Here is a 54,209-nt window from a genome sequence, read left to right on the forward strand (position 1 = left end):
GCATGAACTGTTTGTCTCAGGTGAGTCAGGTGAGGGGCGGAGCTTTGTGACTCCTCCTCTGCTCAACGCTTCACCTTTAACACAGAGGTGTGTTTCATTCAGATCTGGCGCACCTGGAGCAGCGCCAGCTGAGAGGCATCAGCTGATCAGTGGGCTGGAGATACAGACGCCCAGATCCAGAGCTCTCGAGCGCTCGGACCTGTGGGTTAAATGGAGCCTGAGTGCAGGTTGGTATCATTTTGGGGGAAGCTGTGTAGGGGCTCTCTGACATTTGTGTGGTCACTTCTGTTTTGTGTAGGGATGGGCGGATGAAGCCTCGTGAAGCATTGAGGCTTTCTTCCTATTTGTACCGAAAATGATTCGAAGCTTTGGGGCTTCACTTTGGAGAAAAACAGCGACATCTGGTGGCCGACTGGAGTCAAAGCAGCCCTTTAACAGTGTGACCAAAGCACTAGAACACCTCAATGTTTCAATCTCACATCTCTGCAGTAAAAGTCAATGAAAGCTGCGTGTTCATTCACGGATTTGAAGTTATATACAACCATTATCGATGTTGCTTTTGTTGTTTTTTACATTGTAATAAAACTAAATGCAGGTCAATAATATGAAACGACGTGTTCATGATGGGATTCGAACCTCTCCACACAGAACGGAAAAGATTATTCTGCATGTATGTAACCCACTATACTATGGACACATTTACAACTGAGTAGATTACTTCATATTTGTATCGCTCTAACCTTTTATGCCAACAGAGTTATAAATAGTATTTGTTCTTTATAGTTTATTTTAATGAGGTAAGATTTCATAGAAGTGGCATTGGAACGTGCTTATGAACTCACAATTATCGGTATCTCCTCTCTCAAACCCACATTGTTGATTGACACTGAGGCATCTTATGAAGCAGAGTTTGGTGCCAAAACATTCAAGCTGTCAAACGCGTCAAACCGATGAAACGCTTCGTGAAGCACTGGTGACGTCCGAAGCTTCGGACGTCATCAGTGCTTCAGTTGTCATTTGATACAAGCTCCGACACTTTGCGCCGACACACAGCGGTTCAGTAGACTGACACAAGCGTCGGAGCTCTGGTATTGTTTGCCCATCTCTAGTTTTGTGGCTAGACGGGGAGGTCGGTATTGTTTTTCCTTTTTGCTACAATAGGCAAGAAATACTTTGTGTTCTAGCTAGTGTGTGATTTGTTTTGGCCTTTGCGACCCTGAGGCCTTCCATTTTAGTTGATTTACCTTTTACCACCAGATGCTGTTCACTTAAAGACAAAGTCCATCCTCCTCTTTGTTAAACAGTTCAGCTTCAGTCCCAGTACCATGTCCTTCTCGATGGCCATGCACGCCAGTGAAGACAGTCGAGCCTCCCGTTTTAGGGCTGAAAATGTCCACTCGATATTAGGATCGTTGCTGCCCAACATGCCCATAACCCTGCGTGAGAAAGGCGTCCTCAGTAAATCCACCAGCAAGTCTGTTTCTCCTCCTTCAGCCATTGAGTGTTAAACTAGACCACGCAAAACCCTAAAAATGTCATAACTTGTTTCAACCTGAACTGTTCTTACTCTTACTGAGTTCTGCTAGCAGCTCGCTAGCTTTCTGTTGATTCCCGCTGGCCCACTGACCAATCACAGCGCATGTTAGTGCTGACGTACTTCCAGGCCCCCTCACAGGCGCTGGCACCTCAAAGAATACGCCCAGCATGTCAAACTAAAGATGTGATTGGCTGAAGACTATGACAATCACAACAACGTCCCCATGTACTTTAATCTGCAAAGGCCAGCGAGAAGGCCTCGGGCGAGAGTTCCTCCATTGAGGTGAAATCTGATTGATAAAAAGCTTTCCTTTAAAAGAAGCAGCGCTGCAGGCTGGAAGCAGAGCAACAGAGGAAGACCGGAGCTGTGCAATGAGGAAATGAGCTAATGGGGAACAAATTATTATAATACGTGTATTTGTGAAAAACAGTTAATTTAGGCTTCGCTGGCCCTGACGACCCACCACTGATGTATACTGTTAGTATATTTTGATATCGATATTGTGTACTTTTTGTTTCAACAGTATTTTTACTCTTCGGTATTGCTACTTTTACTGAAATAAATGTATTTCTTCCACCACTTGTTGTATGACTATACTTAATAATCAATAAATGAACGTTTCACAACCACAGTTTGGTTTTGTGGCGTTGAAACTTTCCATCGTGTTCCTGCACTTCACTGTTCTCTCTGTTGTAATCCAGTTCTGGTGATAATGTATATTCATAACGGTAATAATCCTGTTTTCCTTCACACAGTTTGCTCATGTTCACGCTCGTCTCGACCTCGCTTCCTGCCCGGAGCGTCGGTTTAAATGTTTGTAATGTGTTATAATTCCTGCTGTAATCCCCGCGGATGAACCCGACTGACGGAAAGTGATGATTCAGAGATACGGGTCAGTGGCTTCGTGGAGCGAGCAGCTTCAGGAGTCGGGTTTGAGGCATTTATTTGTCTGTATTCACCATACAAACCCTTTGATGCTTAGCTTTGTTCTTCTTTTTTGTTCTATTACCTGTATTCATAGTTTGATTACTGAACGGGCCTTTCGGGCTCAGACACATTTGGTAACAACCAGACTTGAAGAAATCCCAAAAGATCAAAACAACCAAAAGGAGACACAAAACGACTACAAAAGCACAAAACGACACAACTACAAATCTGAAAATGACTACAAAGACCCCCAAGTCAACTAGCAAGAGACACACAAACTGCAAAGAGATCAAACTACAAAGAGTCACAAAACAACTAAAAGATACGAAACAACTACAAAGAAACACACAAAACGTGCTGTCAATCAATCGGCTGTTTGGTTTTAAATGAATGAAACCGGCAAAAGAGACATTATTTACAAGCTGAGGCGCACCTCCACGCTTCGGCCAGCAGGGGGCTCTAAACCTCCATTCTTTACTTTCTAACCTAATCAAATCAACAGTGATGGACAGTAACTGTGTACATGTACTGTGATGTACTTGTACTTTACTTGAGTATTGTATTTATTTTCCACTACATCTCAGAAGTAAATATCTACTCTTTGCTGCACTGCGTTTGTTCAAAACACATGGTTACTTTTCTAAAGATTTTATTTAGAATTTTACAGAAATATTAAACAATGTTTTACCAAGTTAGTATTTATTAATACCAATCATAATATTTCAAAATAATAGTGTGAATAATGAAACTAATGATCATGATCACAATAATAATATATAATATGATCATTATTAAACTATTAAATATATGCAGTATATGATCTTGACCAACAACAATGTTAAAGTACCACATACTTATTGATATATCACCCATAAAGGTTCATTAATAGAATAACTCTTATTTCTTGATCATACTTTATGTATTTAGTTGTAATCTCATCTTTACTGCGATGTAAATCATTTCAATATTTATTTCACTATACTGTCAATCTATTTATCATGTTTTTTATTTGCGAAACCATTTCCTCACTTTTGAATGCATCAAATCTGCAGATAAAATGACTTTATCAGGGTTTGATCTTTGACTTTTCCTTTTCAGCAGGTGCAGATGAGGACTTTGAGCCGCCGCGTGTTTGGAGGCACGGTTTACTGCCGTGGGACAAAGAACTCTGTTTTACCCCCACGATACTTCCTCTTTCTGCTGGAACACAAACCTTTTAAGCACAATGCGGCATCACCTTGCCTTTGATTTAGAGACCAGCCAACTGGAATATTAAGATATATTATGACCATCTTTTCAAGAACCTTTAAATCACAAATGTCTTGAAATAACTTCAGAGGGACAAAGCAGGAACACAAACATTTTTTATTTAAATATACTGTGTTGAATTCAGTGGTTTGTATTCAGTGTACAAAATACATTTACTGTACTTTGTACACTGAATGCACTGTACTATTTTGAGGTCTTTTACAGTACTAGAGTATTTTATGCTACTTTATACTTATACTGTTGTTCCAATTCATTAATTTAACGTAAGCTCCATAATATTAAACTGTTGATCTACTGTGTACATTTATTGCTTTTGTGTTATACATTTTCATCTTTCTGTGATTCATGTCATTCTGGCTTTGACCCATTTGGTAAAAAAAAGACAATAAAGAAATCCCAAAAGATCAAAACAACCAAAAGGAGACACAAAACAACTACAAAGAGACATAAAACAACTACAAAGAGACACAAAACAACTACAAAGAGATACAAAACAACTACAAAGAGACACAAAACAACTACAAAGAGACATAAAACAACTACAAAGAGACACAAAACAACTACAACGAGACACAAAACACAAAACAAATACAAAGAGACATAAAACAACTACAAAGAGATACAAAACAACTACAAAGAGACACAAAACAACTACAAAGAGATACAAAACAACTACAAAGAGATACAAAACACAAAACAACTACAAAGAGACATAAAACAACTACAAAGAGATGCAAAACAACTACAAAGAGACACAAAACAACTACAAAGAGACATAAAACAACTTCAAAGAGATACAAAACACAAAACAACTACAAAGAGACATAAAACAACTACAAAGAGACATAAAACAAAACAACTACAAAGAGATACTAAACAACTACAAAGAGACATAAAACAACTACAAAGAGACATAAAACAACTACAAAGAGACACAAAACAACTACAAAGAGACATAAAACAACTACAAAGAGACATAAAACAACTACAAAGAGACATAAAACAAAACAACTACAAAGAGATACTAAACAACTACAAAGAGATACAAAACAACTACTAAGAGACATAAAACAAAACAACTACAAAGATATACAAAACAACTACAAAGAGATACAAAACAACTATGAAGGGATACAAAACAACTACAAAGAGACATAAAACAAAACAACTACAAAGAGATACAAAACAACTACAAAGAGACATAAAACAAAACAACTGCAAAGAGATACAAAACAACTACAAAGAGATACAAAACAACTATAAAGGGATACAAAACAACTACAAAGAGACATAAAACAAAACAACTACAAAGAGATACAAAACAACTACAAAGAGACATAAAACAAAACAACTACAAAGAGATACAAAACAACTACAAAGGGATGCAAAGCGATTGTAAAAATGGCCACAAAAAAACAAACCACATACATAAAATAACAAAACAATTGGAAAGTGACTACAAAGAGACACAAAAGCACAGAGTGACAAACAGAGACACACAAAGGTCTTTGTCCTGCTGGACACACTTCTGTGTTTCTGTGAAATTGAAGTTCATGAATCTATATTTCGACACCTTGAGATCAGGTGATGAAGCCTCGAGGAGAACACTTTTGCTTTTATCGCGACGTTGCCACACACACCGGTTGCACAACGCGGGGCGGACCGCCTGAACTTGACTCGTCGACCTTTGACCTGCTGATAATCCAGCTGTGGCTCCGCCCGTCACAACAGCGAGCAGACAGATGTGTGTGCAGCTGTGCGTTACGCAACCGCTCACCTTCAGCGGCTGCAGATATGATGCAAGGGACTCGCTCCCCTTTGGCACAATTCAGCTGCAGCCTTCACAGACAGCCCATTGTGCCGTTAGCTGCAGAGATAAGGAGCGTTTCTGAATGCGTGTTCAGGCAGAATGTGCATTTTGTAGAGTAATACATGATTTATCTGCAAGTTATTCACATTTTTATTAGTAATCTGCAGGTTATTTATATCTGGATTAATTCATCAATCCTTTGGTGTATAAAATGTCCATCACAGGTTCCCAAAGTCCAAGGTGACGTCTTCAAATGTTACGTTTTGGTCTGATCAAAAGTCCAAAACTCAAAGAGATTCAGTTAATTATTATAGAAGAAAAACCTGCAGTTATTCACATTTGGAACCTGAAAAAATATTTATGCATCTTTTGGTTAAAAAAAATACTTTTTGATTTGCTAATAGTAGTGGAAGAAGTACTTAGATTGTAGAAATATTCTGTTATTAAGTAATATATGAAGTACTTAAAGTAAAATGACTCATAATGCCGAATTTTAGAATAATATTTATGATATTATTGGATTCTAATTATTGATGGATTCATGTGTTCATCACTTTAATGCTGCATCTGGTAAAGATGGAGCTTGTTTCATTACTTTATATATGAAAAGCTTAATTTATAATACATATATATATATATATCATAATCTATCAGTTGATTATATTTATAATCTTAATCTGCAAAGTAACTAAATCTGTAAAATAAATGGAGTGGAGTAAAAACAGTAGAAAAAACCTGGATATTTAATCATAAACAATAAAATAATGAAAAAAAATGTAATTCCTATAAAATAACCACGTGTTAAAAGTCAGAGTCCAGAGTGTCTGGGGTGATACTGGCGACCAGACTGGAATCACTGGTGATATGACGTCAGGGCCAAGCCCCGCCCCCCTCCACCTCCATCACTGCACGCTCGAGGAAAAGCGAGGGCAGTGAGAGCGCGAGGAACCGGAAACCACCTGCGTGAACCTTCACAATTAAAGTTTGGACCGCTAACTATTTATCATTTCCATTTATGTATTAATTTGTTGTAATTTATTTGTCTTTAAATCCATAAAATGACAGAAAAAAAGCCAAAATATCGATGTGAATTTAATATATCTCAAAAGTAGGTCTTCAAATAGCTTGTTGAGAAGCTGTGACTATATTTAGCATTTGTATTATATACATGTTTTGTTTACAAAACAGTTTCCCATCATGTTTTTATTTATTCTTCTGCATCATTGGTTGCACATTGTTAGCTTTTAGTTTGGTTAATCTGTGTAGTTCATGATCACATGTGACCACAAAGTAACATTTACAGACAATCCCAAACTCAGGTTATCCTATGAACATAATATATTTTCAAAACACAAATGTCTGTAGTTATTCAATCACTCTCAACACATGCATACACATATATTTGTATGGAACCTATACGCAAACAAATATGCAAAATATAGAATAATTAACACTATGATTTTGTAGCTTTTAATCAGGGATAAAAATAAATTAAACTTGACAAAAAAGTGATAAGTAAGTAAGCTGCTGATATAATATTGTTGGCTGATGAAGGTGATGCATGAGGTTTCTGTTAAAGTTGAATGTTAAAACCATTATTACAACGTATTGACTTAAGCAGAGTTACATTTTTTACAGGATACTATTAGATTAAATATAATGTTATGTTTATGTTTTATTGTTTGGTTACATCTTTGTACTATCATTCTGTTTTCTTTGTTAATTAATATTATTCTATTCAATTTGTGTATATATTGTGCATTTTATATATTTTATTGCTCACCTGTATGTGTTAAAGTCTAATTAATAAAGTATCTATCTATCTATCTATCTATCTATCTATCTATCTATCTATCTATCTATCTATCTATCTATCTATCTATCTATCTATCTATATATACATGTGTGTGTGTGTGTGTGTGTGTGTGTGTGTGTGTGTGTGTGTGTGTGTGTGTGTGTACAAGGAATATGTTGGCGCAACAGTAGAAAAGTGCAATTATAAAAATGAAATTGTCCCATATCTGAGTCCTAGAATATTGTTAACCTGAAGCGTTTGCTGCGTCACGGCTTTTACTTTGAAAGTCCAAACCCGGAAGCGCATCTCTTCTTCTTCCGCCAGCTTGACGGCGGGGGAGGAGCGCGAGAGGCGGTGAGGAAGTGCCGCGTCCTCCCCGGACTCCAACCGGCGACCATCCCGCTCCTATCAGCGGGAGAAGATAAAGGAGCTCGCGCAGCGGCGACCGGCTGTCAGGCTTCAAAACCCCGTCAGAAGGCCGTTGCGGCGCGGTCACGTTCACCGGGAAAACGTGGAAGAAAAAGAGGATAAAAAAAAAGAAAATTTAAAAAAGAAAGAGAAAATGAACGCGAACGGGACGGAGCTCGCGGCCCCGCCGGCGGAGTACGACTTCGAGCGGCGCTTCGACGAAACGCGAGCCCTGGAGTGGATGCAGGAGAACTGGTATGTAGGCGAGAGAGCGTCCATTAAACACACATCATGAATAAAAGATGTCCGTCCTCCTCCACGGTGGGCCTAGAGGAGGAGGACGGTTACCCGCTTTAATTCAAACGTCCTTGAGGATGAAGACATGACATCATCTTCCTCCCATCGCTCACGTTACTGGGAGTTACACACATGTAACGTATAACACACACGTATAACGTGTAGATCACACACATGTAACGTATACAACACACGTATAACGTGTATAACACACACATGTCGCCATCTTGCAGCACAGTGCGTCCGTTGTTCTTTGTTCATTGTTATAAAACGCGTCCAGAGCAGAGGTCCGTCTCCCGGCAACAGAGACGGAGGACTGCCTTCTGTTCGTGTGCGAGGATACTGATGAAGAGTCAGGGGATGAAGATGTGAAGGGGCAGCTCACCTCCTCATCATCCTCCTCTTCCTCATTCTCTTCCTCATTCTCCTCCTCATTCTCCTCCTCCTGCTCCTCCTTCTCCTCTTCCTCATCCTCCTCATTCTCCTCTTCCTCCTCTTCAATCTCCTCATTCTCATTCTCTTCCTCATTCTCCTCCTAATTCTCCTCTTCCTCATTATCCTCTTCCTCCTCCTTCTCCTCATCCTCCTCCTTCTCCTCTTCCTCATCATCCTCCTTCTCCTCTTCCTCCTCTTCAATCTCCTCATTCTCATCCTCTTCCTCATTCCCCTCCTCCTCTTCATTCTCCTCCTCATTCTCCTCCTCTTCATTCTCCTCTTCATTCTCCTCCTCTTCATTCTCCTCCTCTTCATCCTCCTCCTCTTCATCCTCATCTTCCTCATTCTCCTCCTCCTCCTCATTCTCCTCCTCATTCTTCTCCTCATTCTCCTCCTCCTCATTCTCCTCCTCTTCATCCTCCTCCTCTTCATCCTCCTCCTCATTCTCCTCCTCCTCTTCATCCTCCTCCTCTTCATTCTCCTCCTCTTCATTCTCCTCCTCTTCATTCTCCTCCTCCTCTTCATTCTCCTCTTCCTCTTCATTCTCCTCCTCTTCATCCTCCTCCTTCTCATTCTCCTCCTCCTCTTCATTCTCCTCCTTCTCTTTATTCTCCTTCTCCTCTTCTTTCTCCTCCTCCTCTTCATCCTCCTCCTCATTCTCCTCCTCCTCATTCTCCTTCTCCTCTTCTTTCTCCTCCTCCTCTTCATTCTCCTCCTCTTCATCCTCCTCCTCCTCATTCTCCTCCTCCTCTTCATTCTCCTCCTCTTCATTCTCCTCTTCTTCATTCTCCTCCTCTTCTTCATTCTCCTCCTCCTCTTCCTCCTCCTCATTCTCCTCTTCCTTCTCCTCATTCTCCTCCTCATTCTCCTCTTCCTCCTCTTCTTCATCCTCCTCCTCCTCATTCTCCTCTTCCTCCTCCTCCTTTTTTAGTAAATCTGTAATTCATGAATAAATTATCACGTGATCACAAAGTAACATTTACAGACAAACTGTTTATTTTTATATGAACATAATATATTTACAAAACACAAATGTCTGAAGCTCCTCAATCACCACAAGCAGAAAAATATCTTTGTATGGAAGGTTGTATATGTTTATCCCGCGTTGCGTCGTCGGCTCTGGCTACTTCCTGAAACGGCTGCAATGCAAAGAGTAAGTCAGATAAAAACACACGCTTACGTTTATTTATTCTTATCGTCAATACAAACCGACGCAACGAACACGACCGCCGTGACTTCGCCCGCCGTGACTTCGCCCGCCGTGACTTCGCCCGCCGTGACTTCGCCCAATAGGAGCGCAGGAATGTAAATGCACGACGTCGTTGGGGAAATGGAGGAAAGGTCACAGTAAAAAAAATGGCGTCGCCTGAACCCGACATCAGACTGAGTGATTTAATCGAAAGAAAGACAATCCAGAATGTAATGAAAGTTCTAATATACCTTTTTAAATATCAGTTTGTAGCTTTAAGGGTCCCCCCCCACCCCCATAGTATTAACTGGGTCAAGCAGCATCCTCTAATATCTGGATTAGTCATCTGGTTTATTCCACACGGCCTCACAGATGTGATAATAAAATAAAGTAAATAAGATCAGGTACGGCTGTTCCTCCTCCGTTATCTCTGTCAGGAGTTGACCTTCGCCGCTCCGGCGTCGTCCTCCCTGCCGCCGCCGGGTAATCACAAACACACGGTTTGTTTGGTTGTGTTGATACGAGCAGAGATCACATGACTCATCGCTCACCGCTCGGCGAAATGGTCATCGCCGCCACGTCTAATCCTGCGCTGTGCTTATGAAGGATAAGCAGCAGGCTGGAGGCTGGAGGACGTTCCAGACGTACTGTGTGTGTGTGTGTGTGTGTGTGTGTGTGTGTGTGTGTGTGTGTGTGTGTGTGTGTGTGTGATGTTTTGCTCTTATATGACGTCGTCTGGTCCGCTCGCCTCACCGTGTCGTCTCTTATGTAACCGCTCCACATCGCTTCTTCCTCCTTTGTAACCGGATTAGAGGTCTAGACGGTCTAATACTGGTTTAACTTAGTCTAATACTGGTTTAACTTAGTCTATTACTGGTTTAACTTAGTCTAATACTGGTTTAACTTAGTCTATTACTGGTTTAACTTAGTCTAATACTGGTTTAACTTAGTCTAATACTGGTTTATCTTAGTCTAATACTGGTTTAACTTAGTGTAATACTGGTTTATCTTAGTCTAATACTGGTTTAATTTAGTCTAATACTGGTTTATCTTAGTCTAATACTGGTTTAACTTAGTCTAATACTGGTTTAACTTAGTGTAATACTGGTTTATCTTAGTCTAATACTGGTTTATCTTAGTCTAATACTGGTTTAACTTAGTGTAATACTGGTTTATCTTAGTCTAATACTGGTTTAATTTAGTCTAATACTGGTTTAACTTAGTCTAATACTGGTTTAACTTAGTCTAATACTGGTTTAACTTAGTGTAATACTGGTTTATCTTAGTCTAATACTGGTTTATCTTAGTCTAATACTGGTTTAACTTAGTGTAATACTGGTTTATCTTAGTCTAATACTGGTTTAATTTAGTCTAATACTGGTTTAACTTAGTCTAATACTGGTTTAACTTAGTGTAATACTGGTTTATCTTAGTCTAATACTGGTTTAATTTAGTCTAATACTGGTTCAACTTAGTCTAATACTGGTTTAACTTAGTCTAATACTGGTTTATCTTAGTCTAATACTGGTTTATCTTAGTCTAATACTGGTTTAACTTAGTCTAATACTGGTTTATCTTAGTCTAATACTGGTTTAACTTAGTCTAATACTGGTTTAACTCAGTCTATTACTGGTTTAACTTAGTCTATTACTGGTTTAACTTAGTCTATTACTGGTTTATCTTAGTCCATTACTGGTGTAACTTAGTCCAATACTGGTTTAACTCTGTCTATTTCTGGTTTAACTCAGTCTATTACTGGTTTAACTCAGTCTATTACTGGTTTAAGACTGAGTTAAACATGTATTAGACAGTCTACTATTGGCTTAACTCAGTCTAATACTGGTTTTAGACAGTCTAATACTGGTTTAAGGTGGTCTAATACTGGTTTGAGGTGGTCTGATACTGGTTTAAGGTGGTCTAATATTGGTTTAAGGTGGTGTAATACTGGTTTAAGGCCGTCTAATACTATAGCCATAATTATTTTGGGGATCATTGAAAATAAAACACTTAACCCTATCGTATTCTATTTAGCAACAGCGTCAGTATTACTTATTTTCCACGTAATAATTGTTTATTATTTATTTACATCATTTTGTTCTGTTTAATAACCCCACAGGAGCAAGGCCTTCATGTTCTGTTTAATAACCCCACAGGAGCAAGGCCTTCATGTTCTGTTTAATAACCCCACAGGAGCAAGGCCTTCATGTTCTGCGGCCTGTACGCTGCCTTCGTGTTCGGCGGTCAGCACTTCATGAGGCAGCGGCCGAAGCTCAACCTGCGGCGCCCGCTGGTGCTGTGGTCGCTCAGCCTCGCCATCTTCAGGTGAGTTGCGGCTAAAGTTTGAGGCTTCTGGACGTTTGAAATCTGGTGTTTTGTGTTTACGCTTTGAAACGCGGCTCCAGACGGAGACCTTCCCGTTCGTTCAAGGCCGATAAAAGGAAAGTATTGAAGAGTTGAACTGCTCTTTATGTTGTGCGCTTCAGAGGAGCCGGAATAGAGTGTGTAGTGTCCAACAAGGTCATCTGACAACGTCTGTTTAAGAGGAGGAGGGCAGAATATAATGTTTTTTTTTTTTTTTTTTAGAGGATCTGGTTTCGTAGAATAAAGTGCTTTTGATGAAATAATCATAATTTGAACCTTCGGTTTGGTCGCTTTTCCTTACGGAAGCGTTTGTCACACGTGATGTGTTCAAGGACAGTCAGAGAGATGACAATCGGATGATTACGTCTGCTTTTACAGCGTCTGGCTGTGATGCATTGTGAGATATTTTTGCAATAAGAAACTTTTCAGAGGGTTCGGATCTCGGTCCCTCGAGCTCGCTAAGCCCTGAATGTACAAACATTACAAGGTCACAAATACGAAGAGTTTCAAGGTCATTCAACTGAAAGTCACACATTCAACAACCAGTTTTCAGGATGCTAGAGTTGGAGTTGTTAACCGTGCTCTGATGTGTCTCCTGCAGCATCATAGGAGCTCTGAGGACCGGCTCCTACATGCTGCACATCCTCACCACCAACGGCTTCCGGCAGTCGGTGTGTGACAACAGCTTCTACAGCGCCCCCGTCAGCAAGTTCTGGGCCTACGCCTTCGTCCTCAGCAAGGCGCCCGAGCTGGGTAAGGCTTCTGTGGGAGGTCTGGGTTCAAACTGGGATGAATTGGTGGAAAAATATATATATTTTGGTCGTTTTAACAGATTTTAAATGACTATATTTCAGTGTCAAACGGGTTTTAATTGTATGTTGACATGGAGGAATTTAAATGGTTGTATGTAACGGTCTAAATATTCTCAAACTACAAATCTGACCAGAAATTGAAAGCAAGCTTTCAGCCTGTTGCTGTTGTTGTTTGTCTTAAAAAGTAACTGAAAGCTGCTGTAAAACCCGTTGCGCCCGATCTTAAAGTGATGGTTTCCTCTGTCTCTCCTCCCCTTAAAATGATGGTTTCCTCTGTCTCTCCTCCCCTTAAAGCGATGGTTTCCTCTGTCTCTCCTCCCCTTAAAGCGATGGTTTCCTCTGTCTCTCCTCTTAAAGTGATGGTTTCCTCTGTCTCTCCTCCCCTTAAAGCGATGGTTTCCTCTGTCTCTCCTCTTAAAGTGATGGTTTCCTCTGTCTCTCCTCTTAAAGTGATGGTTTCCTCTGTCTCTCCTCTTAAAGTGATGGTTTCCTCTGTCTCTCCTCCCCTTAAAGCGATGGTTTCCTCTGTCTCTCCTCCCCTTAAAGTGATGGTTTCCTCTGTCTCTCCTCCCCTTAAAGTGATGGTTTCCTCTGTCTCTCCTCCCCTTAAAGCGATGGTTTCCTCTGTCTCTCCTCCCCTTAAAGTGATGGTTTCCTCTGTCTCTCCTCCCCTTAAAGTGATGGTTTCCTCTGTCTCTCCTTCTCTTAAAGTGATGGTTTCCTCTGTCTCTCCTCCTCTTAAAGTGATGGTTTCCTCTGTCTCTCCTCCCCTTAAAGCGATGGTTTCCTCTGTCTCTCCTCCTCTTAAAGTGATGGTTTCCTCTGTCTCTCCTCCTTTTAAAGCGATGGTTTCCTCTGTCTCTCCTCCTTTTAAAGCGATGGTTTCCTCTGTCTCTCCTCCCCTTAAAGTGATGGTTTCCTCTGTCTCTCCTCCCCTTAAAGTGATGGTTTCCTCTGTCTCTCCTCCTCTTTAAGTGATGGTTTCCTCTGTCTCTCCTCCTTTTAAAGCGATGGTTTCCTCTGTCTCTCCTCCCCTTAAAGCGATGGTTTCCTCTGTCTCTCCTCCCCTTAAAGCGATGGTTTCCTCTGTCTCTCCTCCTCTTAAAGTGATGGTTTCCTCTGTCTCTCCTCTTAAAGCGATGGTTTCCTCTGTCTCTCCTCCTCTTAAAGCGATGGTTTCCTCTGTCTCTCCTCCCCTTAAAGTGATGGTTTCCTCTGTCTCTCCTCCTCTTAAAGCGATGGTTTCCTCTGTCTCTCCTCCTCTTAAAGCGATGGTTTCCTCTGTCTCTCCTCCTTTTAAAGCGATGGTTTCCTCTGTCTCTCCTCCCCTTAAAGCGATGGTTTCCTCTGTCTCTCCTCCTCTTAAAGCGATGGTTTCCTCTGTCTCTCCTCCCCTTAAAGTGATGGTTTCCTCTGTCTCTCCTCCCCCAGGCGACACGGTGTTCATCGTCCTCCGGAAGCAGCGCCTCATCTTCCTGCACTGGTACCACCACATCACCGTGCTGCTGTACTCCTGGTACTCCTACAAGGACCAGGTGGCGGGCGGCGGCTGGTTCATGACCATGAACTACGTGGTGCACTCGCTCATGTACACGTACTACGCGGCGCGGGCGGCCGGCCTGCGGGTGCCCCGGCCCTGCGCCATGATCATCACGGCCACCCAGATCCTGCAGATGGTGATGGGCCTGGCGGTGCTGGGCCTGGTGTACCGCTGGATGCACGAGGTGCGCTGCCCGTCCTACGTGGACAACATCGCGTGGGGCTCCCTCATGTACCTCAGCTACCTGGTCCTCTTCGCCTGGTTCTTCTACAAATCCTACCTGGGAGGCTCGTCGACCGAGCACAAAGGGGCCAAGGCCGAGTAGTCGTTGAAGTGTGCCGTACGTAGAACGCGTGAGCCGAAGCTCCGCCTCTTTTTTTTTTTTTACTGTAGCTCGACCGCGGTGATACGTTTACGGATTTAGAGCAACGAGGAGACCGGTTAGTAGTTTGGATGCTCATTTAAAGGCGCAGTGTGGAGCGGTTCAGTGGGTCTATTGGCAGAAGCGGAAGATAACATTCATAAATATGTTTTCATTCGCGTTTAATCACCGGAAACGAAGAACCGTTGTTTTTTTCGTTAGCTTTGGATGAACACGTCGGGATCAGGAGGCGGAGTCCGCCGCGTTGCACCGCCATGTTTTTTGCTACGGTAGCCCAGAACGGACAAACCAAACTCTGACTCACCCGCTTGGCTTCCGTTGCTCCATATGTTATGAAGTTGATTATTCAGTTGGTTGCAATCTGCAAACGAACCACTAGGTGTCAGCAAACCCTCGACGCTGTGCCTTTAAGAAGGTGAAAAGAGGATGAACGCGTTTGTTTAGTCCTCACTGCATTTATATTATCGCCTCGTGACTTAGACTCTCGACCAGTAAACACAAAACACGCGAGGGCCACATGTTTGTTTGTCGTAACGAAAAAGTGATCATCCTAAAAAAAGCTCTGAAGTAGAAAAAAAACCGGAAAAAAACGAATAGTTCAACATGTTGGGGAAAAAGGAAGATCGATGCAAAGCATTGCTTTTGAGTCGGGACGTGTGTAGCTTAGCATAAAGACGTGAAGCGGGAGGAAACCAGTTTTATTCTAAAGTGGAAAAAAAGTTTCTCTAAACGAGACTAATCCCAATTAACGTCAGCGCTAGTTAGCTATTAGCTGTTAGCTGATGGTAGCACATTCACTCTAAACAACAAAGCTAGCGGCCAAACAACAGAGTAAGCGGCTAACGGCGGTTGCATTGAGTGACATTATGATGTGTTTAAGCTCTACTTAGTAAATATGAGTATTGAGCGATGTGTTCAAATGTAATCTTGTAAAATTAAGTTTATAATTTAGAAAAAGTAAGTAGTAGAGATTAATTGTTTAGTTTGAGTTTTTTTATCGAGAATCATGGAATTTAATTCCTAAAGTTCTGGTATCGTTGCAGCCAGAGCACAGAGACGACGCTACCAAAGCTGTTGCAGGTCTTGGTGGTGCAACAACAACAACAACAACAACAACAACAACAACAACAACAACAACAACAAGACTTCAGGAAGATAAAACTCCCCTAAAATCAAAAACTGTGTTTTTAATATTTATTATGTGCGAATAAAACCAATTCGATAAAACCCGTTAATTAACGAGCGGCGCTAGCTGTTTCCCCCCGCTTCCAGTCTTTATGCTAAGCTAAGCTAACAACGCTCAGACACAAAACAAAACAAATTAGAATTTAGTTTAACAAAAGGGAACAAAGACTTCACAATGCACTGAATGAAAGAAGGGTGTTTTTATAATAATACACACACACACACACACACACACACACACACACACACACTTTACGTGGCATTTTAATCATGTCGGTCAAACCTGCTCATGAACTGCAAACTCTTCGTCTTTCTGTCTTCCGCGTGGTGACAGGAAGCCGACGCCCACTTTTTCAAAACGAGGAACACTTGGCGATCGGTTCTCCACGTTCTCCACGTGCGCTCTCGCCACACGTGCACTTTGACAGACGATCTGAACACATTCCTCAGCCCAAAAGCCGTCCAGGCTGCGTAACGCGTCGCTTAGAGAGAGAGTCCTGCCGCTCGTCCTTTTTGTTTCTTTTGTTTAAAACAAACAACAACAAGATGTTTACACTCTGTGCACACTTTGCCTGTATTTTAGTTTGAAGCACTTTAAGGAACTCTTCACCCACAAAATGACCTTTTGCTCAACCGTCACGACCTTGAACTCTTGAGGAGCGCTTGTTTCGTTTTAATGTGTTCAAGCATTCGAGCTCAGCGTTCGATAAATAAAACTTAAAATACGTTTATGTTGTGACACAGACTTTAAGATAAAAGATAATGTATAAAAATAAGAACACTCTAATTCAAATTGTGTTTCTACTCTTAAAGAGTTGATAAAATAACGTGACACAAAGTTGAGTTTATATTGATTACAAATGTGCGATAACTTAATTTTACCATTAAAAGTATTGATTCTGGCTCGAACTACGAGTTGAAGTGGGTTTACATCCGTCTGGCTGTGGGGAAGCAAAATAAAACCAGTTCAACCATTGAGGGGTTGTGTGTTTGAAGGATTTAAAAGGATTTTAAGTGTCCAGTGTTTCACCGGGGGGGAAAGTACATGACTTTATGTAGCGGTTAATATTTCTTTAATCCTCCTGTAAACCCAAAACATCGACCTCTACTTGGAAACCACTGATTTTAAGATTTATGCATTCTTCTTTTTGCAAATGCAAGTTAATGTGTGTAAAGTTGTGTTTTTATACACACTCTGGAAGCTTTAGCGTCATCCTCCTGTACTTTAAACTTTTGTTTGTGCCATTTGTTTTTATCCTTGTGTGCCATAATCCAGATTATTCCACCCGACCAAACATGCTATTATTCATCATTACGGATCTATAATACGATTTAAATTGGACTTTATAGATGAAAAGCTTTGTAGAGGTTAAACGAGGACGCCGATGTGTTTGTAAATAATGAGAATCTATTTATTTTCTATACATGTTCCTCCAGCAGTTCACTCAGTAGAAGTTGCATAACTTTCATTAGGATTCTTTCTCTCGTCTTTCCAGCCAAATGTTTTGTACGTTGGTCTGAAGAAGCTTGTCGTGAACGTTTCCGCCTCTTCAGCCAAACCAGAGGGTTTCAGTTCTGTTTCTATTCCCTGTTCGGGGAAACCGGAGTATGGAAGACCGTCACCGCGGTGAAAGAAACTAATGAGATGGAAATGTTGCTGTGATAATAAAGAAATTCATAATTATGAGATAAAAAGAACAACACAAAAAACAGCGGTACTGAAGCACATGCACACTTTCTATCTCATAATTATGACTTTCTAACTCATAATATTGACTTTCTAACTCATAATTATGACTTTCTAACTCATAATTATGACTTTCTAACTCATAATTATGACTTTCTATCTCATAATATTGACTTTCTATCTCATAATTATGACTTTCTAACTCATAATTATGACTTACCATGGGGATATTTTTTATTATCACCACAACATTTTCATCTTATTTTTTTATTCTATTGGCGGTAATGAGCTTCCATAGTAGCTCATTAAATAAAGAATCTAGGTTGTTTTTTGGGGCTTGAACACATGAAGTTCTGCCGTTTTTTGGGGAGGAGCTGACGTTCACAAGCACATAAAAAAGAAGAAGAAGGGACTTTGTTTTATTTTTATTGTCCTGCTTTAGCCTCCGTTTGTGACGTCTTAATCTAAAGGGTCATTCCACCACTTTTTAATCCATAAGTATTCAATTGTTCCGGCCACAAGCGCACCTTTTTGGAGATCCTGCGATCACGCGTGTGACGTGCTGAAACATCTGGACCTGCAACATGAAGTGCTTCAGTACACCAGTACTTCTGAACCTGTAGTTTTACTGTGAAGCAGCTGCGGGATCAAGCGGGTCCGAACCCGTTGGAAAACCTTTTTAATACAAACTTGAAGTCATTACGAGGTTCATGTTCGTGCCAAACGATGCTCCAGTTAATTTAGTTTAGTGACGTGTTGTTCTGTGAATTCAGAGGTTCGCTCTCGAAGGAGAAGAATAAACATTCAAAGGGCTTTTGAATGTTGTTTCAATAAATACGTCACAATAATGGTTTTAAAATGTCTCCGTTCTTTGTTCTTTCTCTGCGGCTGAGAGAAGAGAAGAGTTCAAGTCTCAGACAGCGTCAAGAACCAGAAGAAAGAAAGAACCAGCGTCTGTTAAGATGATTTAAAACAATCGTTTCAGAGTAAAATGTCGGAGACAAACTATGTTTGAACATGAATGTTTTTTTTTTTTTAGGTTTCAAGTCAAATTGCAAATCAAAACTTAGTTTTTTTGAGAAATAATAATCAATAATGTGGACATAAAGACTAAGTAGGAAATAATGTACAACACTTTACTGTAAAGCATCCATTAAAACTACTTCACCAACACTGCTGCTGTATTACGATATTCAAAATACCATGAAAATACCACAATATTGGAATTATATACATATATAATATATATACACATATATTTGTTTATATATATATATATATATACATTATTTATATATATAATATACGTATCCATATTTTATATATAAAATATGGATACGTATATTATGTATATAACATAAATATATAAAATATGTATATATATATATATATGATTACTTTTATTGCTGATACCTTTAAGTACATTTTGTTGCTAATACTTCTGTACTTTTCATTTAGAATCCAGGATTTTTACTTGTATCAGTTTTATATTTTGTTATATTGCTACTTTAACTTTATCTAAATTATTTGAATACTTCCACTGCATTTTATTCATATTTTATTTGTAGCTGAGGGCCTTTTTTGTCACATAAATCTTTTTTTTTTTGTCGTTTTTTGCATAAATGTGGGAAGCGTTGCATCATTGTTCCAGTAAATCACAGCGAAACCCTGATGACATCATGACTCCTGATGACATCATCACCCCTGATGACATCATGACTCCTGATGACATCATGACTCCTGATGACATCATAACCCCTGATGACATCATGACTCCTGATGACATCATAACCCCTGATGACATCAGGACTCCTGAGCGTCGGTGACAAGATGTTCCTCAGAGAGCTCAAAAGATATTAAAACGTGCTCCCATTCTTCCTTCTATATAGATTGTGTGTTTTTTATCACTCAGCTAAAATGTGACGACGACTCTACGTGGAGCCTTGAGAGCAGACGGCCCGTCTCTGATAAGTCCAGACCTTGAGTCCAGTCACAGCACTTTGTTATGACCCCTGCTGGGTTCCTGTCGCTGTGGGAGGAGGACACGAGGATTTGGGTCAGTACCACTTTAGTCCACAGAGGGCGCCAGAAACAACACTACATGAAAAGTTCTTCTTCTGATCCTGAAGAAACTTTTGTTAGACGACTTCAATAAAGTGACGAAAACAGATTATATAATAATAAAAATAACCAAGATTAGAAGTCCAATTTGTGGCCATTTGGGATTCTTAATCCTGGGAAAAAAAAAATAAGATGTATGAATGTGAAGAAAAAAAAGTGAAATCAAATTATTAAAAGATTTAAATTAGTTAACGTCTCTTTTTGTGTGCATTACATTAAAGACATTGCTGACGTTTACTCAAGTAAAAGATCTTAAAACGTCTTCCAGCAGTAAACCTCACGCGCAGGTCAGCCTCTCCAGGTGACGTCAAGCCGGTGGCGCCCTCTGGTGGCGGAGGCCGGTCACGTCTCGTGTTTCCTGTGGCGTCAGAGTGTAAATGTCCCTGCAGTAAAAACACTAACACGTTAATTGAAGGCAGCTGTGGGACCGTCACAGTGACGCTGCGTTCAAGTGCTGTCGGGCAAAACAGAACGCAGGCCTCCATCAAGTGATGAGAAATAATAGCGGATGTAATGAATGCGTTTGTTTGTTGTTGTAACTTTTAAGTGTTTAAATTTGCTCTTTTCTAAATTAAATAAACACACACACACACACACACACACACACACACACACACACACACACACACACACACACACACACACACACACACCTGTAAAAGACTTTTCAGAAATAGAAACAGCCTTTATTTGTTTATGTTTCTCCGTCTTTCTGCTTTATTTTAATACAATTTGGAGGTACTTCTACTTTACTTGAGTATTTCTTATTGACGCTACTTTCTACTTCCGTTTCACTACATTGATTTCAGAGGGAAATATTGTACTTTTTACTTGTAGAAGATTAAACCAGTGACCCCTGACCTTTTACTTCCAAAGCCATTCAAAAGATGAAATATATATATATTAAATAAATAAGCAGAGTTGGTTAAATAGATAAGCAGAGCTTTGTTTTTCATCTTTTATTATCATCATATCCACTTTCCAGGAAAAGAAAAAAACACCACTAGTGACTCATCTAAAACCCGGAAGTCGGTTTCCAGGAATTAGCCGAAACAAAATGATCCGTGACACAAAACAGTTTGTAAAGTAGTACATAAAAAGATGCGCGCGCACACAAACACATATATGAACTCATATAAAGTAGAAAAAAAGAGATAAAATATGTTCATTTCATAACAGCAGGGACATGAACCCAGCTGCCTGTTGAAGCATCTGTCACTGGGAGGAGTTTGAAGTTACTGGTTCCAGCTGCTCGCTGCACGTCGGAGCACAACAACCGGGCTGCAGGCGGAGGACCGTCTCAGTGTGTGTGTGTGTGTGTGTGTGTGTGTGTGTGCGTGTGTGTGATGCATGGAACACAAGGTCCCGGATGAAGGCATGTGTCGCTTCCTGGACGGTGAGGCCGGCGCAGCAGCGACGAGCTGCGGCTCCTCCTGGAGGATGAGGCGCGGAGCCTGAAGCTGCACGCGCGAGGTGCGCGAGCTCGGTCCTCCTGTGCACGCGAGCCGCGATTATAACCGGGAGGTGCGTGCACGCGAAGCATGCACAGGTAACCGCTTCTGCAGGTAAAATAACAGGAACAATGAAAAGTCGTCGTTTGTTGTAAATGTAGTTTCAAGCTGAGTTTCTGAACTTTAAAAAAATGTTTTATTAAGATTATTTATTGTTATTATTATTAAGAAGTATAATGAACATGTCGACATGATCAACTAACTGGTTAATGGCAACAGAAATGTTCTTTCATTTAATGTTAAGAAACTTGATCTGGGAAAGAGCAGTAGATAAAAAATAACAAAGGTTGTCCTTTAGCTTTCATGTTGGCTTCACAGCTGAGTTTAAATAATGAAGTAACCAGAAGTCGATTGATCGATTGACAGAAAATAAACCTGCAACTCTTTTGAAAATCAATTAATTGTTTAAATCCTCAAAGACAAAATATTAAACAATCCTCAGTTTCAGTTCATTACTTTTTGAGGTGTTTTTTCACATGACTTTCACCCAGGAGACGTCTGTTCATGTCCCGTGTGAAACCAAGTCTTTTTTGTATTATTTCTTTGCAATTTGTAGTAATTTCAAGCCAAATTAAAGGGTTTGTGTGTTTTTAAACTAAACTTTACAAAGTATTTTTTGGGGGTTTTGTTTAAATTTAAGACGTTACTCAGGTGTTTCAAACTGTTAAAAACTGAGAGAACAGAGAGCATGAGAGTTTGTTTTATAGAAACCTCTTCAGGATCAGACCGGCAGCTTTTCAGACCTTCAGTTTAATTTCTGTCTGTAAATCAAACGCATTCCTAAATGAATGTGTTTGACCGTGTAGAAGAGAGGGCCAGCAGCTCAGAGGCCCCCGGGGGCCCAGGCAGGTTAACCTAGAAGTGCTCCGTCAGCAAGTTTAATTTATTGATTGATCAGTAATTGATGAACAGACAGATCAGTGTGAGTGTATTGATCTGGAGTCACTCAACGGTCGACTGGTTTAAACCTGTTGGTCTGAAACTATTATTTTAATTCCCAAATGGCAGGAAACAAGCATAAAGGGACTTTTTTAAATATCTTGTTTTGTCCCTAAAAAAACTGAAAGATGTTACATTATATATTATATATGTTATTTATATATATATATAATGCGGGATGACTATCGTTCTTTTGGTGGTTTTGGTCTCGTGGTTCTGGTGGTTCTGGTCTCGTGGTTCTTGGTGGTTCTGGTGTTTCTGGTCTCGTGGTTCTTGGTGATTCTGGCCTCGTGGTTCTGGTGGTTCTGGTGGTTCTGGTCTCGTGGTTCTGGTGGTTCTGGTCTCGTGGTTCTTGGTGGTTCTGGTCTTGTGGTTCTGGTGGTACTGGTCTCGTGGTTCTTGGTGATTCTGGCCTCGTGGTTCTGGTGGTTCTGGTCTCGTGGTTCTGGTGGTTCTGGTCTCGTGGTTCTTGGTGGTTCTGGTCTTGTGGTTCTGGTGGTTCTGGTCTTGTGGTTCTTGGTGGTTCTGGTCTCGTGGTTCTTGGTGGTTCTGGTTTGGTGGTTCTGGTGGTACTGGTCTTGTGGTTCTTGGTGGTTCTGGCCTCGTGGTTCTGGTGGTTCTGGTGGTTCTGGTCTCGTGGTTCTTGGTGGTACTGGTCTTGTGGTTCTTGGTGGTTCTGGTCTCGTGGTTCTTGGTGGTTCTGGTTTGGTGGTTCTGGTGGTACTGGTCTTGTGGTTCTTGGTGGTTCTGGTCTCGTGGTTCTGGTGGTTCTGGTCTTGTGGTTCTTGGTGTCTGATGGCGTTGTTGTCCCCTCCAGGTGGCCGTCATGTCGCTGTGGATGATCCTTCCCGTCAGCCTGCCCGTCTTCACCATCACGGGGATCTGGGTCGTGTGAGTACCTCAGTTTCCCTCCAGCATCACAGAGACGACCTCCATCACTGCTGCACAGAGTTCATGAATGATGATTCAGTGTGAATCAAATCCTAGACATAAGAACAACTAAAACACCATCCTTAAAGGACAAGTTTGACATTTTAGATCATGCATTTATCTGAGATATTAGATGAGAAGCTAGAGCTAGAGCCAGCGGACGTTAGCTTAGCTTACATACTGGAAACAGCTCGACTGCTCTGAAAAAGGGAGCAACATCTGCCTAATCTGTATTGTGTGAAGTTGATGAATCCGAACTAACCCTTGAAACCACCACAAACACACAATCACACAAACAAGCTAACTGATAGCCGCCGCGGTCGACCAACGACTCCTCAATTCATAGAGTAAAATCCCTGTTTTTATCAATGGAGTCTGGTGTCTTTGTAGAGAGCAGAGACTACCGCCTCAGTTCCCCGTCAGAAAGGTAAAGGAGGTGAAAATATTCTGAATATATCAGTGTTCTCATGAGGACGCTTAGTCATGTAGAAGCTTCTAGAGTCACCAGAGGGGCGTTCTCTTCAGCTTGTGCTAAACACGTTAATTCAGACGTCTAACCAGAAACACATTGAACGCACCTGAATGTCAGAGAAACGTTGATCGTGTTCACCGTCGTTAGCCTGTTAGCATGCTAACCACAAAGTACAGCTGAGGCTCTGACACTCTGTTATTGTGTGAAAGATGAAATCCAAACTACTTTTTTATTTCATGTCTTCTTTTCAGTTTCTTTTACTAAGTATCCTTTTCTAACTTTACAGATACGCGATGTCCCTTTACAACCAGCATGTCTGCCCTGTGCATAACTGGTAACACACACACACACACACACACACACACACACACACACGCACACACACACACACAGACTCTTTGATTTTGTCGTTAACAAATGTTTACTGTACGTTTTTTAAATACTTTCAAACAGTGAACCAGACAATACCAGGGTAATGTACCGTAAAAGTTGGGTTACAAGCCGCTCCTACCTCTGGTCAGTGTCCCGCTATAGCAAGCTAGGAGCAGCGCTAGCTTGTGCTGCTGCTAGCTCCCCACTGCTGCTGCTACTGCCCGCGTCCCCTCTGCCCAAGTCGGGTGTCAAGCCGGGGCTGGTCCCGCTACCTTCGGTAATTGTCGGGGAGCTAGCGGGGAGCTAGCGGAGCGCTAGAAGAAGTTAGCGGAGAGCTAACGGAAGTTAGCGGGGAACTAGCATGAGCGCCAGCTGGCTACAGCGGGGAGCAAAAGGGAACACTGACCGAAGGTAGTAGCGGCGTGTAACCCGACTTTTACGGTAAAGATAATCAACCAACTGGAATGTTTGCAAATGCAAAATATTTTTTTCATTAATTATTCCATAAAAAAACATCAATGTAATTGTTTTTCTGGAGCATTTCGCAGCTACATGTTCATCAGGAGCTAAAAGTGAAAGAATATGTGAAGCGCTGCAGGACGTATTTTTGCACAGGAAGTTAGTGTCACACTGCTTCTCCATTGGATTTTAGATTATTGCAGAAAATAATCTCTGTGTGCAAACAAATGACATCATCAACATAACAGCGTTCTTCACGTCTCCTCCACTGAGCTGAAGGACGCTTATTGTCTCCTTTAGACTCTTCTTCTTCTTTTAAACACGTAAAAGCTTCTAAGTTCACCTTCACGTCGAGACGAGAGAACAGGAGGCTTTACAAAATGTATAGTATTGGGCTTTATAAATAAAACTGAAACAACTTTAGCACCTCTTTGACCGGGTCTTTGCACACACCCCGAATGGGGGAAGTTAGTTTTTCATCCTCAGACAAAAATGTGTGTTTATGCAGCATTTATTCAGAAGATACAAGTAATTCATGGTGGGCTTTTTGAGGAATTTCAACTGTCAAGCCTGTCTTCATTCAAACATAGTGAGGAAGAGGAGAGATGAAGATAAAGTGCTGAAAATGTTGACATGAGGGGAGAACGTGTAAAGAAGAGAGGGGGGAGGGAGGAAGGAAGGGAGTTACAGTAAACTGAAGTCTCAGAATGCAAACAGATTAAAAAGAGGAGGAAACTCGAGTCAGACCTGCAGCTGCGTTCATCTCTTCTGTGGAATGTGAGCCGCCGTGTCTTTAATAAAAACATACACACATATGTAGCAGCACACTCAGCAGAAACTTGTCGCTCAATATCTGCAAAACATGTGCGGTGCCCTGGAATCTGTGTAAAATAATACCTGCAGATTCTTGAGAGTACTGCTGTGTTTTCCCATTAGGATTTACACATAATAATAATAATAATAATAATAATAATACATATATTATAATAATAATACAAACCACGTATTGTTTTGTTGTATGTATAGGCTGTTGGTTATTAAGATATTTGTGAGTACTTTTATTGTCTCTAGTTTTGAGCACAATTTTTAGGTAAAATCTGATTTTCTCCCACAAAGACAAACATTCAGACAAACACCTCATGAACTTTACATGAACAAAAGCTCTCTTGCATGTGTTTGTTTTCACAGTTTTTATAATAAAACTGACAGTTTGTTAGATTGTGATGTCTTTTTAAATGGCGCTTTCTTAATTTTGTGCCTTTTTTATTCATAATCAACACCAGCAGTGAAGCATTCTTCAGACCTTTGACCTAAAGACATTTGGGTTAATGTTCTACAGTTGTTTCTTCTACAGAAGTCATCTGTGCTCAAACATTTGCAGAGTTTTAACACATTGACTTACTTTGGGTTCTTGACACAGCACTGAAGCTGCAATATTAAACCAGCCTGCAGGGGGCACGCCCACAAAATTAATTACCAAGAAATGCAAAACAACTGTAAAGAGACACAAAATGACAACAAAGAGACACAAAACAAGTGCGACGAGATGCAAAATTACCCAAAGGAGACACAAAAGGACTACAAATGGAGCAAAACTAGTACAGAAAGATGCAAAACAACTGCAAAAGGACACACAAAGACCACAAAGCAACCACAAAGTGGTGTAAAACCACTGCAAAAAGACACAAAATGACTACAAATAGATCAAAACAAGTACAGAAAGATGCAACATGATTACAAAGAGACACAAAGAGGCATAACCCAACTGCAAAGAGACACAAAATGAAAGACAAGAGACAACAAATGACTACAAATAGAGCAAAACAAGAACAGAAAGAAGCAGCAAAGCTCCAAAGAGACTTAAAACAACAACTCAAAGGGGCTAAACAACTCCACTTCAGAGTCTTGTTGGAGAGGTTCTGGGTTTGTCTCATAATCCTGATACAAATAAAAAAAAAAAACCTAATATAGGGATTACATTTTGAATTTTAAAAAGACTTTCAAAGATTCCAGATGGGCCTGAATTGAATGTATTGAACTAACAACCTTTTGAACCTTAAATATTTAACTTTCCGTCGGTATCTGCAGACTGAGAGCATGAATGAATGAGCAATGCGTTGTTGCGTTGCTGCGTTGCTATGTAGTTGTGTTGTTGTGCTCTGAAGGATTGCTTCCCACTGTTGCGTAATCTAAATGACACAAGCAGTGAAGCATTCTGAAGTGTGTTATTTAAGAAACCCTTAACCATAAATACATTTTGGGTTCATGTTCTACATGTTTTTGTGCATCAGAAGTCATGATGACCGAGGTGTGTGTGTGTGTGTGTGTGGTGTGTGTGTGTGTGTGTGTTTACAGGCTTTACAACGAGTCCTGTGAGGAGCCGCTTCCTCTCCAGAGGGGCCCGGTGCTGTGCTGCACTCTGGACAACATCCCACTCATCAGGTCAGGGATCGAACCCCCGCTGCTCCTGCAGGAGTCTTTCCGTCATTCTGTCCTCTTATTGTGAAACTCAGCGCTGTCCACTTCCTGCTTGAAAGAGCAGAACAATGGGTGCACATTGTTGGTGTGGTTTTCTAGAAGCCGCAGTTTGGTGAATCGATGACGAAGGTCACTTTTCTTTCCACTCTCACAAGAACAACATATATATATATATATATATATTTTTTTTTTTATATATATATATTTTTTTTATATATATATATATATATATATATATGCTCTTTAATTTAAGTCCTTTTCCGTTGAACCCAAACGCAACAACAAGAATATGTTGGTGCACATTGTGTTTTAATTGGCTCGAGCAGAGCCTGACATCAATGAGTTTAAGAAAGGAAAAAAAAAGCACCTTTGAACTGTGTGACTCATGATGGACAAAATGTGAAATGTTAGACGTTCAAGTGGCTGCAACAGAACATGTTGCACTAAAATAAAAACCCTTTCAGACGGGATTCAGGCTGTTCTCACGCAGAACAATGTTCTGTAATTCATCGATCTCCTACGAAGCCGGCAGTGTGGAGGAAGTGTTCAGGTCCTTTACTTAAAGGAAGTGTTCAGGTCCTTTACTTAAAGGAGCAGTGTGGAGGAAGTGTTCAGGTCCTTTACTTAAAGGAGCAGTGTGGAGGAAGTGTTCAGGTCCTTTACTTCAAGGAAGTGTTCAGGTCCTTTCCTTAAAGGAGCAGTGTGGAGGAAGTGTTCAGGTCCTTTACTTCAAGGAAGTGTTCAGGTCATTTACTTAAAGGAGCAGTGTGCAGGAAGTGTTCAGGTCCTTTACTTAAAGGGACAGTGTGGAGGAAGTGTTCAGGTCCTTTACTTAAAGGAAGTGTTCAGGTCCTTTACTTAAAGGGGCAGTGTGCAGGAAGTGTTCAGGTCCTTTACTTAAAGGGCAGTGTGGAGGAAGTGTTCAGGTCCTTTACTTAAAGGGACAGTGTGGAGGAAGTGTTCAGGTCCTTTTACTTAAAGGAGCAGTGTGCAGGAAGTGTTCAGGTCCTTTACTTAAAGGGGCAGTGTGCAGGAAGTGTTCAGGTCCTTTACTTAAAGGGCAGTGTGGAGGAAGTGTTCAGGTCCTTTACTTAAAGGGACAGTGTGGAGGAAGTGTTCAGGTCCTTTACTTAAAGGAAGTGTTCAGGTCCTTTTACTTAAAGGAGCAGTGTGCAGGAAGTGTTCAGGTCCTTTACTTAAAGGGACAGTGTGGAGAAAGTGTTCAGGTCCTTTACTTAAAGGGACAGTGTGGAGGAAGTGTTCAGGTCCTTTACTTAAAGGGACAGTGTGGAGGAAGTGTTCAGGTCCTTTACTTAAAGGGGCAGTGTGCAGGAAGTGTTCAGGTCCTTTACTTAAAGGGGCAGTGTGGAGGAAGTGTTCAGGTCCTTTACTTAAAGGGGCAGTGTGGAGGAAGTGTTCAGGTCCTTTACTTAAAGGGGCAGTGTGCAGGATTTAGTGGCCTTCAGACACCAAATCCAAGCTCCCACTTGAACGTATAAACCCTGAAAGTCTCTCTTTGGAGTCAGTGTTTGGTTTGTCCGTTCTGAGCTCCTGTAGAAACATGGCAGTGCAACATGGAGCCTATGTAGATATGAAGGGCTCCTTTATAAGCTAACGAAAACACAACGATGCTTAGTCCCCCATAAATCCGACACACTTTTCCTTTTTAAATAAAAGTACTAATAGTACACTGTTAAAATACTCCACTACTCGTAAAAGTCCTGCATTGAAATGTAACTTGCAGAGGGGTTCTGTGTGAGTGAGTGATTAAGTGTGTGTGCACCTCTCTGTCTGTCCACGGCTTCAGCAGGAAGAAGAGCTTCTGTTGTGTCGTGGATCCATTGCCGCTCTTTGAAATGTTGCAGCACTGAGTTGAAAAAATGTAAACAAGAAACCCATTTTTCTTCTTCGTTCCCCTCCCTGCAGCCGGAGTGATAAACAAGCGTGAGCTTAAGATTCAACCCGGTGAAACTCACTCCAAGACTTTCTCTATATGTGTAGATGAAGATCTCGGTGTTATTCTTTCTCTCAACCTCCCAGCACGACTGTCGTTTCGTTTCCATTTGTAGACATTTATATTATTTTTTGTTCAACTGCTTTCCAAGAAGAGAAAACATGTTGGTGTGCCTTTTATTTCCACAAAGTAATTAGGAACAACAAATGAGGCAACGCTTTTTTTAATGACTATTTCTAAGGAATTCCTGCAGCACCGTTATTTAAAAAAATAATAATTTAAAACTCCCCTCCTCTGCTCTCTGTTTTCATTGCAGTAAATGTGGAACCCTGCCGCCCGAAAGCTGCTTTTTCAGCCTCATATGCAGCACTGGATCCTTTATGGGTGAGTGTCAACACGAGGTCGTGTACAGTGAACGCCGCATTTACCCATCATGCAGCTCTGCAGGCTGAACGGCCCTCTGTGCTCTCAGAACTTCAGACTTGTTTTCTCAGCTGTGACGCCTCAAGCCAAGTACACACACACACACACACACACACACACACACACACACACACACACACACACACACACACACACACACACACACACACCATGAATGGTGCATTCATATTTGACCCAAGAGGGCGACTTCTCTGCTCTGTAGAAAATACTTTAAAGCATTTATTTTGGCGGGTTTCAGGCTGGTGCATGAAGTCCCCGCCTCCTCTGTTTGCTTTATTAAACTCCAGGAGTTACCACAGTGAACTTCGGTCTACTGAGATTCTTTAATTGGAGGCTGACTACATGCAGGCTTGACGTTGCACCGCCTGAACAGAACCATAAGACGTGTTAAAGGAGATTGGAGTTGCCGGCCTCATTTAAAATGTGCAGATAACGGTCTCTCAATTCACGGTGTTGCTCTCTTGTTTGTATGGAAGGTGACGGTTGAGTTAAAATGGCGACATACTGGCAGCTCAATGTGGCCACAGCCCAGTGTGTTGTTGTCTGAAAGGTGCTTTATGAATAGAACCTGATTGATTGATTGATTGATTGATTGCCGGCGACACAGTGTGTGTTTAATGGGAGTTTTTTCACTCGCACACAGTTCAGTTCGTCTCCACTCTCAGATTGTGTGGGTCCAAAAGGCTGATGATGACGTATCTATTACATAATCCAGTTGTTACATAATACAGATGTGTTTGTTTGAACACTGTCTCCACTTTGAAGCGGTTTCTCCAGAGGAAGTGTGTTTGTTGGATGATCACGTCGTCTCTACGAGCACAAAGGGAGCTGAACGCCGAACAGACTCATGGCCAACGTGTTATATTACAGAAGAGACAATAGCAGGAGCAGGAATTAGGTTGTTGCTGAGATTATATTTTTAAGAATGATGAATTCTCCGTGTGTGCAAATAAATAAAACATATACATATAATATTTGTAATATTCTTTAAAATAAAATAAATAATATATAAATAAAATGTATACATATAATATTGAAATATATATATATATATGTATACATACAAAAAAATATATACATATAATATTTGTAATATTCTTAATATATATATATAAAAAATGTATACATATATTTTTTATATTGAGAAAAATATATAAATAAAATATATACATATAATATTTGTAATATTCTTTAAAAAAAATATATATATATATAAATAAAATGTATAAAAACATAATTAAAAAACATATATATAAATATTATGTATATTTTTTTATATAATAACATATATATATATAATTATCTGTAACAACTCCGTATAAGTGTGTGGTCTGATTGTTATCTGTTTCTCTCTGTGTGTTCATGTTCCTCCGGACTGAAGTTGCATAATTGAACACTTGGTTCCTAGTTTTTCTAAGAAAATGCTGGAATTTATGGACAAACCCGTCTCAGCTTGGGTTTCTGCGTCTGTTATTCATCTCACTACGTGGACATTGCTCTTCATGACATCATCACCCAGATTTAGTGTCAAAGTCGAGAGGAATATTACTTCATCTCATGTGTGTTGTCAGTTTTCACCTCATTACTCATGTTGGAGGGTCGTTATGCTGAAATATGTCAAAATGTTCGCATTTAAAAAAAATCCAAGTAAACTAGAGCTGTGTGGTTCCTTTAACTCCTGTGAGACCAGCTGGAAACCCACAAAGGTCAAAGGTCAGACAGTAAAGGATCAGGTCACATGTATGTACATGAGCATTTAAAGTCAGAAAATAGTCAAAATAGTTCTGTTTTAATGTTTATTTTATTCAACAGGCCAAAGCCCAAATATACTCTGTTTATTAAGTTTCTAATTTCTATTTTTTTGTTTAGTTTTATTTAGTTTGCTAGTTTTAGCGAGTTTAGTTATAGTTCAAATATTTAGTTTCAGTTTCTTTTTGTTTGTTGTTGTTTATATTTTGAGACATTAATCCTCAAACAACTATTCTATAGATTATCCAATAATAAAACACAAATTAAATACATTTCAAAATAAAATGAATAAAATGTTAATACTAAAACCGTGAGCGAAAAATATGGCGACTTATTCAGAGCATCAGGGGGGAAAAAACAAGAAATATATTTGTTTGGTTTGTGGACTCTGAAGCCTCAAATTTGGCATTTTGGCCGTCGCCATCTTGTTTTTTTGACAACAGAGGTGACAGGAGAGGGCGGAGCCAAGTGAACGATGAAGCAGACACTTAACCTTCATGAAGTGAAAACACACTGCGGTCTAAAACGAAAACACAAACAACGGGTAAATTGGCATAAAGTCTGGCACAATTCATGGTTCCCTCGAGATGAATTGCAATAATGTTCCTGTCGTTTCATTTCGTGTGGCGCTCTCACTCTGGAAATGTCCCCAACACATCAGTTTATGTGGCGGCTCATTTAACCGCTGGACTCACAACATGAACATCACAACTGCGCTCTGCAGCGCGCCGAGCAGCAGGTGTGGGCGAGCGGCGTGGAGCCGCTGTGAAGCTTTGATGGAGCGCTTTAATAAACAGAACATCGGGGATCTGCTCACACTGAGATCCACAGCGTCGTTCATTTCAGATGAAACGCCGTGAACTCGATGTTCCTTTCATGCTGCATCCTGATTCTGAAAGAAGAGTCGAGCTCTTTTATCTTTCTCTCTGTCTGTTCCTTCAGTTTGTCTTAGTCAGAGGGTATAAAGGAGTATAGAAGTCTATGCTTCATGTGTTAAAGCTGCATTCTCTCTCCTGACCACCAGGGGGCGACTCCTCTGGTTGTATAGAAGTCTATGCTTCATGTGTTAAAGCTGCATTCTCTCTAATGACCACCAGGGTGTGACTCCTCTGGTTGTATAGAAGTCTATGCTTCATGTGTTGAAGCTGCATTATCTCTCCGGACCACCAGGGGGCGACTCCTCTGGTTGTATAGAAGTCTATGCTTCATGTGTTAAAGCTGCATTCTCTCTAATGACCATCTTGGGGTGACTCCTCTGGTTGTATAGAAGTATATGCTTCATGTGTTAAAGCTGCATTCTCTCTCCTGACCACCAGGGGGTGACTCCTCTGGTTGTATAGAAGCATATGCTTCATGTGTTAAAGCTGCATTCTCTCTCCTGACCACCAGGGGGTGACTCCTCTGGTTGTATAGAAGCATATGCTTCATGTGTTAAAGCTGCATTCTCTCTACTGGCCACTAGGGGGTGACTCCTCTGGTTGTATAGAAGCATATGCTTCATGTGTTAAAGCTGCATTCTCTCTACTGGCCACTAGGGGGGCGACTCCTCTGGTTGTATAGAAGTCTATGCTTCATGTGTTAAAGCTGCATTCTCTCTCCTGACCACCAGGGTGTGACTCCTCTGGTTGTATAGAAGTCTATGCTTCAGTGTTAAAGCTGCATTCTCTCTCCTGACCACCAGGGTGTGACTCCTCTGGTTGTATAGAAGTCTATGCTTCATGTGTTGAAGCTGCATTATCTCTCCGGACCACCAGGGGGCGACTCCTCTGGTTGTATAGAAGTATATGCTTCATGTGTTAAAGCTGCATTCTCTCTCCTGACCACCAGGGGGTGACTCCTCTGGTTGTATAGAAGCATATGCTTCATGTGTTAAAGCTGCATTCTCTCTACTGGCCACTAGGGGATGACTCCTCTGGTTGTATAGAAGCATATGCTTCATGTGTTAAAGCTGCATTCTCTCTACTGGCCACTAGGGGGCGACTCCTCTGGTTGTATAGAAGTATATGCTTTATGTGTTAAAGCTGCATTCTCTCTACTGGCCACTAGGGGGCGACTCCTCTGGTTGTATAGAAGTACATGCTTCATGTGTTAAAGCTGCATTCTCTCTACTGACCACCAGGGTATTATTAGGTGTTTGAAACGTAAAGGAGAGTAAAAATCTAAACCAACAATCAGCTCTGTATTCATCAATGCTCGTTAAAGATGATGAAGGTGATGAAGATGATGAAGATGATGCATCCTCTCCTCCTCCAGTGATGCTGATCGGTCTGCTGCGCTACGCTCACGTTATTGAGAAACACCAGAACTGCGTCCTCAACACCGCCGGCCTCTCGGCGGCCTGGATCTGTGCCGCCGGTCTCATCATGGTGGGAAACTTCCAGGTAATCACTATGCTATGCTATATGCTAAATGTTATGCCTGCTGGTTTAAAACAATATGACTTTCTGATATCAACACTTCATACTTTAGTCTTCAGTGGAGAGACATGAGCCTTTCCTCGTATTCTTCTTGAACCGTGTTGCGTTTCCTCTTCACATAATCAAAGCTCTTGCCTCTTCCCTGTAATTACACAACTTTAACAGCTGTGATGTTTCTCCCCCACAATGCACCTCTGTCACATCGCCGCACCAGCTGCTGCATTTTAGAATACGAGCGTGCGGGAAGCATTTAAAAAGAGTTTTAGAAATGCAGTAAAGAGGAACTTCCTGTGTCGTTGATTTTGTAAATTTATATAATTTCAGTTTTTTTCTTCTTTTTTTCTGTTCTGCCCGGTGACTCATTACCCAGAGCGCCGGTGTTGGGTCACGATGAGGATTTGAGTTTGTCATTTAAAAAAAAAGAAAGAAGCTTTTTATCAGCTTTATTGTGTCCAGATATTCCCACAAGAAATTATCACGTGAGCGTTAACTTTTTACATATTGGTTTGAATATAAAGTGTATTTTATCAGTCCATTAGTAACGGAAATGTATTGCGAAAGAGATCAATCAGCTGATCTGTGGCAGGTAAAAGGTCCGATGCAGCACATCATCTTCAGTAAAGAAGAATAAATATAAAAAATTGTGAGTCATAGGATTCATCCCCTGGAACACATGAATGAACATCATATTATGGAAATCCATTGGTTATTGAGCTATACAGCACAAAAGAGAACCTCATGGTGGCGCTAGAGGAAAATTTTGTGGATCACAAGAGTCAGTAAGATTCATCCTCTGGGGAGCATGAATATCTGCACAAAATTCCATTGAAATCCATCTAACGGCTGTTGTGATATCGCACAAAAAACACAAAAGAGAACCTCATTCTGGCACTTTAATATGCAGTAGGATTCATCCTCTGGGGAACACGAATGTCTACACAAAACCTAATATAAATCTACCCAATGGCTGTTGAGATATCTCACAAAATAACCCGTAAAAGTCACTTTAACCTGTGCAGGATTGTAGATTTTTTACTGTTTATTTATATTACTTGTTTAGATTGTTTACTGTCTCTTGTGTGCACTTCACCCTGTTAGCTGCTGTACTGTTTCCCCACTGCGGGACTAATAAAGGAATATCTAATCTAAAAAATAAAAAGGGATAGAATCCGTGTGACTCATCCTCTGGGGACCAGGACAGTCTGCACACAATTGAATGGATATCCATCCAATATAGTCATATAATCATAATTAATAATCAGCTGAGGAGGAAACGAGAGTAACATTAAAGGTTACATTAAAGTGATTTTGTTCATTCCTCAGGTGGATTTCGCCAAAGTCCTCCACTACGTGGGCGCCGGCGTGGCGTTCCCCTCCAGCATGCTGTTCGTGTGCCTCCAGTCGGCGCTGACCTACCGGCTGGCCAAGACCCAGCAGGAGTACCGAGCGGGTCACCTCCGCCTGGGCATGGCGCTGCTGGCGCTGCTCGCCCTGGTGCTCAGTATCCTGCCCACGAGTTCCACTTATTAGCAAAGAAGTTCGAGACATCAAAGATATTTTCCTTGAGTTGAGGGAAAAACATTTTTTAAATTACCGTAAAAGTCGGGTTACAAGCCCTTACTACCTTCGGTCAGAGTCCCCGTTAGCTCCCCGCTGTAGCCAGCTGGGGCTCCTGCTAGCGCTCCGTTACTTCCCCGCTAACTTCCGCTAGCTCCCTGAAAGCCACCGAAGGTGGCGGGACCAGGCTCGACACCCAGGGGGGGCGTGGGCAGCAGCAGCACTAGCTAGCAGCAGCGCTAGCTAGCAGCAGCACTAGCTAGCGCTGCTGCTAGCTAGCGCTGCTGCTAGCTTGCTACAGCGGGGACACTGACCGGAGGTAGGAGCGGCTTGTAACCCGACGTTTACGGTACTACATTTCTTAAAGATATCTGTTGATACAAGTATTGCAACACCACAGTGTAAACATACTCTGGTACAAGTAAAAGTTCCTGTATTTGAACTCTTAGTACAAGATTAGTATCACATTATTAAATATATAAATATATACTTTAAAACTTAAGTCGAGGGGAAATGATCCTCCTACTGAGAGAGAATCCTACTGAGCATGTGCAGAGTGTCGTCGCTCTAGCTTGTTTCTGATTGAAGGAATTGTGTGTTACATTTGTCTCCCCTACTTTATGTAGTTCAGGGTATCTTAACCTATAATAATACAACATCATTTATCATTTTTATTTTCTATTCATTATCAGAATCTTAAATGTAATTAGTAACAAAAAAAGTCCAAAATAAATGTAGTGGAGCGAAAAGAAAGTAGCATGTAGCATAAATATTCAAATAAAGTACCTTAATTGTATTTAAGTACAGCACTTGACTAGATGTGAGTATATTTTTGTTAATTGTGTTACGTCGCCCCCTGCTGGAGACAAAACACTTTACATCCCTTTCCTGAATCCAAACATTCATCCTCTGGACCTTTTTAAGGAGTAAACTTACACATCAAAAACAAGAAAATGTGTGTTTTCAATAACACGGCCATAAAGACGTGTGTGTGTGTGTGTGTGTGTGTGTGTGTGTGTGTGTGTGTGTGTGTGTCCGTCCGTCCGTCCGTGTGTGTGTGTGTGTGTGTGTGTGTGTGTCCTCCCTCATTGTCCTCCTTAACCGTAAACTCACCAGGCGGCGTTTTCTTCTGCCAGGAGAGCTTCGCCCTGCAGCACGCCTCCGCCATCTTCGAGTGGATCTACTGCATGCTCATCATGCTCTTCTACGGGACGTTCGCCTTCGAGTTCGGGGGAATGTCGGGCGACACGCTGATGGTCCTGTCCAGAGGAGGAGGAAGAGGAAGAGGAGGAGGAGGAGGAGGAGGGGTGCAGAACTTCTCCACCTCCGGACACAAGGTGGAGGCCGGCGGCGGCTCCAACCACCACCAGCCGGACAACTTATCGATGCTGTAATCGAGCTGCAGACGTTCCCTGGAGGTCAGAGGGCGACACGCGGGCCGACCTGGAGCGGAGAGCCAGGAGATGAACTCCTCTGCTGCACACAAAGCGGTGGCAAAGCGGCGGCAAAGCGGCGGCAAAGCGGCGCTGCAGTGACCAAAGACTACAGACTTTCATCCAGTACAATGCACAATAAGTGCCTTTCTGAACACTGAAAGAGACACACACACATTCTCCTCATGTAACAATGACTCTCTGGTTTCTTGGCCTTTCCTCAGAAGCAGCGCCGTTGGTTTGTTTGAATGTTTAGACGTTCAGATATCGAGCTCTGTGTTGGTTTTTATTACTCAGGAAGGTTTGTTACATGAGCAGGTGTTTGCTCTTTACCCTTTAGTAAAGTAAGGGGAAGATTTCCCAACGACGTCTGACAGTAGATGGGTTAAAGGTTACTGAGTGCCAAGAAGAATTCATTTAATAATGTTGTTTTAGTTGTTTCATGACAGGAATATCTGTCCTCATGTTGAACAGTTTGAATGATACACACAGAAACACAGGGCAACTCTTTATGACAACGTTGGATTACTGAGTGGGTCTAACTGGCTAAATTATGCATAAACGACTACAAAGAGAAACCAAACGGCTGCAAAGAGACGCAACACAACTACAAAGAGATGTAAAAATGCTGCAAGAAGAGAGAGAGATTCAAAACAACTATGAAAAGAGGCAAAACAACCACAAAGAGACTCACAGTGAATATAAAGAGACAAAAAGAGAAATTACAAAGAGAAACAAAATGACCACGAGATGCAAGAGATGTGAAACGGCTGCAAGGAGACAAAGAGACAAACAACGACTTTTGAAAAGAGACAAAACAACCACAAAGAAACTACGAAGACACGTAAAACACCTTTTGCATGTCCGAGGGTCCTTTAGCATGTCTGAAGGACCTTTTGCATGTCTGAAGGACCTTTAGCATCTCTGAAGAACCTTTAGCATGTCTGAAGGACCTTTTACATGTCCGAGGGTCCTTTAGCATGTCTGAAGAACCTTTAGCATGTCTGAAGGACCTTTAGCATGTCTGAGGGGCCCTTTACATGTCTGAAGGACCTTTAGCATGTCTGAAGAACCTTTTGCATGTCTGAAGGACCTTTAGCATGACTGAAGAACCTTTAGCATGTCTGAAGGACCTTTAGCATGTCTGAAGGACCTTTAGCATGTCTGAGGGGCCCTTTAGCATGTCTGATGAACCTTTAGCATGTCTGAAGGACCTATAGCATGTCTGAGGGGCCCTTTACATGTCTGAAGGACCTTTAGCATGTCTGAGGGGCCTTTAGCATGTCTGACGGACCTTTAGCATGTCTGAGGAACCTATAGCATGTCTGAGGGGCCTTTTACATGTCTGAGGGTCCTTTTACATGTCTGAAGGACCTTTATCATGTCTGAGGAACCTTTAGCATGTCTGAAGGACCTTTAGCATGTCTGAGGAACCTTCTACATGTCTGAGGGTCCTTTTACATGTCTGAAGGACCTTTATCATGTCTGAGGAACCTTTAGCATGTCTGAGGGTCCTTTTACATGTCTGAAGGACCTTTAGCATGTCTGAGGGGCCCTTTACATGTCTGAAGAACCATTAGCATGTCTGAAGGACCTTTTACATGTCTGAAGGACCTTTTACATGTCTGAAGGACCTTTAGCATGTCTGAGGGGCCCTTTACATGTCTGAAGAACCATTAGCATGTCTGAAGGACCTTTTACATGTCTGAAGGACCTTTAGCATGTCTGAAGGACCTTTAGCATGTCTGAGGGGCCTTTTACATGTCTGACGGACCTTTAGCATGTCTGAGGAACCTTTAGCATGTCTGAGGGTCCTTTAGCATGTCTGAAGGACCTTTAGCATGTCTGAGGAACCTTTAGCATGTCTGAGGGTCCTTTTACATGTCTGAAGGACCTTTAGCATGTCTGAGTAACCTTTCGCATGTCTAAGGGGCCTTTTACATGAACGTTGCCCATGAAGTTGTCCCACATTGTCTCACGTTGTCTGAAATAAGCTGTTGTATTTTTTTATATTTTGTATTTTGTTGTATCAGCTCTTTGCCAAAAAGAAGTTGCTCTCAGTAACAATAATGTTGTAGAGTTCGAATGGGACCAAACTATTTGTATTGTCTGTATTTGATCATATGCAGAAACACTTAAACCAGAACACACTTTTATGATGTATGAAGAGAAATAAAAGCAAATCGGCTTATTTTCATTCATGCAGCATTGAAGAGAAATCAAATGCCTTTTGTTCAAATGTTTTATTGTTCAAAGATCATATTGGCATTATTTATAAAACAGGATATGCAAAGTTTTTCTTCTGTTTCTGTAAACACTCTGAGATCACATCTTATCTTCATGAGCAGACGTCAGCAGGTCTGCATGACATTCACAGTTTTTAGTGTCAAATCATATACAACTGGAGAAACGACCTCAGAAGAAAATATGATGTTCAGAAAGCAAGTTTTGTGCATTGATTTCATCAAGAAACTCTAAAAACAAGTAAGAAATCCAGTCTATTTGTATGTAATGTGATCATTTTGCATCTGCAGCTTTCTGTTATTTCAAAACAAATTTAGGATTTCTTCATTTGAGTCGCTGACATTTGAAATTTTAACAATTTCAAGATGCGTCTCATATTTTGCTTTGCTCTGCAGGTCTAGAATCACAATGTTTTAAGAACCAAATAATACAAAAGTTAAACAGCTGTTTTACCTCAAACAACCTCAGAAGATAATATGACGTTCAGAATGTAGGTTTGTGCTTTGATTTAATAAAGAAAATCTAAGAATCAATGCAATAAGATAATGATAATACATAATTAGGAACTTGAGATTAGACAGTAAAACCTGCAGCTATTCATAAAGAAACATCTTAGATAGCATTCAGGATTATTTCCCAAGTTAGTCGCTAACATTTTAAACTTCTGCAGTCTTTGGGATCAGATCTCTTATTTGCAAGTTTCTGCAAGTTTTCAATTTATGTTTTATATACCAAATAATATAAAACTTAAGAATCAGCTGTTTCAACTCCAACGATCTTAAGAAAATATGATGTTGAATGAAGAATGCATTGATTTGTATAAAGAAACTCTAAAAACTATTAAGACTTTCAGGCTATACCGAATGCAATGAAATAATAATAATATCTTTTTTATTTATCTTTAGATTAGAAACTAAAACCTGCAGCTAAGTGTTAGGAAGCATTCAGGATTATTCCCCAAGTTATTAGTCGCTGACATTTGAAACTTCATCTTTCTCTCTTTGCAGCTTTTAGGTATAAAATAAAATGAAACTCGACACCGTTTCATAACGTCAGCAATAAACCTCTGAACTAAACTCTGCAGACGCGTTACTAACAGCAGCTTTCACCAACAAACATACGGTTTAAATGTTAAGAACCAAGTTTTCTCTTTTTGAAACTTCTGCTGCACGTCTTCAGAGATCGTCTTTGCTTTGTCGGCACTTTTGTGTGGATCAAGTGTCTGCAGGTCATTTGGTTAAATACCAAATATTACAACGTGTACGAGAGTATAATAGTATTTATAGCAGAAAACAAGTTTAAAAAGACAGTTTATTTTGCAGCTTTGAAAGTTTTGGATTGTCCAACTTCCCCCTGCTGGCTCTCTGCTGGCAGCAATACAAAACACTATCTATAATTAAAATATCTATTATATATGAGCATCCGTGACTACACTTCTTTGGTAAATCTGCTGTATATCTTTGTTTTGTTCTGTGGAGATCACGTCTCTGCAGGTCTTTCACAACGTTCATGTTTTCACACCAAATAATATAAAAGGAACAGTTTTTATCTTGAACACGAACCAAAAGAGTAGCTTCACGATGAGGTTTGACTTTGGAGCAAAAGATCAAACAGAGCAGTCTTTGCTTCATGTAATAACTAAGATCTTTCAGAAGCTTTTTACTTTCTCATCCTTCAAAGTGACACTAAAACCTGCAGATAAAAATACTGACAACAATAACAGACATGTAGATTTTTGATAAGACACTTCAGTGGTTCGCACCCGTCAAATTTGGTCGTTCACTTATTTCAAGCAACCGTTTTTTAAGTGTGAAACAAACTGCCGGCATGCGAACGATCCCCGAATCTCTCCGGGACAAAAATACCGAAACGTCTCGCTCGTATTTCAGGTTTCTATCGAAGGGGTCGATCAATTACAGAGGAAACCTCCGGCCTTCGTCCAATCAGCAGCGACGATCTGCACCCACCCTGACCCGCCGAGCTGCAGCCTTACCGGGTTACAGCTATCTATAACACACACACACACACACACACACACACACACACGCTCTAGAAGTTGAGGTTCTTCGGGACCTCCCAGGGGAACTCCTTCCGGCCGAAGTGTCCGTAGCAGGCCGTCTTCTGGTAGATGGGTCTCTTCAGGTCCAGGTCTCTGCAGCACAATCGAGGTGAATTCAGGTTAGACGGGTCCAGAGCGACGTGACAACTGGACTTAAGTATTTCCTTACTTCTTGGAGTTGCATACATTAACCCTTTAAGCCCACACCCTAACCCTAATAACCCTAAGCCTAACCCCTAATCATATGTATTGCTTGAGTTGTGTTTAGAGGTTGTACATGGGGATTACATATTATTGTAGCCCTGATTTTTATGTTTAATTTGATACATAACATTTTTTTTTTTTTTTTGGGGGGGGGGGATTTATACCATGATTTTTTCTTGATTTTCCTGATATAAAAGGGTCCCCTGATCAGGCTCAACCGGTTAAACCAGTGGTTCCAAAACTATTTTCATTGGTTTTTCATGTCTGTGTGTCCTGGTCCTCTATAGACCTCAGTCTAGTCCTGGTCCTCTATAGACCTCAGTCTAGTCCTGATCCTCTATAGACCTCAGTGTAGTCCTGATCCTCTATAGACCTCAGTGTAGTCCTGATCCTCTATAGACCTCAGTGTAGTCCTGGTCCTCTATAGACCTCAGTGTAGTCCTGGTCCTCTATAGACCTCAGTGTAGTCCTGGTCCTCTATAGACCTCATGTAGTCCTGGTCTTCTACAGACCTCAGTGTAGTCCTGGTCCTCTATAGACCTCAGTGTAGTCCTGGTCCTCTACAGACCTCAGTGTAGTCCTGGTCCTCTATAGACCTCAGTGTAGTCCTGGTCCTCTACAGACCTCAGTGTAGTACTGGTCCTCTACAGACCTCAGTGTAGTCCTGGTCCTCTACAGACCTCAGTGTAGTCCTGGTCCTCTATAGACCTCAGTCTAGTCCTGGTCCTCTACAGACCTCAGTGTAGTCCTGGTCCTCTACAGACCTCAGTGTAGTCCTGGATCTAGTTAGAGTCGCATTTCTCAACAACAAAGCAGGCGAGTGCCGACCTGACGATGACTCCGGGTCTGAGGTCAAAGTTCTTGTTGACGACCTGCAGCAGCTCCTTCTCGCTCCGCTGAGAGGATCCATAGGTGAAGAGCGAGATGGAGAGCGGGTGAGCGACGCCGATCGCGTACGACACCTGAAAATATAAAGACATCTCTGATGTGATGGAGGGTTGTTCTCATCCGGGGGCTTTTATTAGTTCTTATTTCACGATCTTTCCCTAAACCCAACTAAGTATTTCACGATCTTTTCCTAAACCTAACTACGCATTTCACGATCTTTTCCTAAACATAAGTAAGTATTTTACGATCTTTTCCTAAACTTAAGTAAGTATTTTACGATCTTTTCCTAAACTTAAGTAAGTATTTCACGATCTTTTCCTAAACATAAGTAAGTATTTTACGATCTTTTCCTAAACTTAAGTAAGTATTTTACAATCTTTCCCTAAACCCAACTAAGTATTTTACGATCTTTCTCTAACCATAATAAACACGTCTCTTAATTACAGCATGAAAACACATTTGCAAACTCAGCAAATTTTTTTAGTCTTCCCTTCCGGTGAAAGCAGCTACCGAACAACCAGACGTGCGTTCGCTGCCTCACCTGTACCAGAACCCGTCTGCACAGCTTGGCCTTCACCAGGGACTTAGCCACCCAGCGGGCGGCGTAGGCGGCCGACCGGTCCACCTTGGTGTAGTCCTTCCCAGAGAACGCCCCGCCGCCGTGCGCGCCCCAGCCTCCGTACGTGTCCACGATGATCTTCCTGCCCGTCACTCCGGCGTCGCCCTGAGAGTCACGCAAAAGATCGATGTTTTCCATCGCACGCAAACAATCGTTTCCCACGCTTACGCATGAATGAATGCTCTAACATTTTGTGGTTAATACTTGTGTACGTTTAATTAAGTATCATTTTTTATGTCAAATGATGGAGTATTTCCACATTTTGGTGACCGTGAAAATTGGGTTACAAGCCGCTACTACATTCGGTGGGTGTCCCCGCTAGTTCCCCGCTGTAGACAGCTAGCGCTGCTGCTAGTTCCCCGCTTACTTCCGCTAGCTTTCCGCTAGCTCTTGCTAGCTCTCGTTAGACTCGAGCAGAGGGGACGCGGGCAGTAGCAGCAGCAGCGGGGAGCTAGCAGCAGCGGGGAGCTAGCAGCAGCGCTAGCTAGCAGCAGCAGCGGGGAGCTAGCAGCAGCGCTAGCTTGCTACAGTGGGGACAACCACCGAAGGTAGTAGCGACTTGTAACCCGGCTTTTACGGTACTTTTTTTACCACAAGGATTTGTCTCAATTTGTGCTGACTTTTACTCAACCAATTAGTTGAATATCAAAATTGGATCTGTGAATCAACGAATTCAGTGAATCATCATTATTGTTTCTCCAATGTTATGATGGATAGCATTACATCATCCTGCTATGCAAAATTGAGTTGAGTTTGCACCAAAGCATCTTGTGCATTCAATGTAAAACACCAGAAACACCAATTTCTTGTGTGGCCTTCATCGGAGTCTTCATGAAACACAGAGGAAGAGCCGGGAGAAGAAGGCCCTCACCTGTGGCCCCCCGATCACGAAGCGCCCGCTGGGCTGCAGGTGGTAGACGGTGTCGTCGTCCAGGTACCTGGCGGGCACCACGGCCTTGATGACCTTCTCCTTCAGCACCTCCTTCTGCTCCTCCAGGCTCACGTGGTCGTCGTGCTGCACCGAGATCACCACGGTGTGGACCCGCACGGGGATCACGGCGCCGCCCTCCTGGGTGTAGTGCACCGTCACCTGCACGGACGGGAGAGGTCTCATGTCGCTGTGAGGTGTGTTACTTTGTGTTACTTTGTGTTGCGCTCGCACTGGGATGTGATCAGGGAGGCGTGGAGATGTGCATCTCGCCTGTAACCCTCAACCGTAGACGTGTGGGAGATACATGTCGCTGTTTGGTGTCTCTTTGAGTTCGTTTTGTGTCACTTGTTTTTTGTCTTTTTCTAACAATTTTTTTGTCTGTGATTGTTTTGCAATTTGTTTGTAGTAATTTTTGCGTGTCTTTGTAGTTGCTGTGTGTCTCTTTGAAGCTGTTTTGCATCTTTGTTTTGGTCTCTTTTGTGTCTTTTTGTGTCTCTGTAAAGTGATTTTGAGTCTCAGGGTCTCCTTCTTGTCTCTTTGCAGCTGTTTTGCCTGTCTTTGTAGTTGCTTTATGTCTCTTTGTAGTTGCTTTGTGTCTCTTTGTTTTGGTCTCTTTATGTCTTGTATCTCTGGGAAACGATTTTGAGTCTCAATGTGGTTTTCTTGTTGTCTCTTTGCAGCTGTTTTGTGTCTCTTTGTAGTTGCTTTGTGTCTCTTTGTAGTTGCTTTGTGTCTCTTTCTAGTTACTTTGTGTCTATTTGCAGCTGTTGTGGTCTCCTTTGGTCTTTTTGTGTCTCTGTGAAGTCATTCTGAGTCTCAATGTGGTCTGTTTGTTATTTCTTTGCAGCTGTTTCGTGTCTCTTTGCAGTTGTGTTGCATCTCTTTGTTTTGCTCTCCTTCAGGTCTTTTTTGTCTTTGGTTCTTTTGCAATTTTTTTCGTAGTCATTTTGCGTGTCTTTGTAGTTGCTTTGTGTCTCTTTGCAGCTGTTTTGCATCTTTGTTTTGGTCTCTTCTTGTCTTTTTGTGTCTATGTTGAGTCTCAAGGTCCCCTTGTTGTCTCTTTGCAGCTGTTTTGCCTGTCTTTGTAGTTGCTTTGTGTCTCTTTGCAGCTGTTTTGGTCTCTTTGTTTTGGTCTCCTTACGGTCTTTTTGTCTGTGGCTGTTTTGCGTGTCTTTGTAGTTGCTTTGTGTTCTTTGCAGCTGTTTTGCATCTTTGTTGTGATCTCTTTTGGGTCTTTTTGTGTCTCTGTGAAGAGATTTTGAGTCTCAATGATGTCTCCTTGTTGTCTCTTTGCAGCTGTTTTGCATCTTTGTTTTGGTCTCTTCATGTCTTTTTGTGTCTATGTTGAGTCTCAAGGTCTCCTTGTTGTCTCTTTGCAGCTGTTTTGTGTCGCTTTGTAGTTGTTCCATTTTTTCGTGTATCTCTCTGCAGTTGTTTTGTTTCTTTGTGGTCATTTATGAGCCATGGAGGACCGTCTCCATTTTCTCAACACTACTTGGACCCTCACCTGCGTCTTGGAGTCCGGGCGCAGCCAGGGCACCGCCCCGCTGCGCCTCAGCTCGGCCATCTTGGCGTTGAGTTTGTGCGCGAGGTCGACGGTGAGCGGCATGCACTCCTCCGTCTCGTCGGAGGCGTATCCGAACATCAGACCCTGTCCGCACAGGACGACACGGATGAGCTCCACATGGGAATGTAACTGAGGACACTTACTTTATTATGGATTCAAGTAAGATTATGAATGCTGACTCTGTTACAGAGTATTTGTACACGTAGTATTGCTACTTTTAGCCGGAATACTTCTTCCTTTCAAACAACCTCACGTTGCCCTGCTTCACTTCACACATGAAGACTTCAACTATCGAGCTATTCGTGAACTTTGATTCTATAGTTTTCCGTCTGTTCAAGTATTTTTGTGAATCCTGACATCATGTAAACTCTGGAAGATCATAAAAACAGACACTTTGAGGTGTGTCTTTCTAGGCGACCTGGTCTCCAGCTCCGATGTCGCTCTCCAGACGATCGACGTGAACTCCCTGCGCGATGTCCGGGGACTGCTGCTCGAGGGCCACCAGCAGGTTGCAGGTCTTGTAGTCAAAGCCTGGAGGGACAAGGAGACGAGGAGACAAGGAGACAAGGAGAGGGAGGACACACAGAGTTAACTCGTATACTCACACGACTGTCGAAGCTGAGACCAGACGCATGGTTTTACGCTCACCTTTGTCCGAGTTGTCGTACCCGATGTCCCGGATGGTGTCCCTCACCACCTTCTGGTAGTCCACGTTGGCCCTGGACGTGATCTCCCCGCAGAGCAGCACCATGCCGGTCTTACACACCGTCTCTGTTCAGACGGCGTTTGTCTCGGTGAGATAGAAGTGTGACGTGAAGGATGGAGCGATTCCTTCTGACCACTCAGAGGTGTATTACAGTCAGACTGAAGGGATCAAAGGTTTTTATCTGTTTTTACAGCTCCATACATGAGAAGAATAATGTATGGCTTGTGCCTACGTTACCCACAATGCATCTGTGTGTTCTTCTAGTAGCAGCTAATGAGGCCTAAAGAGACGTGTTGAGTTGCTCGGTAGCATCTTAATGACTTCAAGAGGTCTAAGGTTAAGGCATCGAGAAGAGCTTGCTCCTTTTATTTAAAACAAAAAGTTTAATTCAAAAAGTTTTACTGCTGCAACTAATCACATTATTATTCATTTTGTTTTTATCTGTCTAGTTTATCGTTTTACCTCTGTTGCTATTTGAGTTATCTCTTAGTATAAATTTCTCTCCGAATAGTGTTTACTTGACAATTTTTTATTTATTTAATTACATTTAATTTATTTTATTTTGTTCACATATTTTCTTATCTTATTTAATATTTGTTTTAGATATTTAAATGATTTCTTAAATGTTTTAATCGTTGTATTTCTTAAATGTTGTAATATATTTAATGGTAAAAATGTTTACATTTATTTTATAATTTTTTTGCATTTTTTTAATTTTTTAATTTTTTTACATTTTGTAATTCTTTTTGCATTTGACTTCACTTTACATCACGTGACTTTCATGTCAACTTTCTCTTGTACAACATCTGTAGTAAAATAAAAACATATTATTGTGTAGCTCCTGAGCCCAAAGAAACTCCAGTTGTGTGAAATAAAACATCTCCTTGTCTGCTGCCCTCTGCTGGACAGAAGCTGTTACTCACCACAGGCCACTTTGGCGTCGGGGTCCTGCTTCAGGTGAGCGTCCAGCACGGCGTCACTGATCTGGTCGCATATCTTATCTGTAAAAATAAAAAAAAGACATTAAAAAGCATCCGTGTCTGCATCACTGTGTCGTTGACCTTGTGTGACCTTGGGTGACCTTGTGTGACCTTCTCTTGCACATTCCTCTCGTGGGCCGACCCTAAAGAGATCACGTGTCAGCACTGCTATGAATAACCTGAACGTGACACTGCGGGTCCATCAGGTCATCGATACCGAGTTTTATTTACTGCACCGCGTGTATCTGACCAGTGAAGGTTTTATGACTATACTACTGACTATACTACGGGCCCCTGACCTTTACCTAACTGTCACTCTAAGATGCACAAATACCAACCAGGAAGGGACTCAAATTGACTAAACCGGCTACAAAGAGACACAAAACAACCACAAAGAGACACAAAACAACCACAAAGAGACTCTAAACAACCACAAAGAGACTCTACACAACCACAAAGAAACTCTAAACAACCACAAAGACACGCTAAACAACCACAAAGAGACACTAAACAGCTACAAAGAGGCAGAATGACTAAAGATACTTTAAACAACCACAAAGAGGCAGAATGACTAAAGAGACTCTACACAACCACAAAGAGACTCTACACAACCACAAATACACACTAAACAACCACAAAGAGGCAGAATGACTAAAGAGACTCTAAACAACCACAAAGAGGCAGAATGACTAAAGACACTCTACACAACCACAAATAGACTCTAAACAACCACACAGATAATCTAAACAACCACAAAGAGACTCTAAACAACCACAAAGAGACTCTAAACAACCACAAAGGGACACTAAACAACCGCAAAGAGATTCAAAACAACCACAAAGAGACACTAAACAACCACAAAGAGATTCTAAACAACCAGAAAGAGACACTAAACAACCACAAAGAGCTTTCAAACAACCACCACAAAGACACACTAAACAACCACAAAGACACACTAAACAACCACAAAGAGACTCTAAACAACCACAAAGAGATTCTAAACAACCACAAAGACACACTAAACAACCACAAAGAGACTCTAAACAACCACAAAACAACCACAAAGACACACTAAACAACCACAAAGAGACTCTAAACAACCACAAAGACAACTAAACAACCACAAAGACACACTAAACAACCACAAAGAGACTCTAAACAACCACAAAGACAACTAAACAACCACAAAGACACACTAAACAACCACAAAGAGACTCTAAACAACCACAAAGAGGCAGAATGAATAGAAATCGGAGGCTCTTCCGGCTCTTTAACGGGACAGCGGCTCAGTGCAGCGCTCAGGATTCTGCACATTCCTCAAAGTCATCCCTGATCGCTGCAACATGAAGGCCCAGGGTGACCCCCTCGTTCATAGACCAGCATGGGGGTCTCCCCTCCACTCACCGGGGTGCCCCTCTCCCACGGACTCCGAGGTGAACATGAAGGAGCCGTCGTGAGCAGAGCGGTCGCTGGTCCCGTCCATCGTGCCGTTCATGGTCACTGAAAGAGGGAAGCGTGGCTGCAGCCTAATCTCACCGGCACCAGCAGAGCTGCACTATATGAGGCTAAAAACAACACACATGAGGGGGGGCGCCATGTGAACCAGCGGGCCAGACCATTCAGGGGCCAGGGAGGGGAGGGGGGATCCCTCTCTCCTCTTCTTCTTCTCCTCCTTCTTTCTCTCTGAGACTCTTCTTCTTTAACTCCTCCAGCGCTGAAAAGCTGACAGGAAGTGAAGTCATCAGACCTCAGAACCGTCTGAAAGTTAAGAATCAGAGTTTATTTCATCTGCGTTTGTAACCTTGAAGCTCCTCCTCTGGTTCATTCATGCTCCGCTCTTTTGTTTCTTTGTACCTGGGGGCCCCCGGGTTGATCACAACTCATGCAGGATCCAGATACTCTGTACATTGCGTAGTACTTTATCCCAGTACTCAGATGCATCTCAGAGGGAAATATTGTTCTTTTTTTTTCCTGCACTACATTTATCTGACGGCTTTAGTAACTTTAGTAACAGTAATATAATATATGTGATATTAAAGTTGGTCATCCTGCATAATTAGTATTTGTAGTACTTTATTTATGTTCTGATACTGTTGTACTTTTACTTAATTGTGAGTTTGACTGCCGGACTCTGACTTGTAGAGAGTGTTTTGATGCTGTAGTGTTACTACTTTTACTTTTATACCTCCGCCCAAAGGTAACTGAGTATAACTAGTACAAGTTAACCAGCACAGGTCAACCAGTACAGGTCAACCAGTACAGGTCAACCAGTACACCAAACCAGTCCTGTGCTGGTCTTCCTCAGGGTGAAGATACTGGAGCAGTTTGTAGAAACAATGAAGCAGCTGAAGGGTTTCACACCTGTGCTGCCCTCTGCAGTCTGATCAAGGTACTGCATCTGCGGTTTTCTAGTAGTAGTAGTAGTAGTAGTAGTAGTGGTAGTAGCAGTAGTAGTAGTAGTAGTAGTAGTAGTAGTAGTAGTAGTATAGTCACTAGTAGTGGTAGAGTCAGTAGTAGTGGTAGTAAATATTGGGTTCTGTTTATGGCCTATAGACTCACTTAAATGATCACGATGTAGACGATGTAACATTTACATCTATATATACATATATATATTATACTGTTTCAACAGAGTTTTCTTAAATATCCAGAAAGACACGATGATGTATTCTCAGTTTAAACATCATGATGTCGTTTTTAGAATCTGCATGAAGTATTATATTTAATCAGATTTTTACTTTGCTGATATTTAAAAAGATGATTTCAAGCAGCGGTGAGCGTTAATGATGTAATATCACCCTCTAGTGGTGGAGTCCTTACTCTGCAGGCAAGTACTGGACAGAAGTACTTTTTACTGTACTGCATCTCAGAGGTAAATATTGTACTTTTTACGACATTCTTTTTTCATCACAGGTATCTCCAGATGTTGATGTTGCTTGAACTACTGATGATACATACTTCATGGTTTTGAATGAAGGACTTTTACACGTAGTGGAAGTATTTTAAGTGTGCGGTATAAGTACTTCTACTGAAGTAAAAGATGTGAATACTTCTTCCTCCGTTGTACAGCTGTTATGTCAAGTTTTATCTCAAAATGTAATAATATGTATTTATCTAGTATACAAATGATTAATCGTTGGTCAGTGAAGTTGACCCTGCAGCCAATGAAGTGTCCTGCAGCCAGTGAAGTGTCCTGCAGCCAGTGAAGTGTCCTGCAGCCAGTGAAGTGGCCCCTGCAGCCAGTGAAGTGTCCTGCAGCCAGTGAAGTGGGCCCTGCAGCCAGTGAAGTGGGCCCTGCAGCCAGTGAAGTGTCCTGCAGCCAGTGAAGGGGCCCCTGCAGCCAGTGAAGTGGACCCTACAGCCAGTGAAAGTGTCCTACAGCCAGTGAAGCGTCCTGCAGCCAGTGAAGTGTCCTGCAGCCAGTGAAGCGTCCTGCAGCCAGTGAAGTGTCCTGCCGTCAGTGAAGTGTCCTGCAGCCAATGAAGTGGGCCCTGCAGCCAGTGAAGTGGCCTCTGCAGCCAGTGAAGGGGCCCCTGCAGCCAGTGAAGTGGACCCTACAGCCAGTGAAGCGTCCTGCAGCCAGTGAAGTGTCCTGCAGCCAGTGAAGCGTTCTGCAGCCAGTGAAAGTGTCCTGCAGCCAGTGAAGCGTTCTGCAGCCAGTGAAAGTGTCCTACAGCCAGTGAAGCGTCCTGCAGCCAGTGAAGCGTCCTGCAGCCAGTGAAGTGGCCCCTGTAGCCAGTGAAGGGGCCCCTGCAGCCAGTGAAGCGTCCTGCAGCCAGTGAAGTGTCCTGCAGCCAGTGAAGCGTCCTGCAGCCAGTGAAGCGTCCTGCAGCCAGTGAAGTGTCCTGCAGCCAATGAAGTGGGCCCTGCAGCCAGTGAAGTTGACCCTGCAGCCAGTGAAGCGTCCTGCAGCCAGTGAAGTGTCCTGTAGCCAGTGAAGTGTCCTGCAGCCAATGAAGTTGACCCTGCAGCCAGTGAAGTGTCCTGCAGCCAATGAAGTGGGCCCTGCAGCCAGTGAAGTGGCCCCTGCAGCCAGTGAAGGGGCCCTTGCAGCCAGTGAAGTGGACCCTACAGCCAGTGAAGCGTCCTGCAGCCAGTGAAGGTGTCCTGCAGCCAGTGAAGTGGCCCCTACAGCCAGTGAAGCGTCCTGCAGCCAGTGAAGCGTCCTGCAGCCAGTGAAGCGTCCTGCAGCCAGTGAAGCGTCCTGCAGCCAGTGAAAGTGTCCTGCAGCCAGTGAAGTGGCCCCTACAGCCAGTGAAGCGTCCTGCAGCCAGTGAAGCGTCCTGCAGCCAGTGAAGTGTCCTGCCGTCAGTGAAGTGTCCTGCAGCCAATGAAGTTGACCCTGCAGCCAGTGAAGTGGGCCCTGCAGCCAGTGAAGTGGCCTCTGCAGCCAGTGAAGGGGCCCCTGCAGCCAGTGAAGCGTCCTGCAGCCAGTGAAGCGTTCTGCAGCCAGTGAAAGTGTCCTACAGCCAGTGAAGCGTCCTGCAGCCAGTGAAGCGTCCTGCAGCCAGTGAAGTGGCCCCTGTAGCCAGTGAAGGGGCCCCTGCAGCCAGTGAAGCGTCCTGCAGCCAGTGAAGCGTCCTGCAGCCAGTGAAGTGTCCTGCAGCCAGTGAAGCGTCCTGCAGCCAGTGAAGCGTCCTGCAGCCAATGAAGTGGGCCCTGCAGCCAGTGAAGTTGACCCTGCAGCCAGTGAAGCGTCCTGCAGCCAGTGAAGTGTCCTGTAGCCAGTGAAGTGTCCTGCAGCCAATGAAGTTGACCCTGCAGCCAGTGAAGTGTCCTGCAGCCAATGAAGTGGGCCCTGCAGCCAGTGAAGTGGCCCCTGCAGCCAGTGAAGGGGCCCTTGCAGCCAGTGAAGTGGACCCTACAGCCAGTGAAGCGTCCTGCAGCCAGTGAAGCGTCCTGCAGCCAGTGAAAGTGTCCTGCAGCCAGTGAAGTGGCCCCTACAGCCAGTGAAGCGTCCTGCAGCCAGTGAAGCGTCCTGCAGCCAGTGAAGCGTCCTGCAGCCAGTGAAAGTGTCCTGCAGCCAGTGAAGTGGCCCCTACAGCCAGTGAAGCGTCCTGCAGCCAGTGAAGCGTCCTGCAGCCAGTGACGCGTCCTGCAGCCAGTGAAAGTGTCCTGAAGCCAGTGAAGTGGCCCCTACAGCCAGTGAAGCGTCCTGCAGCCAGTGAAGCGTCCTGCAGCCAGTGAAGTGTCCTGCCGTCAGTGAAGTGTCCTGCAGCCAATGAAGTTGACCCTGCAGCCAGTGAAGTGGCCTCTGCAGCCAGTGAAGGGGCCCCTGCAGCCAGTGAAGCGTCCTGCAGCCAGTGAAAGTGTCCTGCAGCCAGTGAAGCGTCCTGCAGCCAGTGAAGTGGGCCCTGCAGCCAGTGAAGCGTCCTGCAGCCAGTGAAGCGTCATGCAGCCAGTGAAGCGTCCTGCAGACCGTGAAGTGTCCCCTGTAGCCAGTGAAGTGTCCTGCAGCCAGTGAAGTGTCCCCTGTAGCCAGTGAAGTGGACCCTGCAGCCAGTGAAGTGGGCCCTGCAGCCAGTGAAGTGTCCTGCAGCCAGTGAAGGGGCCCCTGCAGCCAGTGAAGTGTCCCCTGTAGCCAGTGAAGTGCCCTGCAGCCAGTGAAGTGTCCCCTGTAGCCAGTGAAGTGCCCTGCAGCCAGTGAAGGGGCCCCTGCAGCCAGTGAAGTGGGCCCTGCAGCCAGTGAAGTGTCCTGCAGCCAGTGAAGGGGCCCCTGCAGCCAGTGAAGTGTCCCCTGTAGCCAGTGAAGTGCCCTGCAGCCAGTGAAGTGTCCCCTGTAGCCAGTGAAGTGCCCTGCAGCCAGTGAAGGGGCCCCTGCAGCCAGTGAAGGGGCCCCTGCAGGTGCAGCCTGCTGCAGGACTTAAAGGGCCTCAGCTTGAGGAGGATCCCACGGCAGCGACCTGGCTGAGCTCCACACAGAGATAAATCCAATCATCTTCAGCCACACAGCTCAGCAGCTGCTGCACTGGGAAGGTTTCCAGAGAGAGAGGGAGAGGGAGAGAGGGAGAGGGAGAGAGGGTGAGAGGGAGAGGGAGAGGTAGGGAGGGAGAGAGGGAGAGGGAGAGAGGGTGAGAGGGAGAGGGAGAGGGAGAAGGAGAGAGGGTGAGAGGGAGAGGGAGAGGTAGGGAGGGAGAGAGGGAGAGGGAGAGAGGGTGAGAGGGAGAAGGAGAGAGGGAGAGGGAGAGAGGGTGAGAGGGAGAGAGGGAGAGAGGGAGAGAGGGAGAGAGGGAGGAACAAAGAGTCTTAGCTTCAACGTTCCCAAACACATCTGACTGTCAGTTATTCCACCGCTGTTCTCCGGAGCTGAATGGTTTTCCTCGACTTGGTGTAAAAGTTGGCGCGCTGTGTGTGTGTGTGTGTGTGTGTGTGTGTGTGTGTGTGTGTGTGTGTGTGTGTGTGTGTGTGTGTGTGTGTGTGTGTGTGTGTGTGTGTGTGTGTGTGAGAGAGGCCACAATAAGGGCCAGTGAGAGAGGAGGGACACAAGGGTGCACTGTTCAGTCCCCCGGGGCCTCCACTGTTTTATGTGCCAAGACTCGACCACACTGACCTGTTACTGTAGCTTCTGTTCAGTCTGACACACACACACACACACACACACACACACACACACACACACACACACACACACACTGTGACTGTGCGTCATGTATAACTCTTTTAGTTCAAGGTTGTTAAAGTCATCTTATTCAACTATTTATTGAAGCTTTATGTTTTAGAGCTGCTTCTGTAAACATGTTCATCATTCAGACTTAAGCTCTTTGGTCCCTTACAGACTGTTATTTACATTTCTTCCCATGTTTTGTTAAAATCTATAAATATCTTTAAAAAACATATTTGCAGTCAACTGAAAATGTATATATATATATACATATATATATATATATATATATATATATATATATATATATATATACATATATATATATATATATATATATATAATATTTTCATTTCAGACATGAAGACAAAGACACAAACAATAAGTTAAGACAACAAATCAACACAAGATCTACATTGAACCCAAATAATGTTTATAGTCATAATTCAGACATTTTTAAGTGTAACTTAATCCGTAATGATGTATAATAATGCATCAATACATTTTTGTACCAGTTATATTTTGTAATAATCTGAAACCGTTACAAGTAACTCAAATCAAATTAAAATTAAAAATATAAGTTTAAAGTAACAAAAAATGGAAGTATTCAAGTAAAGTACAAAGACCTCAAAGTTTTACTTGAATACATTTATTTAGTTACTTTTCCTCCACTGAAAATATTGTTTCGCATAATAAAAAAATAAAAACTTTTACTTTTGGTACTTATGTAAAAAGTATTTGCATCAAATATACTTGAAGTCCAATTTTTAAAGCAGGACTTTTATTTGTAACCTAGTATGTTCTTCTTTTTTCACATAAACATGTAAATTATAATGTATTATATAATAATAACGCGCTATTTAACGACCCGTGATGCATTAATTGCATGAAACGTGTTGTGTCTTCACAGCTGGTGTGGAAGCAGATGGAGCAGAGAGGT

General features: G+C 42.4%; 3 protein-coding genes across 3 annotated transcripts; 2 read left to right on the forward strand and 1 right to left on the reverse strand.

Moving 5' to 3' along the window:
* Positions 1–7,695: 7,695 nt before the first annotated feature.
* On the forward strand, positions 7,696–14,705 carry LOC306750091 (very long chain fatty acid elongase 6-like; the record flags this gene model as incomplete). Its single annotated transcript, XM_079233482.1, has 4 exons — positions 7,696–8,001; positions 11,858–11,989; positions 12,630–12,781; positions 14,272–14,705. The coding sequence occupies exons 1-4, from the start codon at positions 7,901–7,903 to the stop codon at positions 14,703–14,705; spliced, it is 819 nt and encodes a 272-aa protein (XP_079089608.1). The 5' UTR covers positions 7,696–7,900.
* Positions 14,706–23,031: 8,326 nt separating this feature from the next.
* On the forward strand, positions 23,032–36,431 carry LOC306750854 (transmembrane protein 150A-like; the record flags this gene model as incomplete). Its single annotated transcript, XM_079234330.1, has 7 exons — positions 23,032–23,096; positions 23,894–23,941; positions 26,794–26,880; positions 29,187–29,254; positions 33,317–33,444; positions 34,804–34,981; positions 36,154–36,431. The coding sequence occupies 7 exons, from the start codon at positions 23,032–23,034 to the stop codon at positions 36,429–36,431; spliced, it is 852 nt and encodes a 283-aa protein (XP_079090456.1).
* A 4,332-nt stretch (positions 36,432–40,763) lies between these two features.
* LOC306754034 (S-adenosylmethionine synthase) lies at positions 40,764–48,163 on the reverse strand (the record flags this gene model as incomplete). Its single annotated transcript, XM_079237946.1, has 9 exons — positions 40,764–40,866; positions 41,806–41,939; positions 42,407–42,589; positions 43,356–43,574; positions 44,923–45,066; positions 45,401–45,513; positions 45,631–45,753; positions 46,612–46,689; positions 48,073–48,163. The coding sequence occupies 9 exons, from the start codon at positions 48,161–48,163 to the stop codon at positions 40,764–40,766; spliced, it is 1,188 nt and encodes a 395-aa protein (XP_079094072.1).
* Between the last annotated feature and the right edge of the window lie 6,046 nt (positions 48,164–54,209).

Source organism: Taurulus bubalis, assembly GCF_910589615.1.
Source record: "Taurulus bubalis genome assembly, chromosome: 2".
Lineage (NCBI taxonomy): Eukaryota > Metazoa > Chordata > Actinopteri > Perciformes > Cottidae > Taurulus > Taurulus bubalis.